The sequence below is a fragment of the Crotalus tigris genome, unplaced genomic scaffold (genome assembly GCF_016545835.1).
Source record: "Crotalus tigris isolate CLP2741 ecotype Arizona unplaced genomic scaffold, ASM1654583v1 scf7180000018127.1262416, whole genome shotgun sequence".
Lineage (NCBI taxonomy): Eukaryota > Metazoa > Chordata > Lepidosauria > Squamata > Viperidae > Crotalus > Crotalus tigris.
The window spans coordinates 616,134-688,222 of record NW_024096838.1 but is presented as its reverse complement, the minus strand read 5'-3'; the positions used below and the strand labels follow the sequence as shown (position 1 = coordinate 688,222).

The 72,089-nt window shown below is 40.1% G+C and overlaps 2 protein-coding genes across 2 annotated transcripts; both read left to right on the top strand.

The window, feature by feature from the left end:
• Positions 1 to 30,093: 30,093 nt before the first annotated feature.
• On the top strand, positions 30,094 to 39,493 carry LOC120310157 (vomeronasal type-2 receptor 26-like). The gene is made up of 5 exons (XM_039348258.1): positions 30,094 to 30,098; positions 32,358 to 32,649; positions 33,560 to 34,375; positions 36,815 to 36,941; positions 38,598 to 39,493. The coding sequence occupies exons 1-5, from the start codon at positions 30,094 to 30,096 to the stop codon at positions 39,491 to 39,493; spliced, it is 2,136 nt and encodes a 711-aa protein (XP_039204192.1).
• A 5,803-nt stretch (positions 39,494 to 45,296) lies between these two features.
• On the top strand, positions 45,297 to 51,719 carry LOC120310156 (vomeronasal type-2 receptor 26-like). The gene is made up of 4 exons (XM_039348257.1): positions 45,297 to 46,115; positions 47,489 to 47,701; positions 47,827 to 47,884; positions 50,815 to 51,719. Exons 1-4 carry the CDS (start codon positions 45,297 to 45,299, stop codon positions 51,717 to 51,719), a joined length of 1,995 nt encoding a protein of 664 aa, XP_039204191.1.
• Positions 51,720 to 72,089: the final 20,370 nt, after the last annotated feature.

Below are 72,089 nucleotides of genomic sequence, written 5' to 3'. Positions count from 1 at the left end.
AATTCTATGAACTGGTGTCTGGGAACCTCAGATTCAATTTTGCTGTGACATTACCATACCATGTATTCAATAAACAGTAAGATTTTCAAAAACAGAATGAACCTGGAGTTTTATTTGGATTCTTGAGCTGGATGTTGACACCCTTGTCCTAAGCCATGTAGGGCTTTAAAAGTAAACTTAATTGCACTTGGGGAAAAACTGGGAGCCTGTGTACCTCGCATATCAGGGGAACCCTATGCGGTGCATAATGTTGCCTTAGGAACCATTTGTAAATGCCAAGTGGTCTTTACTTCCAACCCCATGTAGAGCACATTTCAGTAATTCAAACATGAAGTGATCAAGGCATGAGCAAGACTTTCAGTTCAGGAAAGGGTACAGTTAGTATATAGGAAAAATCTGTGTGAAGGCTCCTTCAGGGATGACATCCAGTTTGTAGAACTGGAAGGGACCTTGGAGATCTTCTAGTCAAGCCCCCTGCCCAAAGCAGGAGACCTTATTGTATCCCAAACAAATGTGCAATCTTCAGTGATGGGGAGCCCACAACTGCAGGAAACAAACTGTTCCATTAAATAATTGTTCTCATTGTCAGGAAATTTCTCCTTTGTGCTAGATTGTATCTCTCCATAATGGGCTTCCACTCATTGTTTCTAGCCCTGCCCTCAGGTGCTTTGGAGAATAAGTTGACCCTCTCTTCTCTGAGACACCCCTCATGTACCGTAAGACAGCTATCATATCACCCTTAAACCTTCTCTTTGTTACGCTAGACATACCTAGTTCCTTTAACAATTCATCATATGGTTTAGCCACCAGATCTCATAACATCTTTGTTGCTCTTCTCACACTCTTTCTAGAGTCTCAGCATCTTTTTTGTATCTTATGACCCAAACTGGATGCAGTATTCCAGGTGTGGCCTCACTAGTGCAATACAGAGTGGTGCTAGCACTTCTCATGGTCTTGATGCAATCCTTCTGTTGATGAATCTAGGACTGCATTGGGTTTTGGGTTTTTTTTTTTTTTGACAGCTGCACATTGCTGGCTCATACTTAAGTGGTGGTCTACTAGGATAGCTAGATCTCTCTCACTGTTTCTAGTGGTGAGCCAGGTATTGCTGACTCTATACCTCTGCATTTGCCTAAGTGCAGGATCTTACTTTTTTCATTACAGAACTACACCTTATTCGATAGGGCCCAGTGGTCAGGTCTATCAAGATCCACTGGTTAATTGTTCTAACTGTCAGGAAGTTTCTCCTTGGTTCTAGGTTGCTTCACTCCTTGATTAGTTTCCATCTGTTGCTTCTTGTCCTGCCTTCAGGCGCTTTGGAAAATAGCTTGACTCCATCTTCTTTGTGGCAGCCCCTGAGATATTGGAACACTGCTATCATGTCCCCCCTCGTTCTTCTCTTTGTTAAACTAGACATACCCAATTCCAGCAACCGTTCCTTATATTTTTAGCCTCCAGTCCCCTAATCATCTTTGTTGCTCTTCTCTGTACTCTTTCTAAAGTCTCAACATCTTTTTTACATCGCAGTGACCAAAACTGGATGCAGTATTCCAAGTGTGGCCTTACCAAGGCATTAAGTGGTATTAACACTTCATGTGATCTTGATTCTATCCCTCTGTTAATGCAGCCTAGCATTGTGTTGGCCTTTTTGGCAGCTGCAGCACACGGCTGGCTCATATTTAAGTGATTGTCCACTAGGACTCTGTTATTCTGTTATGTCCCTTTTGTCCTATAAAATTAGTCGGTTATGGATGAGTAAGACCCATTTACCTGAAACCATTCCTCAAGTTTCAAAAAATTCAAATGCATCTTTCCTAAGAATGGAAAGATGCTTCCAAATGAGATAATAAAAGCACAGTCTAGCACAATACCAACAAAGAGGAAAAACAACAGCTCTCAAAAGAAACCAGATGGCTGCATAAAGAACTCTCTGACAAATTGAAAGATAAAAAGGACAAGTATAGAAAGTGGAAAGAGGGGAACATAACTAAGTCAGAATATCAGCAAATAGCCCGAGCCTGCAAAGATGAAGTGAAGAAAGCCAAGGCTCAAAATGAACTAATGCTTGCGACCAAAGTCAAAAATAACAAAAAAAGCTTCTTTCAACATGTAAAAAACAAGAAAAAAGTGAAGGAAACAATTGGTCCATTAGTGGGTGGAAGTGGCAAGAAGGTGACAAACAACAGGGAGAAAGCAGAACTATTTAACTCGTGTTTTGCATCTGTCTTTACACAAAGGGAAAAAACAGACCAACCTATCAAAAATAGTGCAATAAAAAACAAAACAGAAACACAAGTTAAGATAGGCAAGAAAATGGTTAGGGAGCACCTGTCCAGCCTAGATGAGTTCAAATCGCCAGGACCAGATGGATTACACCCCAGAGTTCTCAAGGAACTGGCAGATGTAATATCGGAGCCACTGAACTATATTTTTCAAAGATCCTGGAACACAGGGGAACTCCCAGAGGACTGGAAAAGAGCTGATGTAGTTCCCATCCTCAAAAAAGGAAAAAAAAATGGATCCAGGAAATTACAGACCTATCAGCCTGACCTCAATACCTGGGAAGATCCTGGAAAATATAATCAAACAACGAATCAACGAACACCTAGAGGCAAACAAAGTCATTACTAAAAGCCAACATGGGTTTGTCAAAAATAGATCATGCCAGACAAATCTTATTGCATTCTTTGACCAAGTGACAAAATTAGTGGATCAGAGGAATGCTTTGGACATAATTTACTTGGACTTCAGTAAGGCATTTGATAAAGTAGATCACAACCTACTACTTGACAAGATAGAAAAATGTGGGGTAGACAGAACCACCACCAGATGGATCCGTAGCTGGCTGACCGGCCGTACTCAGCAAGTGGTCCTCAATGGAACTGCATCTATATGGAGGGAAGTGTGTAGTGGGGTGCCCCAGGGCTCTGCTCTGGGCCCAGTACTCTTCAACATCTTCATCAACGATTTGGATGAAGGGATAGATGGGGAACTCATCAAATTTGCAGACGACACCAAGCTGGCAGGAATAGCCAACACTCCAGAAGACAGGCTTAATATACAGAAGGATCTGGACAGACTTGAACACTGTGCACTAACTAACAAAATGAAATTCAATGGTGAAAAAAGCAAGGTTCTACATTTAGGCAAGAAAAACCAAATGCACAAGTACAGCATAGGTGGCACCATGCTCAATAGTAGTAACTGTGAGAGGGACCTCGGAGTCCTAGTAGACCATCACTTAAATATGAGCCAGCAGTGTGCTGCAGCTGCCAAAAAGGCCAACACAGTGCTAGGCTGCATTAACAGAGGGATAGAATCAAGATCACGTGAAGTATTAATACCACTCTTTAATGCATTGGTAAGGCCACACTTGGAATACTGCATCCAGTTTTGGTCACCACGATGTAAAAAAGATGTTGAGACTCTAGAAAGAGTACAGAGCAGAGCAACAAAGATGATTAGGGGACTGGAGGCTAAAACATATAAGGAACGGTTGCTAGAATTGGGTATGTCTAGTTTAACGAAGAGAAGGACAAGGGGGGACATGATAGCAGTATTCCAATATCTCAGGGGCTGCCATAAAGAAGATGGAATTAAGCTATTTTCCAAAGCACCTGAATGCAGGACAAGAAGCAACGGGTGGAAACTAATCAAGGAGAGAAGCAACCTAGAACTAAGGAGAAACTTCCTGACAGTTATAACAATTAATCAGTGGAACAGCTTGCCTCCAGAAGCAGTAAATGCTCCAACACTGGAAGTTTTTAAGAAGAGACTGGACAGCCATTTGTCCGAAATGGTGTAGGGTTTCCTGCCCGAGCAGGGGGTTGGACTAGATGACCTCCAAGGTCCCTTCCAACTTTACTGTTATTATTATTATTAAGAGAGATTTCCTGTAGTAGAAGTAATTTTTCCAATCCCCCATGACCTGCTATCTCATCCTACCTCATCGTTCAAGATTGTTTTTTTTTTTATTTCTGCCATTATAATAGAAATTGGACATGTTGAAAATAAACAACAAAACAGTCAAGCTTCAATGTGTCTCTTTTAACGTGCACATTGATCAAAATGCTCTGGATGAATGAAGCATCCTTGCCTTTGATGTCACCCACCTTCCTGAGTGGAGATGGTCCTCTCTGGACAAGGAATGCAGTCATAGCAGCAAAATGGCTCCCCTTCCCGAGTTCGTTTGAAAAATCCAGGATGACAATTTTTCACACATTTGGATTGAGGGAGAGACTAAAAAGAAAAATAAGGAATTCCAGGGAAAATATGTCAGGAGGAACCCTCCATGGGAAATGGAGGTTGGCATGAACATCAGTCAAGTAGACTCTAGGTTTTACTTAGATATATATGAAGTATGTGTCTAATTATTTCCAAAGTATTGCAGGCGATAAACTATTGACAGATTATTCATTTAGTTTCTCCCATTTACGTCTGGCATATCACATTGCAATAAAAGACTTAATAAAGGCTGGAGGAATGGAATTGAGAAAAGATTTACACATTAAGTGACAACCAGGGGGTTCCTCCTCACAGCCTTATTAACATACAATCCTCCATTCTTCACATATCCATCATTTAAAAAATATGACAATCTATTCATTTACCTTTTGCAATAAAATTTACTCCAAATTATTCAATGTTTGTTCAGTCAGGTTTATTAAAAGAGAATAAAACTGTGATAGAGAAAGAAACTTTAGAGCAGTAGGATCTGCAAAGATTTTTTTAAGAACTATATAAAACGTTGCAAAGCTGCTCCCCTTTGAAAATAATAATAATAATAATAATAATAATAATAATAATAATAATAATAATAATATAATACCGTTGGCATTGACAAATTCGCTATAAGTCAATTGCAAAAGGCAGCCTTACTAGGAACTGCTTCCATCCTGCGACGATATCTATAATACCATCAAACATCCACCTCTGCCTATCCCAGGTCCTGGGTAAGGACTCGATAGGTAGACAAAATGCCAAATCCAGTCTGAACATCTGGCTGACTGTGTGATGATCCAAAATAATAATAATAATAAAGTTTGAAGGGACCTTGGAGGTCATCTAGTCCAAGCCCCTGCTCAGGCAGGAAACCCTATACCATTTCAGACAAATGGCTGTCAAGTCTCTTCTTAAAAACTTCTGGAGGCAGGTTGGAGCATTCACCACTTCTGGAGGCAGGTTATTCCACTGGTTAATTGTTCTAACTATCAGGAAGTTTCTCCTTAGTTCTAGGTTGCTTCTCTCCTTGATTAGTTTCCATCTGTTGCTTCTTGTCCTGCCTTCAGGCGCTTTGGAGAATAGCTTGACTCCCTCTTCTTTGTGGCAGCCCCTGAGATATTGGAATACTGCTATCATGTCCCCCCTCGTCCTTCTCTTCATCATCTAAAATAGTCTCCCAGTTAAGCTATAAAGGAAAAGTTCCTTAAATATAAGGGCTGTCAACATTAAAGGATATGTTTTTTGTTTATTTTTTATATGCATGTGACTGCCATTTTGGTGAAATAAGGCTAAAGGTTACTGTATGTTTTCTAGAATTGTAGTGGGGTGAGATGGAGGTCAGGACATGAGAAGGTATCCCTCAAAAAGGGTTAGTCAGGTATCTTTTGATGCACCACATGGGACATGAGTATGAGCCCTGTGTGGGAAAGGGATATTTAATAATAATAATAATAATAATAATAATAATAATAATAATAATAATAATAATAATAAAGTTTGAAGGGACCTTGGAGGTCATCTAGTCCAGCCTCCTGCTCAGGCAAGAAACCCTATACCATTTCAGGCAAATGGCTATCCAGTCTCTTCTTAAAAGCTTCCAGTGTTGGAGCATTCACAGCTTCTGGAGGCAGGTTGTTCCACTGGTTAATTGTTCTAACTGTCAGGAAGTTTCTCCTTAGTTCTAGGTTGCTTCTCTCTGTGATTAGTTTCCATACGTTGCTTCTTGTCCTGCCTTCAGGCTCTTTGGAGAATAGCTTGACTCCCTCTTCTTTGTGGCAGCCCCTGAGATATTGGAACACTGCTCTCATGTCCCCCCTACCTTCTATGAAGGTATCCAGAACAAGGTGTCAGCCCTGCCCCAGCTGGCTCTCTAGGAAAGAAAGATGCTTGACTCCATCAGAAGGTTACAAAGCTCTTTTACTAGAGACAACTGGACGCAGCGAAAGCAAGGCCAGATCTGAAGAAAACCCTTGCAAACTGGATTGCAGAAGTGACACAAAAGGGTCATAATCTATGTCCTGAAGAATCACTACCTCACTGCCCATTTTGGACATGGCTACTTGAGCTTAAAACAGTTCCATATTATATCATCTGAAGGACATATCAGTGACTAGTACTGGAGCCTCCCAACCAGTCTAACAAAACTATAATGGTTATACTCCCCACACTCATTTCTCAGTGATGGGCATCCATCTTGGTGACCAGGCTTAGCTCATTTGAAAGGCTTTGGAAAAAAGAAAAAAAAATGACCAACATTTTCCCCTACCTTGTTGAGCAACTTTAGCTGTGAAAGATGATTTTGGTTGAAAATAAGTTTCTGTCTTTCAAAAGTCCCAAATTGCTCCACAGCGATATCCATCTGGGGGAGAATCACACAGCTCATAATGTTCAAATCTGCTGCTACATCGCCATTTTTGTCCAAGTACAGTTTCCTCTGGGAAAGATTACAAAACTCATTCTTCTCCAGAAAAGGATGGAACTAGAGTAGAAACATCCAAGAGTTTTAAAAGTGGAAGACATGATTTCTCATTTAGTGTGGCCTTTTGAATGTTTCTTCTATAGTTTTCTAACTCGCAAATACTCTTAGTTGGAAGTACAAGAAATCTACAAATCTCATAATAATTACAAATATCTCACTAACTCTTTTTATAGCATGGAAAGCTAGCAAGGATTCTTTCTGAATTTACTTCTCTACCCATTATGCAACTGCCAAAAAAAGGCTCAGCAAAATTTGTCAATCATATCGTAACAAAAATATATGTTTCTAAGGTGACCAACTTTTTTACAATGAGAAGGAGGACACAAATAAATTGAAGAAAAAAAAGTGAGTCTAATGCGTGCGTGTGTGCTGTGTCGTGTTTCGGTAAGAAGTAAACAAAGCCACTTGCGTGCGGCGCACTCTTGCATGCGGTGCACTCTCTCAAAACAATTCTCCTGTGCGGAGTGCATACGTCTCATAATCGCATCTCGCCGCACTGTACCGAGCCTTGACAAATTGTCAAATACAAATACATCACATCACGCACAACGGATCGGATCGGCATCGATCGAATACGGAGATTTACATATTTTAGTCTTCAAATATAAAAAAGGAGGACATGTAGGAGGACATCTTTCGAGAGAGGACAGAACTTACAAAAGGAGGACTGTCCTCCCTAAAGGAGGACAGTTGGTCACCTTATGTTTCACGTATCATTTTTTTTTTCAATTATAGGAAACATTCTAGAGCAGGAGAAAAGTAAATTGAACCAACCAACAAATAAAGAGATTGTCCATAAACTGCTTCAAAACAACAGTAATTACCAGAAATCAAGGATTTGTCAAGAAGAAAGTTGCCAGGCTAATGTTCTCCCAAGTATACCACACTTTAAAGACAACTAGATGAGCTAATTGGGTTTGTTTGTTTGTTGTTGTTGTTGTTGTTTTTGCATGGGTATATTAACAGAATTTTGCAAGTCTGAAAGTCACCCAGATCATGGTTGTCCAAAAGATGCTTTTTTCAAGAGACAACTGGACTTGCCTTTTTTTCCCTTGAAGATGTTTCACTTCTTATCCAAGAAGCTTCTTCACTCAGAACTGAAGAAGATTTTTGGATGAGAAGCGAAACGTCTTCAAGGACAAACAAAGCATGTCCAGTTACCTCTTGAAAAAACATCTTTGGTGCAAGTATGAAACTACAAATCTCCCACCAAAACACTTTTTAGAGAAATTTAAGAGGATCTTTTCTTTTTTCTCTGACTGATATGCAGCTGTGGGATCTCACCCTCTTATCTGGTCATTTGAAAGAAGCATCTCTTCACCCTATCCTCAAAGTCATTCCCACATATCATTATCCTTCAATTCAGAATCATAACTTGATTTCAGCAAAGTATTAACAAATTACTTTGTGGTGTAATGCAGTGGTGAGATTCAGATACTTGAACAATGGGTTATCTGTGTGGACGCCACTTCCAGAACTCCATTCTGAACCTCCACTTCTCAAAGTGGCATCCATGCACTTCCAGTGAGCCATTCTGGGTCTGGAAGGGCTCCCAGACTCATAATGGACTTCCAGAAGTGGCATTCACGCACTTCTAGTGATCTGTTCTGGGCCTTGTGAAAAAGGACTAGGGCAGCGGTTCTCACCTGTGGGTCGCGACTCTTTTGGGGTTAGAACAACGTTTTCACAGGGGTCGCCTAAGACCATCGGAAAACACATATTTCCAATGATCTTAGGAACCAAGACACTGCTCTTCTATCCAGCCGCTGCCACCCTCCTCCTCCGCCGTCGCCGGCTCCTCTGCCTCCAGGGCACCCTTCTCCTCTGACAGCACCTGCCCCTGCCGCTGCAGCACCATCCCGCGGTGGCCATGCCGACTCCCAGCTGATTCCCAGGAGAGAGTCCGACACACAGAGGCTGGGCTGACTCCCAGTTGACGTGCACACGCCAGGCCAACTCTCAGCTGGTATCGGGAGCCGGGTGGTATGTAGCGGCCCCGCCAGTTCCCCACCGATGTCCAGATGCCGACCTGACTCCCAGCTGACTGTCGGGGGGCCATGCGGATGTCGGCCAGCTGCTGGCTACGTCCTCCCCGTCTCTTGGCTCATGGCAAGCCCAGGGGTTTGACACATGCCCCCGACACCGCCCTGGGCCGGCTCAGCTGTGTGGGCAGCCAGTCTAAGTCAAGCCAGGTCTGGGCCGCTGCTGGCATTGCTGCTGGGCTGCTCCACTGCTGCCGCCACTGCTGGCTGAGCTGAGCTGCGGCACCGAACTGGTCCCCATGCCTCCTGGTTGCCTGGCCACACTCCACCCCCGGCTGCCCTCTGCGCCACACTGGAGCTTCCCCCACACTGCCCAGCCTACCTCCCTCACTGTTGGAGGCCACCTCAGCCCTCTGGTACCCAGCGCAGCCCTGGGGCTGGCAGGCAGGAGAGACTCCTTCCTGGCTCGTCGGGCTCCGGGCCTCAGAAGTGGCCAGGTGGCAGGAAAGAGGGCAATGCCCACATGTGCGTCGGAGGCCAACTGGACAGGCTACAGGCTGGGAGGGGAGAAGTGGTGCCTTCTGAGCGGAAGCTGGCACTCTGGCCGTGCCCCTCTCATGTGTGATGAGTCGGGGAAGGGTCATGGCGGTGAAGGGCTGTGTGGCGTGGAAAGAGGCTTTCATGATCCCGCCATTGCAATGGCGCTCAGGAGGCTGGAGGGGCAGGCAGGTCCCAGGGGGCAGCTGGGAGAGGGCAAGAGGTGCCGGGATGAGGATGGGGGGGTCCAGACTACCATCCCCAGCAGCCCTAAAAAACACTGTGGAAGAGTGGGGAATGCTGGGAGTTGCAGTTCATCACCATCTGGGAAAACATGACTCTCCAAAGATCAATCCTTCCTTCCTTCCTTCCATCCATCCATCCATCCATCCATCCATCCATCTCCTTCCCTTCCCCTTCAATCTCTCCTTCCTTCCTTCCTTCCTTCCTTCCTTCCTTCCTTCCTTCCTTCCTTCCTTCTTCAATCTCCTCCATCTCCTTCCTTTCCCCTTCAATCTTCCTTCCTTCCTTCCTTCCTTCCTTCCTTCCTTCCTTCCTTCCCCCTTCAATCTCCTTCCTTCTCCATCTCCTTCCTTTCCCCTTCAATCTTCCTTCCTTCCTTCCATCTCCATCTCCATCCGTTCCCCTTCAATCTCTCTCTCCTTCCTTCCTTCCTTCCTTCCTTCCTTCCCCCTTCAATCTCCTTCCTTCTCCATCTCCTTCCTTTCCCCTTCAATCTTCCTTCCTTCCATCCATCTCTATCTCCATCCCTTCCCCTTCAATCTCTTTCTCCTTCCTTCTTTCCTTTCCCCTCCAATCTCCTTCCTTCTCCTTCTCCATCTCCTTCCTTTCCCCTTCAATCTTCCTTCCTTCCTCCCCTTCCCTCCCTCCCAACATTTTTGAGCAAAGAAGAGTAAGCTTCTCCAACAAGCATTGCTATATTGTTTTTGTGATTAATCACTATGCTTTAATTATGTTCAATTCGTAACAATGAAAATACACCCTGCATATCAGATATTTACATTACGATTCAAAACAGTAGCAAAATTACAGTTATGAAGTAGCAACAAAAATAATTTTATGGTAGGGGGGTCACCACAACATGAGGAACTGTATTAAAGGGTCACGGCATTAGGAAGGTTGAGAACCACTGGACTAGGGCATCAGCTGGTTCGCCGAAGTCAACAAAAAAACAGCTACTACTTCTACCAACCGGTGTGAACCAGCTGAATCCCACCACTGGTGTGATGATAAGGAATCTACTTATATAAGGGTTTGATAGTATGATAATTAAGTGGATAAAAACTGTTTTTAAAAATGTACTCAAAGTTCCTCCTAAAACTGGGAGTTATGAATAACAATTAGTCTTTGGTCATCTATTGTTCTATGTTGTCATTAATTCACGGAGGGCTAGATAAATCATGACTTTGTGATGCAAAATTTATATCAACATTTAGACCAAGCTATTTTGATGTCATTTAAATAAAATCAAGTTTCCAGAAAAATATTTATAATTTCACAATAGAGTGGGGTGCAAAAATAAAATCCAGTAGAAAAATATTTAATTTTTAGCAACTAGGATTTGACAAATCATGTTATCTTCTATGAGAATAGATTCTAGCTACAATGTACATCTTTCATTAAGATTTTATTTCTACATTTTTTCATATTATTATATACTGTATGCATTCTGGTCACTGATTATAGTAAACTGGTAGTGGCAATATTTTAATGATTTGATAACAATCATATAATTAATTTGAAGATAAAGTCATTAATGAATTGGACAAAAAGGAAATGAAAGACTATCCAGTGATATCAAATTGGGTGTCTAAATTGGGTATCTAAATGTATAACTCAGAACCAGATAAAACAATTCAAAACACATCTTGATGGTTTACAAAAATGGGTTTTAAAAAATTGAATAAAATTTAAGGGATATCATTTGAATAAAATTTAAAATTTATTCAAAAAATTGAATAAAAATTATTGTGGCAATAATGTCAAAATAATGGCTACCAAACAAATGTAATTTGGCAATATAAAGAATGGAGCAAATACAAGTTTGCCATCATGGCTTCTGCGGATGCAGGAAGGCGAGCTCTGTCTTCCGCTTCTGAATTCGTCTCGCCAGGGGATCCTGGAAAGGGTCAAAAGTCGCCCTGTATGAGTGACGAGCAAGAAGGGGATCCCCACTTGATCACGGGAGGGCGACAGCTCTTCCACTTGATCCAGAGCAGCCCTCCAAATCAGCAGGGGAAAGACCGGCCCTAGCAATATGGCTCGTCACTAAGCTGCTGACAGTCAGTCAAACTCACCATCAAGTACCTTTAAAGCAATGTGGATGAAACTGGGTGAGATCTGATCTTCTCTTTAAGATTTTAAGTATTTTTTCTTGTAAAAGCTGCCCAAAGTACTTTTCCCCCTGTGAGGAGAGAGAGAAGGAAATTTCTACCCCATCCTCCAAGAAAAGCAATGACTAACTACCCAGGGGAATCAAAGCAACTATAAGAACAATTTTAATATACCGTATATGCCGGCGTATTAGGCGACCCGGCATATAAGACGACCCCCGTCTTTATAGCCAGGCCAAATTCCTAGAACGTCGTCTTATATGCCGGAAACTACCAGTATTTCCGGCATATAAAACGACTTGGCGTATAAGACGACCCCCGTCTTTGGCGCCAATTTCAGCGCTCACGGAAGTCGTCTTATAAGCCAGAATTTACGGTAATTGGATCTATATGCTTTTGAAACTTGGGGACTAAAACTTTTCCTTATTCTTACTGGAGACATTTGTTTTTATCTAAAAAAAAAAGAAATAAAACTTGAAAAACTATTATAAAAACCGTGGATTTAAAAAGCTTTAAATGGCATTAGTGACATCTTGTGGCAAAGTATAGTATTACAACTTGTTATTGCCTAAAAGAGACTTGGCTTAATGCCCAGACTCCAGAAAAACTTTTCTGACCTTTACAGATACCATCTGTGAAAAACTCAGCTGTAAAGAGAACTTCTGGGTGACATATTTGGCCTGCTTGAACTATGAATGTAAACCTTTACTGACTTTCAGAGCTATACATGGGGAATTGCTTTCCTGTTTCTTTACATGAGAAGCAACTGTTATTACACAAGATGATGGAATACCTTGGATTATAAACTCTTACTTGACAAACAACTTCCACTATAAAGACCACCTATAATGTATGAATTGTAGCAACTAAGCCAGCACTCCACACACCTCCACCAATATATAGAGAGAGACGGCAGCTCCGATCACACTTTGCTCACACAAGCATGAAGCCGAAGACCCCAACCTGAAGATGACGAGTGGGACCTTGTCGAAACGTCATCAGGACCCCTCATTTCAACCCTGAGCTACAAATATTCTCCTTTATTGATACAAAATGTATCTGTCATGATGCCCGCTCCTTGGAGTATTATGCCCAGAGCAAATATAATGGCCAAAACGATTGACTTTTTTTAACACAAGGAGGTTGAGATGGTTTCCCTTCTTCTCTTTTGTCTCTTAGTCAAAATGAGCAAAGTTTGATGGAACCCTGTTGGAATCCTGTTACCTGCCAAGGCTGCAATTTTGAAACCCCCAACCTCTCTTCACCTTCCTTCCTTCCTCTCCTTGATATGGAGGAATATGCAGCCTTCATGGTGTGGGCCAGAGTATTAACAAAACTGTAAACATGGCGGGTATATTGGAACCAGATACTGCTCCTTTCTTCTTTGGTCTCCAGAGGTGCTTTCTGCATGCATCTTCTCCGGCCTTTGACCGAGAAGGCGTGCTTTGAAAAAGAACAGCGAAAAGACTGATCTCCAAATTGTGGTTTCACAAAAAGATCTGGTTCAAAGGAATCATCATTTGTCTTTTTATTCCACTGAAAAGCATAGGACAAAATACTATGAACGTATTTGAGAAATGTGTGCCTTCTCACTAACAATTCACCAATAGGTGTGATTATCCAGACTTTCCCTTCAATGGGTTCTGGGAAATCTTGAAGTGTTGAATGGAAAGGAAAAAGTCTATCCCAAAGGGAAACATATTCTAAAAAGTGAACAAAGACATTGACTTGTCTCCATTTAGAGATGGCATCCTTGAGGGATGCTGTAGGCTCAGTCATTGAGACTTTTTGTGATATGACCACACAAATTCCATTCCTGAGAAGTACAGGAGTAAAAGTCCTCATGAAATTCTCTCCATTCTCTGTATCTGAAGCAAAGAGACCAATCAAGGTCCACCTGAAATGGAGGAGCAGTTGAACAATTGCTGGGAAGAGAATCCCTACTTTTGGGAGCATCCAATAGAAAAAGGGAAATTGGCTTTTATCACTTAGAGCCACTGAAGCAGTTGCATAACTGATCTGAAAAAGCAATAAAGAATTCTGTGTGATATTTCAGGGACACACATAGAGATGGTGTCATAAGAGGTGAGGACTGGATTGATCCTTGCCCCCTCCCCACTTTGGATCCCCATTCTTAGTTATGACATCTACAACGACCATGGTGAAGTACAGCTCTTAAATTCCATAGGGAAGGCTTGGTTAGATCCATTGCTCAACCACCATCACTCTACACATTTTTACAGATAAAGAAACACACACACACACACACAAACCTGTGGAACTTTGTAGGTGCCTGCTAATGTTGACATCTGGATGGAGATATCCCTGTCAGCTCCATCAAGGAGAGCCAACAGGTTGTCATTCTTTCCACAGCTGTAGTTGGGAACATTGGCTTCTCCAGTAGACAGTATGTCCAGCAAAGCATCTGAAGTACCAAGTGGGTTCAAATAATTGTCATGGATGTTGTAGCCCAGTGTGAGGTTTTGTAGGAGCTGGGCATTCTTGTTTACAAGTTCAGTTGTGAAAATGAAGCGTAGAATTCTAGAGTGATCAGAAGATTCACTGTAAAAAAGAATTCATGTTGTTAGCAGAAGCAAAAACAATATTTATGTATTACTCTATCTCCAGAAGCTTATTGAGTTTTAAGTCAATATTGATCCAAAACCAGAAGTATCTCTTATTACCATTGTATTTTTATGAGTGTTGAGAAGATGGGCTGTAGATAGATGACCACCAGGATTAAGAATCAAAAACACGAAGAGTCATTACTTGTAGCAGTCCTAATTTTCATTTGTCAATAACCAGCATTTAATATTATTCAATCATTAAATGTAGAGCCATCATAAAATCAAGAGAATATTTCATAAGTGAGCCAGAAAAGAAACTCTAACATCAAGTCAACCTTTATTTTTATAAGGATCAGGCATTGAATATCAATGAGCAGTTATAAAAATATGGAAATGGGCTGGGCAGAGGTAACTACAACCCTTTCAATAACTTAGAACTTAGAACTTAGAATAACAGAGTTGGAAGCAGTAGTGGGATTCAAATATGTGAACAACCAGTTCTCTGTGTGGATGCTGCTTCCAGATGTCCATTCTGGGCTTGGGCAACAAAAAAATACCTACTGGTTCTGCTGAAGTGGTGCAAACTAGCTGAATACTACCACTTATTGGAAGGGACCTTTGAAGTTTTCTAGTCCAACCCCCTACTCAGGCAGGAAACCCTATATCATTTCAGACAAATGGTTGTCCAATCTCTTCTTAAAAATTCCCATTGTTGAAGCATTCACAACTTCTGGAGGCAAGTTGTTCCACTGGTTAATTGTCAGGAAATTTCTTCTTAGTTCTAGGTTGCTTCTTTCCTTGATTAGTTTCCATCCATTGCTTCTTGTCCTGCCTTCAGGTGCTCTGGAAAATAGCTTGACTCCCTCTTCTTTGAGGCAACCCCTGAGATATTGGAACACTGCTATCATGTCACCCCTAGTCCTTCTCTTCATTAAACTAGACATACCCAATTCCAGCAAGCATTCTTTTTATGTTTTAGCCTCCCATCCCCTGATCATCTTTGTTGCTCTTCTCTGCACTCTTTCTAGAGCAGTGGTTCTCAACCTGTGGGTCGGGACCCCATTTGGGGTCAAACGACCATTTCACGGGGGTCGCCAAACAAGACTGTCTGCCATTTTTCCCCCTTTTCTTTGGCCATGCCCCTGGCACCCGGTGATGTATAAGTGGTTGGGGGTCACCACAACATGGGGAACTGTATTATGGGATCGCGGCATTAGAAAGGTTGAGAACCACTGTTCTAGAGTCTCAACATATTTAAACTATTTTAAACAAAAGTCTATATTCAGGTGATAAATGAAGGACTGGATGTGGAGAGGCGAATAATGTGTACTTCTTTCAGATATTTTTCTGCCACATCTTTGAGTCTCTTATACAAAAGATGACAAAAAGGGGAATCCATGGAAATTAAAACAATTCAGAAAATTAGAAAGGCAATATACAAGTAAGTAAAATATGAAGAAAAGGGGGGAAAGTGTTAGAATTGCAAATGAAGGGAATGTTACTGAGTCATCCTGAATGACTTACGAATCAAAGTGAATATAAGGAGCCATGTTGAAAGGCAATGTTATACGCAATTTTTTTACTGCAGTGGTCACCACACCAATGAGGTGGTCTCCAGGTCTGTAACAGCTCCATGGATTTTTTCCATCCTGTTGTTCCAAACTCAGTGGGCATTTCATTCTAAGCTTCCCAGAGACTGGCTGGGACACCAGCAGCATCAGGAACAGAAGCAGGAGTTCCATCATCCATAGGGCTGAATCAATCCCCTTCCCATTTCTAAACAAGAACAAACAAGAAGAGTTACAATTCAAAGGAACCTCACAAGATGGAAATGCCAATGGCTTTCCTGATTTAGACAGAGACAAACCAAGCTTCACTTGGAAAGGAAAGAAAGATACATTCAGGAGCACAGCCTTTGCCTGTCCCAAAACATATGCCACATGGAGCGTTACCTGAGGCATATATCCTTTTCTGATGCAAGATCTCTTTCATGTTGCTTCAGTCTGTTTACATCAAAGGCAATCCCTGAAGAGGTCTCAAAAGTCCAGCATATGAAAATTACAGTGAGAAGTAGGTTCTTCTCTGGGGATTATGAACTTCTTCAGGGCTCCACATGCAGAGAGGCTGCTGGAATAGAATAGAATAGAATAGAATAGAATAGAATAGAATAGAATAGAATAGAATAGAATAGAATAGAATAGAATGGAATGGAATGGAATGGAATGGAATGGAATGGAATGGAATGGAATGGAATGGAATGGAATGGAATAGAATAGAATAGAATATATGGAATGGAATAGAATAGAATAAAATAGAATAGAGAACAGAACAGAATATATGGAATGGAATGGAAATAGAATAGAATAGAATAGAATAGAATAGAATAGAATAGAATAGAAGAATAGAATAGAATAGAATATGGAATGGAATGAATAGAATAGAATAGAATAGAATAGAATAGAATAGAATAGAATAGAATAGAATAGAATAGAATAGATGGAATGGAATGGAATAGAATAGAATAGAATAGAATATATGGAATGAATAGAATAGAATAAAATAGAATAGAACAGAACAGAACAGAATAGAATATATGGAATGGAATGGAATGGAATGGAATAGAATAGAATAGAATAGAATAGAATAGAATAGAATAGAATAGAATAGAATAGAATAGAATAGAATAGAATAGAGCTGGAAGGGACTATGGAGATCTTCTAGTCCAGCCACCTGCTCGAGCAGAAGAACCTATATCATCTCAGACAGGTGGATGTTCAGTCTCCTCTTAAAAATCTCTAGTGATGGAGTGCCCATGGGGGTAAGCTGTTCCAATGGTTGATTGTCCTTACTGTCAGGAAATTTCTCCTTAGTTCCAGGTTGCTTCTCTTTTTGGTCAGTTTCCTTGTTTCTCATCCTTCCATCTTGTACTTGAACAACCTGGCCCCCTCTGCCTTGCAGCAGCCCCTCAGATACTGGAACACTGCTATCGTGTCTCCCCTATTTCTTCTTTTCATTAATCTAGGCATACCCAAATCCTGTAGCTGTTCTTTGTATGTTTTAGTCTCCAGGCCCCTGATCATTTAGTTGCTCTTCTTTGAATTTTTACCAAACTCTCAACATCTTTTTTGTGGTATGGTGACCAAAATTGGCTGCAGTATTCTAAGTGTAGTCTTACCAGGGCTTTATAAAGTGGTAATAATACCTCTCATGATCTTGATTCTATGCCTCTGTTTATACAACTCAGGATTCTGTTAGCTTTTTTGGTTGCTGCTGCACACTGCCATCCCATAGACAAGTGATCATCCACTAGGACTCCAAGATCCCTCTCACAGTCACTGCTTCTGAGCCAGGTCTCGTCCAATCTGTATTTGTGCCTTTGGTTTTCCCTGCCTAAATGTAAGACTTTGCTTTTCTTCACACTGAAACTCATTTTGTTGGATAGGGCCTATTGTTCAAGTCGGTCAAGATCTTTTTGGATCCTGTGTTTGTCTTCTGGGGTATTGGCTACTCCTGCTAGTTTGGTGTCATCTGCAAATTTGATGAATTCCCCTTCTATTCTTTCATCTAAGTCATTGATGAAGATATTGAAGAGTACTGGGTCTAAGACAGAACCTTGTGGTACCCCACTGCTTACTTCTCTCCATGTGGATGTAGTGCCATTGAGGACTACTTGTTGAGTATGGTTTGTTAGCCAGTTACAGATCCTTTTCTTAGTTTACCAAGGAGTAGGTTGTGGTCTACCTCGTCAAATGCCTTACTGAAGTCCAAGTATACTATGTCTACTGAGTTTTGCTGGTCTACTAGTTTAGTCACTTTATCGAAGAATGAGATGAGATTGGTTTGGAGAAAAACATGTTGGTGAAAATTCTCAGATACATCCTTGGAGCCACTGTTATGTAGTGGTTGTGGTCCTTCCTGTCAAGACATATCCAGAAAGTGATGCTGGAGGAACATAGTTTAAGACTCTAAATACAGAATAGAAATTATTGTTTTAGTTATTTAACCATATCAAAATATAAAATTAATACAAATATACAAGTAGATACAAAGAAGCAATAGGATATGTTCATAGTAAGTCATCTTACTATTTTTACCCCATCTGATCAAAATATTCCATTCTCTTTAAAATGTCCTTTGATATAAAGAGTGCAGTCCTTACAATCATATGCAGCTTTGTTCCCTGAAGGATGTAAGTCAGTTTGTCCTGGGTGCTCCAGTACTTTTTAATTTTTAAATAAGAATCTAAATAAGCAGCGCTTCAGTCTTATTTATTTATTTATTAAAATTTATAGACGCCCCACTCCCGCAGGACTCCAGGCGGCTAACAACGAAAACACAATATAAATTAACAAAACAAACAATTACAATAACATTCATCCAGGGGTCAGATTTTATAAACCCCAGGCCTGCCGGAAAAGCCAGGTCTTAAGCAGCTTGCGGAAAACCAACAGGGTGGGAGCGGTCCTAATCTCCGGGGGGAGCTGGTTCCAAGACGTGGGCGCCATCACAGAGAAAGCCCTCCCCCACGGCCCCGCCAAATGGCACTGCTTGGCCGACGGGACTTGAAGGAGGCCCAGCCTGTGGGATCTAACTGGACGAAGGGAACTATGAGGTAGTAGGCGGTCTCACAAATAGCCTGGCCCTGAGCCATATAGAGCTTTAAAGGTAATAACCAACACCTTGAATTGGACCCGGAGACCAATAGGCAACCAGTGCAGCTCGCGGAGGATAGGTGTAACGTGGGTGTACCGAGGAACACCCACTATCACTCGCGCGGCTGCATTCTGGACCAACTGTAGTCTCTGAATACTTTTCAAGGGTAGCCCCATGTAGAGCGCGTTGCAGTAGTCCAAGCGTGAGGTGACAAGGGCATGAGTGACTGTAAGGAGTATATGTTCAAAGTCTTCAATGGGTGTTGTTTTACAAATAGTCTTTTTTCAAATGGAATTCCATGAAACCTCCAATGTGAACATCCTTGGAAGGGATCTTGTAGCATCCCTTCTTTGAGAGTTTTCAACCTTTTCTGTTCTAGTAAAGGTTCCTGAGGTGGTGTTTGGGGCAATCATAGACCATCCTTATGAACATATGATCTGGACCCATCTTGGTAGTACTAAGGAGCAATTTCCCAACAGTGAGAACAAGCAACCAGTGGAAGTTGTGGGGGCCTCGTCACTGCAGGCTTTCAAGAAGAGACTGAACAGCCACTTGTCTGAAATTGTATAGGCTCTCCTGCTTGTGCAGGGAGTTGGTCTAAATCAGTGGTTCTTAACCTTTCTCAACAAATCGCCCCCTTGAGCCAATGAGGAAGATGTCATCGCCCCCCTCTCAATCACAACATAGGAAATAATTCTTCAATTTATGCAAACACTTGTTTTGTTTTCTTTAAAATTATCATCAGGACATATCGACGCAAATAATTTATTTCCAGTCTTTTTCCCATATCTCAATTGTGTGAAAAGTTTTGGTGCCACCCGTCACTTTATTCCCAAACTTTGTGATACATGTATTTCATTATTATCTTATTTATTCAAGATACTTAAATGTAATGACCCCTGAAAACAAAATTCAAGGGCAAGAAAGTGAAATGCCCGAAAAGAAAAACAGTAACATTTAATGATTGAATTACAAGTGAAATTTAAGACGCAAAAAGAAATATAAAAAGGGTAGAGGCTGCTGCGCAACGCGCATGAAGATAAGCGATGTGTATTCACATATGTCTGGCATTCTGTACTGAAGCTAGATGGAGGAACATTTGAAAACACAATTCAATCCACTAATAGCGAGCGATCTGATGTTTTTGTACAACAGATATACAGCGATTCACTGTATGAAAAAGTATCAAAAGTGTCCCCAAAACTTCTCGCTCCATCGCCCCCATTTTGTTCCTTCGCCCCCATGTTGCCTCTTTTTGTTCCATCGCCCCTCTGAAAAAATGAAATCGCCCCCTGGGAGGCGATATCGCCCAGGTTAAGAACCACTGGTCTAAATGACCTCCAAGGTCCTTTCCATCTCTGTTATTCTATGTTCTACTCCGGGGCCAAACCCAGATGTGGGACTGAGATGGATTTGATCTTTCTCCTTGATGATCTTTGGCATGACCAAAACGTACACCTATCCTGATCTCTTCTTGGAAAGGCACATGGGCTTTCAAAAATGTGAAGAGTTGCATTCTGGGATTGGGTACTGTGTTTCCGTGGTTCTGCTGCTCCCATAGTGAACAGCTTCAGTTGTTGATGGTCAAAGAGAAGAGATCAACATGGTGACTTTATCATTTGAGGACAATGCTCTCCCCTTTATTCTTTGATATCTATGGGTACCTGGTAAATCAGCTGTGGTCTTTCAGAGACTCTTGCCTTCATCAACACCAATTGTGTAATATGCTCTCCATGGTGCTGTCTTTAAAAACCATTGGAAACTTTCACTCCCCAGAAAACTACCGTATATGCCGGCGTATTAGGCGACCCGGTGTATAAGACGACCCCTGCCTTTATAGCCGGGCCGCATTCCTAGAACGTCGTCTTATACGCCGGAAACTACCAGTATTTCCGGCGTATAAGACGACTCGGCGTATAAGACGACCCCCGTCTTTGGCGCTGATTTCAGCACTCGCGGAAGTCGTCTTATACGCCGACATTTACGGTAGTGAGTCCCTTCTGAAATGCTTCCCATACCTCTTTTCCTTTTGTGGACTGTACATCTTTTACGTGTGAATTGTCTAGTATGCATATGTCTTCAATAGATCAGGATCAAGTGACCTGTGGTGGCACAGTAGTTAGAATGAAGCGTTGCAGGCTAACTCACTGCTCACTTCCTTCCATTCCTCACCATCCAGACAGAGCTGAAGAAGCTTCTTGGATGAGAAGCGAAACGTCTTCAAAGAAAAACAAGAAAGTCCAGTTGCCTCCTGAAAAAGCACCTGTGGGACAACCATACCTGGATGGCTGAGAATCACCATAGACATTTTGCTATGCACTTTGGGATGAACACCCTTTGAATGGTCTGGGAGTATGAATTTCCAGAAAACATTGCAGACTACAGGAACCATTTGCACTTCAGTTTGAGATGCAGACAACACAGAGTCATCCTCAACAGCCTATGCCTGTCTTCAACAGTGAAGGGACCCAGGGCGGAAAACCTCCTGTAGCCATGAAGGCTCCACACCCATTTGCACCACTCAGGTAACTCTGAGGACCCAGTTAAACCTCCAAATGGCCTCAACAACTCTCTAAAAGAATGCAAATGACCAGCTGTCTGCAAGGAGTATAAATCCTTCCATTCCCCACCATCCAGCCAGAGCCGAAGAAGCTTCTTGGATGAGAAGCGAAACATCTTCAAAGAAAAACAAGAAAGTCCAGTTCCTTCTGAAAAAGCACCTTTGGGACTCACTGCCAGGAGTTCGATTCTGACCAGCTCAAATGAAGAGCCAGATCATTGAGGGCAATACACTGACTCTGTAAACCACTTAGAGAGGGCTGTAAAGCACTATGAAGTGGTGTATATATAAGTATATATATAAGTGTTATTGCTGTTGCTATCAAGTGATAAAATATCAGGAGTTTCTGTATGGTTTTTAATGGCATGAAAACAGCTTGTTAAACATCAGCTTGCACAGTTGATTTGGACCCCAATTTTGAACCCTTACCTCTGTGCAGAAATAAAGGATCCCAGTTTGCTTTATTAAATGTGATCCTATTGGCTCAAATTGTGCTAGGTAAAATAAACTGAGCATTGGGCTGGGCCAGCACCTTGACTACCAAAGGCCAAATCCTAGAGATAGAAAATGGTAGACGAAACCCAGTCTCTAGAAAGACTGCAGAGAAGAGCAACAAAGATGAGCAAGGGACTGGAGGCTAAAACATACAAGGAATGGCTCTGGAATTGGGTATGTCTAGTTTAACGAAGAGAAGGACGAGGGGGGACATGATAGCAGTGTTCCAATATCCCAAGGGTTGCCACGAAGAAGAGGGAGTCATGTTATTCTCCAAAGTGCCTGAAGGCAGGAGAAGAAGCAATGGATGGAAACTGATCAAGGAGAGAAGCAACCTAGAACTAAGGAGAAACTTCCTGACAGTTAGAACAATTAACCAGGGGAACAACCTGCCTCCAGAAGCGGTGAATGCTCCAACAGTGGAAGTGTTGGGTTTTCTGCCTGAGAAGGGGGTTGGACTAGATGACCTCCAAGGTCCCTTCCAACTATTATTATTATTATCTGGGAAGGATTTGATTCTAAGGGAGAAACACCTCACCCCTTTCGGAGTCTAAATCTGCAGAGAGTTCTTTCAGGACTGCAGCAAACATGGACATTAATTAACCAGTGTTGCTTGTTCTTTCATCACTACATCTTAACCTTGTTTTCTTCCAGCAAGAAAATCGCATTTCTCCCTCCTTGATTAATTTCCAAGGCTGGAGCTTTGAAACCTTGAAAATGAATTCTTGTTTAAAGGTTCACTTCCAATTCTGCAAAGGAACTGTGGCAGGTGTCCTGTCCTATAATTATGGAAGCACTGGGGGAGGGGATTTCTGCCTCTGCCTTTTCTCTCCAGGGTGTTATCCAGTGGTCACCTTGGAAACCAGTCCTTTGAACAGCAAGTACAAGAAATAATGCAAAGTTTCATCCTGCGCTGAGCCAGAATTCCCTAAATATAGAGAATTCTTGGCTTGGCCCAAGATGTAAGTATTGTGTGACTATGCATAATGTCACACTCTGGCCCACCTGCTCTCATGCCCACTTCCCACTAGAGATGTTCATTTCAAAATGTGATAAATCAGTCCTTCAAGATTTATTTCAGCCTAATTCCAGACATGCATTTACAAAAAGGCTTATTTTAATCCATCTTGACTCAGGCAAGCCTCATGGATATAGCCCAAATCCAAGGTCTCAATTCCCATTTAGTCTTCTATAGTCTGTCCCAAGTTCTAAGATACAATCCCTCTCTCCTTTCATCAAAATCATTAATATAAGTGTTGGTGTACACAGAACCCAAAGCAGAACATTGTGACCAAATTCAATAGTTCATGGTCACTTCAAGAGGAATAGTTGTTGAGCCTTCCTTGGGTGCACTTTCTTAGTCAGCTTCATGACTACTGCAGCATAGTGTCCTTCACACTTGCTAATTAAAATATTGGTGTTCCTCCACTAAATGTTTATTACATATAGAGCATGCATCCATCATAAGAAAGTTATCATAAATCAGTCTATTCCATTCAAGATCCTAGAACTAAACTGACGTCTCCTTAGTCCTGAGATTTGAATGCATTAAAAGTTAAAAAAAAAAACTTCCAGTGTTGGAGCACCCACAACTTCTAGAGACAAGTATTTCCACTGATTAATTGTTCTAACTGTCAGTAAATTTCTCCTTAGTTCTAGGTTGCTTCTCTTCTTGATTAGTTTCCATCCATTGCTTTTTATTCTCCCTTTAGATCAGTGGTTCTCAACCTGTGGGTTGGGACCCCATTTGGGGTCAAATGACCATTTCACGGGGGTCACCAAACAACGCAGTCTGCCTTTTTTCCCCCTTTTCCTTAGCTGTGCTACTCCCTTTTATTCTATTGCCCTGCTGAGCCCGCCATTCTGCAAACGGTGCTGCACCAGTTGAGTAGTCCTCGACTTACGACCAGTTGAGTAGTCCTCGACTTACGACCAGTTGGGGGTCATGGCATTAAAAAGGTTGAGAACCACTGCTTTAGATGCTTTGGAGAATAGGTTGACACCCCTTCTTTGTGGCAGCCCTTCAAATATTGGAACAATGCTATCATGTCACTCTTAGTCCTTCTTTTCATTAAACTAGACATACCCAATTCCAGCAACAGTTCTTTATATGTTTTAGCCTCCAGTCCCCTAATCATCTTTGTTGCTCTTCTCTGCACTCTTTCTAGAGTCTTAATCTTTTTTACATCATGGGAAACAAAACTGGAAGCAATATTCCAAGTGCAGTCTTACCAAGGCATTATAGAATGATATTAATACTTTACAGGATCCTGATTCTGTCCTTGTTAATGCAGCTTAAGTGTATGTTGGCTTTTTTGGCAGCTGCAGCACACTGCTGGCTCATATTTAAATGATTGTCCACTAGGATTCCAAGATCCCTTTCACAGTTACTACTATTGAGTGAGGAACCACTTATACATTTGGATTTTCTTGCCTAAATGTAGAACATTAGCTTTTTCACCATTGAATTTCCATTTGTTCAAGTCCAGTATTCAAGTCTGTCAAGTTCCTTCTCTATCTTAAGCCTATCTTCTATGTTGGTTATTTTAGGTGCCACTGCAAATTCTCCATCTATCCCCATCCCAATAATTGATGAAGGTATTAAAGGGCCTAAGATAGCCTTGGGGTAACCCACTGCATACGTCCCTCTATATAGATGCAGTTCTATTAAGGAGTACACATTGAATGCTGTTCGTCAACCTATTATGAATCCATCTGGAGTGATGCTGTCTAACCCACATTTTTCTATCTTATCAAGTAGTAGGTTGTGGTCTACTTTATCTAATGCCTTACTGAAGTCCAAGTAAATTATATTCACAGCATTTCTCTGGTCATTTAATTTTGTCCCTTTGTCAAAAAATGCAATAAGATTTGTCAGGAATGATCTGTATTTGACAAATCCAGAAGCAGAAATCATGGGTCTAGGAGGAACTCCAGATGTTCATGTGATCCATCATGTGCAGAGAAACCCCATCCAGCACCAAAGATGGAATAAGAATCCTAGAACTGGCAGGCTCAAAAACTCAAAATCACTCAACCTTGCCAGTATTCAGCTGAAGCCTATTGTTTTCCATCCAAACCTTCACAGCATCTAAGACATTCACAGCATGAATGTCATGGTTCCGACAGATGAAACTCTTCAAAAGAACTTTGAGGCATTGTTTACCTTAAAGGATCTTTTATTTGAGAAACAAAGTATCGGCACTACATAGTTGAAACCAAAAACTAAATTCCCCTCCCCTGGATACAAAGTAACAAAGTACAATTCCTTCCTCCAATAAACAGTCGTAAATCACATTCCCCAGTTAGCTTGAAGCACAGACTTTCTCCCCAGCTCTCCAGCCCACCAAAACACTATCAGCTCTGGGCCCAATGTCCTTGGATTCCCACGGCTAAGTTATTATTGTCATGACTAGCTGGACTCTCATCCCTATTCCCCCTCCCACTAATTCTAAAAGCAATAGAGAAAATGGCTGCATTTCCATCTGTTGTCATAGCAAGAATATCCGATGTTAGCAGGGTTGACATCTAATTCACCAGGGGTAAAATAATAAAATTATGTATTATCAACATGCTGATGATACTTCGCCCCATGATGATGGATGAGCTCACTCATTGTCTTTCTGTAGATGTTGAATAGGAGAAGAGAGAACACTGAGCCCTGAGGCACCTGACATGGTGGGGGTCAAGGACAGGAATTCTCCTTCCCAATCATCACTGACTGGCATTGACCCCAGATAAAGAAAGTGAACCAGCACACCCACCATGCTGCCCACTCCAAATTCTCTGAGCTGATCCTGAAGAATACCATGTTCAAAGGTATTTCACTTTTCACTATTCTTTTTCAATGTACAACCTTTCTGTCAAAGTCCGAAGAAGATGCACCCAGAATGCTCCAATGGAAACCCAAGAAAAAAGCAACAGTCATAAGTTTGGAATTGACCCCCGTGCTTACAGCATCATTAAGACTCTGGCCTACATTCTCTCTCACTGTTGAGAGAAGAAGAAGAAGAAGAAGAAGAAGAAGAAGAAGAAGAAGAAGAAGAAGAAGAAGAAGAAGAAGAAGAAGAAGAAGAAGAAGAAGAAGAAGACGAAGAAGAAGAAGAAGAAGAAGAAGAAGAAGAAGAAGAAGAAGAAGAAGAAGAAGAAGAAGAAGAAGAAGAAGAAGAAGAAGAAGAAGAAGAAGAAGAAGAAGAAGAAGAAGAAGAATTTGCAGACGACACCAAGCTGGCAGGAATAGCCAACACTCCAGAACACAGGCTTCAGATACAGAAGGATCTGGACAGACTTGAACACTGGGCACTAACTAACAAAATGAAATTCAATGGTGAAAAAAGCAAGGTTCTACATTTAGGCCAGAAAAACCAAATGCACAAGTACAGCATAGGTGGCACCATGCTCAATAGTAGTAACTGTGAGAGGGACCTCGGAGTCCTAGTAGACAATCACTTAAATATGAGCCAGCAGTGTGCTGCAGCTGCCAAAAAGGCCAACACAGTGCTAGGCTGCATTAACAGAGGGATAGAATCACGATCACGTGAAGTATTAATACCACTCTTCAATGCCTTGGTAAGGCCACACTTGGAATACTGCATCCAGTTTTGGTCACCATGATGTAAAAAAGATGTTGAGACTCTAGAAGAGTACAGAGAAGAGCAACAAAGATGATTAGGGGACTGAAGGCTGAAACATATAAGGAACGGTTGCTAGACTTGGGTATGTCTAGTTTAACGAAGAGAAGGACAAGGGGGACATGATAGCAGTATTCCAATATCTCAGGGGCTGCCATAAAGAAGAGGGAATTAAGCTATTTTCCAAAGCACCTGAAGGCAGGACAAGAAGCAACGGGTGGAAACTAATCAAGGAGAGAAGCAACCTAGAACTAAGGAGAAACTTCCTGACAGTGAGAACAATTAATCAGTGGAACAGCCTGCCTCCAGAAGCAGTAAATGCTCCAACACTGGAAGTTTTTAAGAAGAGACTGGACAGCCATTTGTCCGAAATGGTGTAGGGTTTCCTGCCGAGCAGGGGGTTGGACTAGATGACCTCCAAGGTCCCTTCCAACTTTACTATTATTATTATGAAGAAGAAGAAGAAGGAAGAAGAAGAAGAAGAAGAAGAGAAGAAGAAGAAGAAGAAGAAGAAGAAGAAGAAGAAAGAAAGAAGAAGAAGAAAGAAGAAGAAGAAGAAGAAGAAGAAGAAGAAGAAGAAGAAGAAGAAGAAGAAGAAGAAGAAGAAGAAGAAGAAGAAGAAGAAAGAAGAAGAAGAAGAAGAAGAAGAAGAAGAAAGAAGAAGAAGAAGAAGACCTGGCAATGGCTAAGAGCAGGAAAATTGAAGAAAGAGACCGAGGGACTAATTCTGGCTGCACAAGACCAAGCCTTAAGGACAAATGCATACAAAGTCAAAATTGAGAAGACAGCAACAGACAGTAAGTGCCGCCTATGCAAAGAAGCTGAAGAAACAGTGGACCACTTGGTAAGCTGTTGCAAGAAAATTGCACAGACTGACTACAAGCAGCAGTATGACAAAGTAGCAACAATGGTGCATTGGAAGATCTGCAAAAAATATCATTTGCCTGTAAGCAAAAACTGGTGGGATCATAAAATAGAGAAAGTCATAGAAAATGATAAAATTAAACTGCTCTGGGACTTCAGAATTCAAACAGACAAGCACCTGCAACATAACACCCCAGACTTAACAATTGTCGATAAGAAAGACAAAAAAGTCTGGATAGTGGACGTGGCAGTGCCTGGAGACAGCAGAATAGAAGAGAAAGAACTGGAGAAGATAACAAAATACAAAGACCTACAAATAGAAATAGAAAGACTGTGGCAAAAGCAAGCAAGGGTAGTACCAATAGTCATAGGCGCCTTGGGTGCAATCCCAAAACAACTGGAGCACCACTTGAACACCATTGGCATTAACAAATTCGCTATTCGTCAATTGCAAAAGGTAGCCTTAGTAGGAACTGCTTCCATCCTGCGACGATATCTGTAATACCATCAAACTACCTTAGGTACAAACCCAGCTGCATGACCTTGAGCCAGTCACTTTCTCTAAGCCCTAGGAAAGAGACAATGGCAAACCGCTTTTTAAAAACTTGACAAGAAAACATCAGCGAGTTTTCCAGGCAGTCTCCAAGAATTGGTCATGGTTAAACAGAAGAAAAATAATAATTTGCACATAATGACCAGTTCTGGGGTACAATTTCTCAGCCAGCATATTGCCCTTCCTCTCATACTTGCTAATACTGTGGTACCACTGCTAAACGTTAATTTCATATAGGGCATCAGTTCAGCTTCCTAAGATGATGATGATGATGATGATGATGATGATGATGATGATGATGATGATGATAATAATAATAATAATAATAATAATAATAATAATAATAATAATAATAATAATACAGTTGGAAGGGATCTTGGAGGTCATCAAGTCCAACCCCCTGCTCAGGCAGGTAACCCTATACCATTTCGGACAAATGGCTGTTCAGTTTCTTCTTAAAAACTTCCAGTGTTGGAGCATTCACCGCTTCTGGAGTCAGGTTGTTCCACTGGCTAATTGTTCTAACTGTCAGGAAGTTTCTCCTTAGTTCTAGGTTGCTTCTCTCTTTGGTTAGTTTCCATCCATTGCTTCTTGTCCTGCCTTCAGGTGCTTTGGAAAATAGCTTGACTCCCTCTTCTTTGTGGCAGCCCCTGAGATACTGGAACACTGCTATAGTTTAGACTATCTGATTAGACTATCTACTGTTTGATTATAAATACTGAAATAGGTAGGGCATTTCTATCAGTCTTAGGTTGCAGTACTGCCCCTTCTACTTCCCAGTTATTGGTGGAATACATGCACTCTTGATGAAGAAGATTGGGAGAAATTGTGCAAAGGAATGGAAGAAGAGTAGACATCAACTGTCAAGATACAGAAGATATACAGTATTTTTTGGAAATTCAGCTGGTCTTCCTGCCACATAACTGAGTATGAAATAGCTTGAATTGTCTTGTTGAAGAAACTTCTCCGGATGCTTAAAGTGTCAAATTTAGCAGAAATGGCTAAGATTTCTGCTTATTTGAAGGATTATTCACAAGAAAGATACATTTCGGTTTGGAGAAGATGGATAGATTATATTCAGAATAAATATGGGACTAAAAAGTTCCATTTATTTTATGAATAAATTATTGAATATTATTATTGCTATTATTATTATTATTAACAATAGTTTAGTGTAGTGGAATCTTTATTATATTGTATTGTTTATAAATTGGGATTTTAATTTGATTATATGATAAAGTTCATTTGTAAATTGTTTATCCTGTGTTAAAAGAGAGCTAAAGTGCATTATATTTGTTTATCTACATAGTTGGTTAATGTTAGTTAGACTATGATTATTATATTTGTTACCCTGTATTCAGCTCTGGGAAGTCGGAGAGGGGGTTGGGGGGGTGGGTTTGGGGTATATTGTGTAATTTTTGTAAAATTTTTCAATAAAAAAAAAAGAAACTTCCCAATTTGTCTCTAGATCTGCTGCCTGTGTGACATCACCAATGTGTTTTGCTGTCAACTAGGATTTATTCAGCCAGGATCCATGGGCTACATCCAAAACAGAAAACCAGGTTTCCTCTCTAGTAGCAGAGCAAGGAGTTTCCAAGACTCACAATAAACACTACATAGCTGCCCAAAACCAAGGAGGTAAGCCTATATAGATTCCCAGGAAGGTCTATTGAAGGCTAGTTGAGGTCAATATAGTCTTGGAAACTACAGTAGGAATTTCTCCTATTGCTTATAGTGGACTAATAAGATGGAGTCTCTTTGACTTCAGATACACCTTCCCCACTTTCATTCATCTGGGCAAACTTGCAATTTATGACATAAGTGACCAGCTGATTCCTTCTGGTCCCAACCCCTATTCAAGCAGGAGATCTGATCTTTTTCATTTCTTCTCCCTATCTTTCCCCTTCCTTTCCTAACTTCCCTGCAATCTTGTCTCGTCTTTCCCATTCAGCAGCCAGTACAGTTTTCCTTCAGGTTTTTGATTATTTCCTCAGAGGGCTGAGCCTTCCTTTTGAATTGGTCATGGTAGTGCTTTCTTAAACTTTCTTTCTCAATGGAGCACTTTGGAAACTACACTCTTGAGGAAGTTACGAGAGTGATATTTCTTCCACATAATTTTCACAATCACAGTTATCTCTCGTTTCATCTTGATGCCACGTCCCTTAGGATTTTCCTTGCCAACAATCTGAAGAGCAACATGAGGTAATCCTTCACGCAGGCTGCATAAACACCTTGGGTGGGTGAGGTTTTGGGCAGGGCGGATGGTATGTAGATAGCCATTGTCTCATCCTCTTAGATGTTAGCCTTTTATTGAGCTTTGTCTATGCTACAAAAGCTCCTGTAGGTTTGTCTTAAACGATGTTCTGCTAACAGTGTAATGAATACAGGAAAGAGGGCTGGCATAGAAGGATGTTTCTGTTATTCCTGTTATTACTGCTGCTCTTCCTGCCTTGTACAGCTTCCAGGATGTGGAAGACCCATTGCCCTTTGACTCTGGGGCAGGATGGGGAACAGCCACTGAGTCATGGCAAGCTAGGAGAACTTCTCATTAGCGGCATCATCTGTGGAACGAAGACTCGTTTTCAACCAAATAATTTCCGCAGGACTCCTTCTGCAATGGTTTTCGTGTAAGCCTACAGTGGCCTTCCACCTTATCTGATTGCTCCTGTATTGATAAAATTCTGGTTCTTCCAAATTCCATGATATCTCTCTTTTATATGGTTTAATAAGTGCTGCATCTCTCTTTGGAAACACATCTGGAAATGTATTTCACATAATACAGTTGATGTGGCTATAAGCCATAATACTGGCTGACATGTTAGTGGGATGGGAAGTCTTTCTGCAATCAGATGACTGTGCAGAACAAGAATCAGGAGAAGGAGAAAAAAAATCAATCAATCAGAATAGAGCTGGAAGGGACCTTAGAGGTCTTCTGGTCTAAACCCCTTCTCAAGCAGGAGACCCTATACCATTTCAGATAGGTAGCTGTCCAGTCTTTTCTTAAGAACCTCCAGTGATGAAGCCCTTACAACCGCTGAAGGCAAGCTGTTCCACTGGTTGCTTTTCACATTAAAGTTTCTCCTTAATTCCAGGCTGCTTCTCTCCTTGATTAATTTCTATCCATTGTTTCTTATCTGCTTTTTGATTACCTTTTCCAGTATCTTCCCAGGTATTGATGTTAGGCTGATTGGTCTGTAGTTTCCTAGATCTGGTTTTTTTTCCCCTTTTTTTTTAAGATGGGAACCACATCAGCTCTTTTTCAATCCTCAGGTAATTCCCCAGTACTCCAGGATTTTTTAAAGATATGGTACAATGGTTCTGCGATAATATCAGCCAGCTCCTTCAGGACTCTGGGATGTAATCCATCAGGTCCTGGTGATTTATATTCATCAAGGTGTTCTCTTACCATTTTTTTCCTTATTTTAATTTTTATTTCTAGTTTGTTTTTTACAGTTATAATTTTGGTAATTTGGGTTATAGTTTCTTTTTCTGTGAAAACTGATGCAAAGAATGAGTTAAGCAGCTCTGTTTTCTCTCTACTGCCTCTTACTTTCTTGCCATCTTCTCTTTAATAGACCAACTGTTTCCTTCACTTTTTTCTTGTTATTTATGTTAAAATAAACTTTTTTAAATTATCTTTATCTTCTGTTGCAAGTCTTTGCTCATTCTGAGCCTTTGCTTTCCTGACTTCATCTTTGCAAATTTGGGCTATCTGCTGATATTCTGCCTTAGTTGGGTGTCCCTCTTTCCGTTTTTTGTACTAGTCCTTTTTGTCTTTCAGTTTATCAGAGTGACCTTTGTGCAACCATGCTGGTTTATTCTTGGATTTCTTATTTTTATTTTTCAGTGATATTGCATTGGGCTGGGCTTTTATGATCATATTTTTCAGTGTTTCCCATGCTTCTTGAGTTGTTTTCCCCTGTATGATTTTTATCCATAAAATTTTGCTTAGGCTTTCTCTGAGTTTATTAAAGTCAAGGATTTTTTAAGTTTAAGACACTGGTTGGATTATATTTTATTGCTTGTGTTTGCATTATATTGAATTCCAATATGATGTGGTCACTATCGCCTGAGGTTCCAGCAACTTCAGCTCTCTCTATCACTTCTCTATTAGTAAGAATTAGGTCCAGTTTGGCTTTTCCCTCCTCTACCTTTGACAAAGTTGTCAGCTAAGTTGGTTAGGAATTTGTTCAATCTCCCACTTGCTGCAGAGTTTGTCTACATATAGAAATCAAAGATTGGCAGTTTAGAAATAAGAATCACATTCAAAACAAGTCCTCACTCTAAAATAAGAACAATCTCCCAACTCTCAATGACAGTTGAGAGATTCCCTTATAGCTGGGAATTGTGCTTGGATATTGAGGTTCAATTAGTAGTTATTGATACATAGAAAAGGTTTATGGTGCTAAAGAAAAGAACAATGTTGTGATTGATGTTCATGGGTTGCATACATATTGACAGGAAAGGATCTCCAACTTATTGGAAACTCCTGTCCTTCCTCTTTGCTGTCCAAGAGATCAACCAGGATCCAAAATTCTTAATCAACATGACTTTGGGCTACATAATCCAGGACAGCTATTTTGATGTGAAAATGACTTCAGATGCTCTCCTGGACCTGCTTTCAGCGGGAAATGCCAACATTCCCAACTACAGCTGTGGAAGGCAGAAAAACATCCTGACTCTTCTTGAAGGGGCCTCCACGGACATCTCCATCCTGATTTCACCCATGTTGGGTACCTACAAAATCCCTCAGGTGCTTTTGTGTATTGGGTTGTATCTAGATTTGAAATAAGAGTTAAATCTCCACAATCTAACATCCCAGTGCTGATTGGTAACCTGTACCAGCTAATTGTGGTCATTTCCCCCTTAATGATAACATCTTCAAAGCATTCAGGGATCCTGAAGCATCATCCAGCCATCGTTGAGGTGGTGCAAATCATGTCCACCTTTGGCAAATGCCGGTTGGATAATTCCAGAAGTCTCAAACATCAGTGGAGAAATGACCTCTAAAGTGAAATTCCTGCTTTAGGGCTTATGGGTTTGCAAAGTGACTAGGGAAGCAGTTTTCCTATAAAATGTCTACGGAGATTCTCAGTCATCTTGGTCAGTGGTTCTCAACCTTTTTAATGCCGCAACCCCCAACCGGTCGTAAGTCGAGGACTACTCAACCGGTCATAAGTCGAGGACTACTCAACTGGTGCAGCACCGTTTGCAGAATGGGACTTTTGGCGGGCTCAGCAGGGCAGAGACAGCCTGGACAATTCCTATTGGCTTTTGAAAGCCAATAGAATTAGACTCTATTCAAGAGAGTCTATTCTATTGGCTTTCAAAAGCCAATAGAATAAAAAGGAGTAGCACAGCTAAGGAAAAGGGGGAAAAAATGGTGGACTGCGTTGTTTGGCAACCCTCGTGAAATGGTCGTTCGACCCCAAATGGGGTCCCAACCCACAGGTTGAGAACCACTGTTCTAGGTCATAGTTGTCCCAAAGGTGCTTTTTCAGGAGGCAACTGGACTTTCTTGTTTTTCTTTCCCTATAAAAGTTTCTTTTTTGCAAAAAGTGGGCTACCCTTTCTCCCAGAAGTCAAACATTTTAACCCCCAATTCATGTTTTGTCCTTAATCTGATCAAACAGAAGATCTTCATCTCTCTCTTTCCTTTTCAGATCAGTTTTACTTTTGCTTCGCATGTGCTAAGTGATAAAACTCAGTTCCCCTTTTTCTACCGGACTGTCCCTTCAGTAGAAGCTCAGTACTTGGGGATTGTGCAGCTCCTCCACCATTTCAGATGGACTTTAATTGGACTTTTTGCTCCAGACACGGACGATGGAGAAATGTTCATGAGAATCTTTAGCCCACTCCTTATAAGGAATGGAATTTGTGTGGTTTTGTCACAAACCATCTCTGTGGTTGCCAGCAATTTAAACCTTGTATTAGAACCATTCTACCAATGGACACAAGTCAATGTCTTTGTCTACTTTGGGGAACCAGGTTCCTTCATACATGGAATCTTCATTATGCAGAGAGTGGTTCAGGCTGTGAAAGCACCCACTCCTGGCAAAGTCTGGATCACTACACCTTCCTGGGATTTTATGCTGGATTTGAGATATAGTCCACGAAATATACTCTACACTTCTGTTTATTTTTCCTTCTTCACCCACTCCCAAAAATGGACAAACCAGGAGGATTTCCACTTATTTTATCAATCTATTAGCAGATATGTAGAGGAAAAGTTTCATTGTTCCTATTCAAAGCATCCCTTGACCAAGAAAGGTTGGACCAGGTGCATTGAGAAAGAAAAGATGAAGATCCAACTGTCGCAGGAGGAGAAGGAAAGAAGCTTCTCTCTAGACAACTACCATATTTATCACGCTGTCTGGGCTGTGGCACAGGCATTAAATGCTGCATATTCTTCCAGAAGTAAGAAGATGAGGAGGAAAGATGGAGACAAGCCAGAAGTCCATAGGTTAAAACCATGGCAGGTATTACCTTTTCTATTATCCATCCCTGTCCTCTATTTGATGTATTTGTACCTCTTTATAAAGTCTTCCCATGAAGTAGTAGTACCACTTTTAAAAGCCTTAGTAAGACCACACTTATAATACTGCATCCAATTTTCCTTACCATATTATAAAACAAAAATGTCAGGACTCTGGAACGAGTGCAGAGTTGATTAAGGGGCTGGAGGCTAAAATATTGCAGGAAGATTGTGGGAATTGGGTTTCTATAATCTAGAGGTGACATTAGAGCAATTTTTCAATATTTGATGGGCTGCCACAAAAAAAAAGAATTTTAGAATCAGAATAGAGATGTAAGGGACCTTTGAGGACTTCTAGACCAATCCCCTGATTAAGCAGGAGACCCTATACTATTTCAGACAAGTGATTGTCTAGTCTCTTCTTAAAAACCTCCAGTGATAAAGCATCCACAATGTCTGAAACCAAGCTGCTCCACTGGTTCGTTGTCCTCGCTGTTAGGAAGTTTCTCCTTAATTCCAGGTTGCTTCACTCCTTGATCAGTTTCCATCCATTGAGGAGATCAACCTATTTTCCAAAGTACCAGGAGGCAGGACAAGAAACAATGGATGGAAACTAATCAAGGAGAGAAGCAACCTGGAATTAAGGAGAAACTTCCTAACAGTGAGGACAATGAACCAATGGAACAACTTGCCTCCAGAAATTGTGGATGCTTCATCACGGGAGGTTTTTGAAGAAGAGACTGGACAGCCACTTGTCTGGAATGGTATAGGGTCTCCTGCCTGAACAGGGGGTTGGACTAGATGACCTCCAAAGACCCTTCCAACTCTGTTATTGTGTTAAACTGTCATTTCTATAACTGTATAGATTGGACAGTGAGATGGAAATAATGCAACATGCTGAGGTTTGAGCAAGTGCAACTGTCAACCTCCCTTAGACATAAAATAATAATAATTTAAGTATTTATTTCAATGTTTTAAGAGTAATATGATTAAAATGAAAAGTATGGACAATGCTAATTCTTAATGAACAGCTATACAATTTATCCAAAAGAGAGAAACTGTACCATTTGAAGATTATTTCTTTTTGCGTTTTCCCACTTCATACTAAAATATTTTAATCTTTTGTCAGTTTCATTTTTTTTCCTGAGAGGAACCTTAGCTCTGTTTCATATTTTCATTAATACACAAACATAATAATTCTCCTTGCCAAAAAACTAGGTCTCATCATTGATATTCAAAATTAAAATAAAATGTCTCCAGATGTCTAAACAAATGCACAGCCACCTGAGTTTGAATGAGTTTTGCACCATAGGACTCTCAAGAATAAAATAATAAAATAAAATAAAAAATAAGATAAAATAAGATGATAAGATAAGATAAAATAAAATAAAAAATAAGATAAGATAAGATGATAAGATAAAATAAAATAAAATATAATATAAAATAACAAAACAAAACACAGGCAACATGTCTTCTCTTTTCCCTCTCTTCTTTTGTCCCCTTCCCTTCTTCTCCATCTCTTCATTTCACTATTCTTCTTTCATCTGTTTCAGTTTCACCCCTTTCTGCAAAGCTCCCATTTTTATAATTTTTCCATGGATGGAATGCATTTAAATGAGAATGGCAAGGTGATGGCTGATCTCAACATCCTGAACTCCGTGATATTCCCCAATAAGTCCATAAGGAGACGGAAATTTGGAAGTCTGAAAAGAGAAGGATCTCTAGACTTCAAGCTTTTCATTGACCAAGATTGCACTGCCTTCCTCAACTCGCTAAACAAGGTTCGTTTAACTATCTAACTTAACTCTATCCTACTTATGGATTGGGACAGAGGCAGCAGAAAAGCAATGTCATTCGACATATATCTGCCATGATAAGGTGCAACTGTAGAAGTCTCTTTCGTATTAAATCAAACTGGCATATACAAAGCACTATCAGACCATCCAGAACTCAGTCCATTAATGGCATAATTTCATGGGAAACCTTGAAGAAGGAATGAGGACTAACTAAAGAGTAATAAAAGGTGTGTCAGTAATGAAAAGAAGGACTAGGGGGGACATGTTAGCAGTGTTCTAATATCTAAGAGGCTGCCACAAAGAAGGAGGTGGTCAACTTATTCTCCAAAGCACCTGAAGGCAGGACAAGAAGCAACAGATGGAAACTAATCAAGAAGAGAAGCAATCTAGAACTAAAAAGAAATTTCCTGATGGTTAGAACAATTAATCAGTGGAATGATTTGCTCCCAGACGTTGTAGAGGTTTTTAAAAGAAAATTGGACAACCATTTGTTTGAGGAGGTGGTTGGACTAGAAAACCCCCAAGGACCTGTTATTTTGTTATTCTGCTAAGGATTCTGGTTTGAAGTTCCAAATTCAGCCCACAACTGAAGAATGATGGGTAAATGATTCTGTCACATGTCCTGATTTCTCCTTTTTCCTGCTCAGCCTCTGCCTGCTTCCCAGTGTGTGGAGAGCTGCCGTCCAGGATTTGTCAAGGTGCCTCGGGAAGGGAAACCTCTTTGCTGCTATGACTGCCTTCCTTGTGCAGAAGGGACCATCTCCACGTGGGAAGGTGGGTGATACAGGAGAAAAAGGGAGGCTTTGGAGGAGATGCATTGATATGTGTTTTATTGTGCATGCATATGTTTGTGTGAAAGTTGGGACTTTTGGGGAAGCTAGCAGCATCCTTGTGTTTATGCAGTTTTTACCACAATGACTAAAGTCATGCTATGACATGAATCCATAAGCTTGGTTTTATGTGTCATGTCTCACAACATTGTCATCCTCACTTTCATCAGTCTGATCCTATGGACATCAGTGCTAGAGCCATTGGTGGCATTCTCCCAGGAGCCCATGAAAGCAACCTAGCATATTGGTTTCCATAGTGGAAGTCTCCATGACCCACCTGTTGTGCTTCCTGGCCCTATACAGGGGTGTAATATGGTAGAATGTCGGGAGAACCCAACAGTGATGTGTGCCATTACATTCTGAGCCATTTATGTGTATATGTGATTTCATGGTATAAAAACAAATATCAGCAGACACACTTGCTTTGGACTTGGTTCCCAAGGGCCCAAATTTACTTCTTTGCAGAAATAAAGTGTTGGATCCCAGGTACTTCTCTTGGCATGGGCTGGGCCAACAAGCCAACCCCAAAGTGAGAATAGCCCCAACCTTTGAGGTCTTCTAGAAATCTCTTGAAACATGTTTCCTTCAATTGGCCTGAGGATCCTCTGGTAGCAAGTAGCTTGTGTGATGCTTATGTGTATCATCTTGGTGTATTCCCTCCAAGCAATCTTGTTTATTTGCAATAGTGGCGAATATCTGTAGCTTGGGTATAGAATGAGAGGGAAGGTTCATCCTCCAAGCTTGCGGGTTGGTTTACGGACATTTCATTACCAGGCTAGGTAAGATGTTCAGCGGAGATTAGCAGATGTCAGTGTCAGTGTTCTTCTGTTTATAAGGGATTCAAGTATGAGTGTGTCAAGTGACAGTTGTGTGATGAGTCATCAACCTACAACCAGACTACTAACAGAATCCAAATCAACCACACAACCAACTAGAGACACGTCAACCCTCAACCAACCCACACAGAAGTTCACCTCCCAGTGACCCTGACCTGATGTAACCTCTCCATCACAAGACCCATCACTAGCCTCTCACTGATGAGTCACACCTGACCTATCCCCCTCCCACCAGCACTTCACCTCCCAATGACCCTGACCTGATGTAACCTCCCCATTACAAGACCCATCACAAGCCTATCACTGATGACTCACACCTGACCCATCCCAAGACCCTCACTTGACACATCCACACCTGAAGCCCTTATAAGCAGAACACTGACATCCCCTAAACTCCACTGAAGATGTTACCTAGCTTGGTAACAAAACATTCAGAAACCAACCCACAAGCTTGGAGAATGAACCTTCACCCTTGTAAACATTTCTCTTTTAATTTTGGCCTATAATTCCTACAAAAGAAATTTAAGTTACACAAATAGGTGATCCCAAGCTGCCTTTGTTAGGGTGGAGATTCCCTCATCCTTTTGCAAACTGCCTGTGATGTAGGCCGAGGTTGGTACCCATTTCCCTAAATTCTTCCCATGCTTCATCATTTTATAAAATCTCCCCCTCAAACAAGTGTGGAGGAACTCTCACCCAAACAGGCATTTGACCACATGGAAAATAAAAAGCTGTACCAGAGACATTATTCTTTCTCTCCTCAGATGCAGAAAAATGCCTAAAATGTCCAGAAGATCAACATCCAAACATGGCCAAAGATCAATGTATCCCCAAGACGATAACTTTTATGTCCTACCAAGAACCTTTGGGGATCATCCTAGCCTCTTTTATCCTATATTTTTCTATCACAACTGTCCTGGTGTTAGGAATCTTTATTAAATATCAAAAAACTCCTATTGTCAAAGCCAATAACCGGAACCTCTCCTACATCCTCCTGGTCTCCCTCCTGCTTTCCTTTCTGACTTCCTTTCTCTTCATTGGTCAACCAAGGAAAGCCACCTGCCTTCTCCGTCAAACAACATTCAGCATTGTTTTTTCACTTGCTGTCTCTTCTGTCTTGGCCAAAACGATCACAGTGGTGTTGGCCTTCCTAGCCACAAAGCCAGGCCACTCGATGAGGAGATGGCTGGGAAAAGCTTTGACCAATTCCATTGTTATTTTTGGTTCTAGTGTCCAGATTGCCATTTCTGCCATTTGGTTGGGAATCTCTCCCCCTTTTCCAGATTCAGACATGCATTCCCAGTCTGGAGAGATTGTCCTGCAATGCAACGAAAGTTCTATTGCCATGTTTTATGGAACCCTGGGCTACCTGGGCTTTCTGGCTGCCATCTGCTTCACAGTGGCTTTTCTGGCCAGAAACCTGCCTGGGGCTTTCAATGAAGCCAAGCTGATCACTTTCAGCATGCTGGTCTTCTGCAGTGTCTGGATCTCTTTTGTGCCCACCTATCTGAGCACCAAGGGGAAATTCATGGTGGCTGTGCAGGTCTTTTCCATCTTGGCCTCCAGTGCTGGACTACTAGGCTGCATCTTCATCCCCAAGTGCTACATTATTATCCTGAGGCCAGATCTCAACAGAAAGGAGCAACTTATATTAAAATAAAATAAGAATATAGTCTTATGAGGGGTTTTTTTAATATTTTAAAATGAAAATTTAGAATTCCTTGTGATCAAATACATTTGGTATTTTATATTAAAACAAAATTCAAGCTGCATTTTTTCCTATTATCCCAGATTTCGGGGATAGTGACAGAACCAGAGCACAGTCTGGCCCTTTCAAAAATGCTTTTCTACAAAAAGAGACCTCAAAATATATTATTCTATATTACAAATACTTTTTATTTTGGTTTCTGATTCTCAGGGATTCTGCTTACTTTTGCTTCATCTTTTCATTGTCTTTATTTAGAACTCTAGAATATTTTTTTTAGAGATTCAGGACACAGCAAGACATAAACACTTGCATGCATGATTGGAATCAGTTTGAATCCTACATTGACAACTTTATTTTTACCAGTTATGTTAAAAGGTTGAACAAGAAAAATAAAATTAATAAAATTCTATTGTGCTTGACATTTATTGATTTGTCCTGCTGTTGCCCATCTGGACTCAACTATTTCTTTATTTATTAAATTTATGTTCCACCCATCTTATCCACAGATGACTCTGGGCAGCTTACAGATATTAAAACTAGTACACATTAAAATAACAAAACAATAATTAACAACAATAAAAGATAAATACTGTTAAAAGATGGGGAAGAGGGGAACGCATGCACGAGAAGAACTGGAGTCTTTTCTAATCCAATGGTCACCTGCAGAATGGAGTCTTTTCTAATCCAATGATCATCTCCAGACCCCCATTGGGGTCCCAGGCCAACTGGCAGAGCAAGATCTTCAGGCCATTATGGAAGGTCCAAAGTGTGGGTATGGATCTCACTTTGGGGAGGGTTAGATGTTTTAAAGGGCAGGAACCATGGCAGAAAAGTCTCTTCTCCTCGACCCCATCAGCTGAGAATCCTTGACTGAAAGGATCTGTAGCTTACCCACTCCGACAGCATTGGTAGACAGGACAATCCCATTGGGTTGAGATGGTTCCTCAAGTAACCAGGGCCCATAGCATACAGGGCTTTAAAAGTTATAATCAACACTTTGAATTTCAACCAGAAGCAAACCAGCAGTCAATGTAACTCACAGAACTGCAGTGCAAGAAGAGCCAGCCTATGGGAACCAAGAACTACTCATGCTGCCACATTCTGCACAATTTGTAGCTTCAGAATACTGTTCGAGGTGTAGGAAGTCAGCACCACCACCCCTCCAGGAGAATGAAATATTTTGGGGAATATTAAAAGAGGCAGAATATTATAGTTCCCCTAAAGGAGAAGAGGAGAGAGGCAGAAAACAGCCCAGTCAACCTGCCTCAAGCAGAAACCTGGAGAGGTGGTCTTTGTAATCCATTCAGAAAGACTGGGCCACCCTATTCATAAACAAAACGCCTTCAGAAGGATGGAGCTGATGGAATTAGAAAAACAAAGACTCCTAAAATCTACATTCCCCACCCAGCTCCAAGGGCAGGACAGTAGCTCCCAGCCACAATGGGAGTCAAGCAACAATAATTAGAATACTAAAAGCCTCCAGTGATGAAGTACCCACAACTTCTGAAAGCAAGCCCTTCCACTGGTTAATTGTTCTAACTGTCAAGAAATTTCTCCTTAGTTTTAGGTTGCTTCTCTCCTTGATTAATTTCCATCCATTGTTTATTGTCTTGCCTTCAGGTGCATTGGAAAAGAAGTTGACCCCCTTTTCTTTGTGGCAGCCACTCAAATATTGGAACACTGCTATCATGTCACCCCTAGTCCTTCTTTTTACGAGACTAGACAAACCCAAATCCTGTAATCCTCCTGCAATGTTTTAGTCACCAGCCTCCTAATCATCTTGGTTGCTGTTCTCTGCACTTTTTCTAGAGTCTCAACATCTTTTTTTATATCTTAGCAACCAAAACTGGAGCCAGTATTCTAAGTGTTGTCTGACTTTATGAAGTGGTAACAATATTTCACCTGATCTTGATTCTATTCTTCTATCTAATGAAATGTCTGCAAGAAAACAAGCATGCTCAGAGAGCATCAAGGACCCCTTGAGTCAACCCTGAGCTACAAATATTCTCCTTTATTAGCTTTAATCTAGTTGACAGGATGCAGCTTTGCAACTATGCTGGAGCAATTTGCAAGTAGGCCCGTTACTGAAAAAAAGGAAGGTAATGTGACATTTGCAGTCAAGAATATCTGGAGGTAAAAAATTCATCATTAGCATATCCAGAGGTGTTTGTTTATTTGTTTGTTTACTTATTTACTTATTATATTTGTTTGCCACCCATCTTGCTTTGAGGCACCTCAAGTCAAATGCACCTCTGTGATTATTATGGGATGTTAGTCTAAGCTGCACATAATCTTCAACCATTCAGGAACAACTGATGAAAATGTAAGGAAATTCTAATGGGTATCTGTGATTTTATGTTATTGAATAAGCACCAGAGGGCAGGACAAGAAACAATGGTTGGAAACTAATCAAAGAGAGAAGCAACCTGGAATTAAGGAGAAACCTCCAATCAGTGAGGACAATTAACCAGTGGAACAGCTTCCTTTCAGAAATCTTCATCACTGGAGGTTTTTAAGAAGAGGCTAGACAGTTACTTATCTGAAAAGATATAGGTTCTTCTGCTTGAGTAGGGGGCTGGACTAGAAGACCTCCAAGGTCTCCCAGCTCCTATTCTATTCTAATATGACTAGATATGCTTGATCTAGACTTGGATCCCAAGTGTCCATCTTTACTTCTGTGCAGAAATACAGTCCTGGAGCCCATTTTCCTCTTTAGTGACCTGCAGCAATAAAACTGGGTATCATCAGCATATAGTAGTATCAAACACCAAGGATGGGGGGGTGACCTTGCCCAGCAGTCTCAGTTAATGTTAAAAAGCAAAGAAGATACCATCTAGAAGGACATGAAAAATTGTTTAGCAGGAGTCCTAGATCTGGCCTGCCATGAACAAAGAGTCCAATTCTCTCTGAGGCGCACATTTATTCAGATCTGGACAAAGGTGGGTTCGTCCATAAAGCTGGAAAAATCCCAAACGCTTTCTTTAGCATGCCTTTATTCTTTACTTGGTTACACAAGCAGGAAATACAGCTGTTTGCACGAAAGTAGAAGTTGCTATAGTGTTATTGCTCACAAAGTAGATTAGATTAGATAACCTTTATTGTCATTCTTTCCTGTGGGCACAATAGAACAGGTTGGAATAGAACAGAAATAGAATAGAGTAGAATAGAGTAGAGTAGAGTAGAGTAGAGTAGAGTAGAGTAGAGTAGAGTAGAGTAGAGTAGAGTAGAATAGAATAGAATAGAATAGAATAGAATAGAATAGAATAGAATAGAATAGAATAGAATAGAATAGAATTCAATTCTTTATTGGCTAAGTGTGGTTGGACACACAAGGAATTTGTCTTTGGTACATAAGCTCTCAGATATTGGAGCTATGGACGGGTAAATGTTATAATAATGTATTTATTCTCTTTAATTCAGCCATTTCAGTGCAAGAATCCTGATGATCATAATCAACAAAGTCTTTTACCTGGTGAGTTGAACTCTCTTCCTCCAATGTTCATTTCCTAACGTGTCCCAGTAGGAAGGGCCAGAACCACTTCAAAACAGTATCTCCAGGAGCATATTGGTGATTTTTCACTACCACACTATTCTCCAACTCTCCTTCTGAATGTGGAGCCTCAGAAGAACTTGAGGGTCCCAGAGGAGATATTGCTTCTCACTGTAATTATCACCATCCCAGTCTTTGAGACTTCTTCTTCTTCTTCAGATTAAAGTGACATGAAAGAGGAAACTCATTTGCTTTTCCATCTTGTGAGCATGCTTCAAATTCTTCTAAGTCTTCTTGTTGTTCGGAAAGAGAGAAATAGCTGATTCAACACAAGGAAGAATGGATCTCCTTTTTCTGCTTCTGATGCTTGGGCTGGTCCAAAGAAATTCTGGAAGGCCCAGAAGCAAATGCCCCCCGATTCTGAAGCAGCAGGACAGAGGAAAACCATGGAATTATTACGGGCCAGGAGACCATATCATCACTGTGTTTGAAACTGCAACAAATCCTTCTCTTGAGCTGTTGCAATTTAATGGGGCTCGTTATATTTCTTCTCCGTAAGTCATTCAGTGTGATGGAGTTGCATTCCCTCCATTTGCATTTCTAATACTCTTCTTCCTTTCTTTTTCTTTCACTTATTTCTAAATTGTAGGATATGCACGTTGGTGAATTATTTTGATCTATAACTCTCCTCTTTTGCCTTATCTTGTATAAGACTCAAATGCAAGGATGGAGCAGAAGGAAATCAAAGAACCTGAGAAAGACAAACACAGAATTCAGAGAATCTCCTAATTCTGTTACTATTCTGAAAAAGTTATAGTTGTATTAATTGCCTGTCTTTATAGAAATAAGAATGCCTTATTTTTAGAGTTGCTTAGCTGACTTGCTTATTCATCCATGTTCTTGCTTTAATTTAAAAGTACAGTAGCTTTACTTGATTGAATGATTCATGGTCATTGGAGATAGGAAAATCAGCATTAGTACAAATAATGATATATTTGTGACTATTAACCCTGGTTGAAGGCTATGTCCATCCCATCTTCTCAACACTTTTGGAAATTAAATTGTGATATGTGAACTATGATTTGCCTCTGGTTTTTTATCAATATTGGGTTATTTTGTTGTTTCTGTTGTTCGTAATAATAACATAAACATATTTGTACAGTACTAGAAATTCTAATCTGGCAGGAATGCAACCCTACATTTTCGTCATTCAAGTAGTCAACAAGAATTCTCAGCTCCTGCACAATCTCACACTTGGTTACAGCATCCATGACAACTATTTGAGCACACTTGCTACTTCAGATGCCTTGCTGGACACACTCTCTACTGGAGAAGCCAATGTTCCCAACTATAGCTGTGAAAGGAAGGACAATCTTTTGGCTCTTCTTGATGGAGCCAAAAGAGACATCTCCATCCAGATGTCAACTTTAGTAGGCATCTACAAAGTCCCACAGGTTTGTGTGTGTGTTTCTCTGTGGGTAAAATGAGTGGAATGATGGTCTGTAAGCAATAGATCCAACTGTATCTTCTCTATGGAATTCAAGAACTGCTTTTCACCATGGCTATTGTAGGTGTCATCGCTAGGTAGAGGGATCCGTAGTAGTGAAGGGACAAGGACTGAAGCAGGCATATCCTTGTCCTTGTTAATGTTCTCTGCTTTATATTCTGTATCTTGATATGGCCAATGGCTAATCAACAATAAGCCATTCTACTATATTCATTAGAACAAAGTTTGATCTATTGCAGTGGTTCTCAACTTTTTTAATGCCTTGACCCCCCCACCGGTCATAAGTCGAGGACTACTCAACCAGTCGTAAGTCGAGGACTACTCAACCGGTCGTAAGTCGAGGACTACTCAACTGGTCCAGCACCGTTTGCAGAACGGGACTTTTGGCGGGCTCAGCAGGGCAGAGACAGCCTGGACAATTGCTATTGGCTTTTGAAAGCCAATCGAATTAGACTCTATTCAAGAGAGTCTCTTCTATTGGCTTTCAAAAGCCAATAGAATAAAAGGGAGTAGCGCAGCTAAGGGAAAGGGGGGGGAATGGCGTACTGCGTTGTTTGGCGACCCCCGTGAAATGGTCGTTCGACCCCAAATGGGGTCCCGACCCACAGGTTGAGAACCACTGATCTATTGAAAGCAAATATTTTGGATTTGAGCTCACCCCAAATATAACACTGCATTCTTCATTGCTTTTTCAGATCACTTGTTCATTTGTTTCAGAGGTTCTGAGTGATAAAAGACAATTCCCCTATTTCTACCGGATGGCTCCCAAAGATGGGATCCAGTACCCAGCAATTATCCAACTACTCCTCCATTTCAGATGGATCTTGATTGGCCTCTTTGCTTCAGACACAGAGAAGGGAGAGAATTTCATGAAGATGTTTACTCCTATGCTTGTGAGGAATGGGATTTGTGTTGTTATATCACAACGATTCTCAATGACTGCACCTACAGCACCCCTCAGGGATGGCATGTCTAAGTGGAGACGAGTCAATGTCTTTGTTTTCTTTACAGACTTTAGTACCATGATGGACGGAATTCGCCACTTCCATTTTGCACTTGAAGGTCTGCCACAACCCATTGAAGGAAAAATCTGGATCATCACACTTTTTGGAGGCTTGCCAGTGAAAAGTCACAGACTTTACGAATACGTTCATAGTATTTGGAACTTTTACATACAGGAAAGAGGGTATGATGATACCTTTCAACCATTTATTTTTGTGGAACCACAATTTCAAAATCAGTCTTTTCACTGTTCTTTTTCAAAGCACATACTTTCTGTCAAAGTCCGAAGAAGATGCACCCAGAAAGAACCACTGGAGAGTGAAGGGAAAAGAAACAGTGACAAATATAGAATTGACTACCGTGCTTTCAGTGTCATTAAGACTCTGGCCCATGCCTTGAATGCTGCATATTCCTCCAGATCCAAGAGGAAAAAGAAGAAGTGGCTGGTGGCTTTGAGACTGCAGCCCTGGCAGATAAGGAGATCTTACAATGATTTCTCAAACTTAGTTTCTTTGAAAAAGGAATCCAAACGAGAAGAACTGGAAGCATCTCAACCATCCATTCCCCACCATCTAGTCAGAGCTGAAGAAGCTTCTTAAATGAGAAGTGAAATGTCTTCAAAGAAAAACAAAGGAAGTCCAGTTGCCTCCTGAAAAAGCACCTTTGGGACAACCATGACCTGGATGATGGAGAATCTCCATAGACATTTAACCATCTCAACCTACTTGTGCTACAAACGGCCAACAAGTTTGGCCAATCTAGTTGCTTGGGACATAATTTTCCTAAGAGAAAGAACTGCAACAAATATATTTTAATATTAAACACTGCTGATTTTTAAGGGGATGTATTTTTAAATAAATTCATGTATGTATGGATTTGTTTTTAACACCATACAATTTTATGCCCATAAATTTCAAGGAGACCTGATCCCTTCCTCTCTGCAGGAATCCCATTTTTTGGATAATCTCCCTGTTGTTTATGAATAATCTCTTGATTTCTTTTTTAGTTCTGCTCTAGAATGTTCCCTATAATTCATTAATTGTCTCAATATCAATTTTATTTATATATGATCGAGAAATTTCACACTTTTCTTTTTCATTTTTGAAGACAATGGTAAATGTTGTTCTCCCAGCTAAGAATATCTGCAAGTTGGACAACTGTATTAGAAGAATTCAAATGTTCAAATATATAAAGATAAAGTGTTTTTACATGTTAAATAGTTTTATTCACTTATAAAATACGAAAATACAAAAGCAAATAGTAAGGAACAATGGTGGGGGAAGGGGAAAAAGAGAAGTGTGGAAAAGGGAGAAAGTAAAGAAAAAGTGTTGACTTCTGACTCTTTCTGTTACAGTAGAATAAGGCATTAACATCGAATCTCAGCCTTTTATATTTTTGTAGTAGTATGGTCTAGCCATTTCTGTATCAACAATCAATGTAATCAGTAAAACCCAAAATCATAGTATCATTTTTTTCCACCTCAAGCACAAAATCCAGAAGGACTTATATTCTTTTCTTTTATCAAAACAATCAATTTAGCCATATCTGCTAATTTCATCAGCTTGTGTAGCCATTCATCCACGGTGGAAATCAAAACATCCTTCCATTTTTGTGCAAAGAGCAGTCTTGCTACAGTCACCATATATAAAGTCAAAGTTCCAAATTTTTTCCAAGTCTTTTTTCCATTAGACCCAGAAAGAAGGTTTCTGGTTTAATCTTTATATTCACTTTAAGAATTTTCTGCATTAAAATATGAATCCTATGCCAATATTTCTTTGCTTTATCACATGTCCACCATAAATGATAAAAAGTCCTCTACATTTCCAACATTCATTTGAGATACCTTTATACATTCTAGATAACTTATCTAAATAAAATATGTAAAGACCAAGTGCTGTAAGAAACCAAAAGTTTTCAATTTTAAACTTTCTGGTTGTTTCCATTCTAGCTTCATCCCTTTCTGAAGAAGAATGAATTTTGCAATTTTTCTGAGATGAAAATGTATGTGGACCAAAACGGAGATCTGATAGCAGATCTGCATATTATGAGCTTGTTTGTTTTCCCTGAAGAGAATTACATTGAAGAGCAAATGGGAAGTTTTGAAAGACAGAGACTTATTATCAGCCAAGATACTCTTTCCCTGCTAAAGTGGCTCAACAAGGTGAGTAAAATATTAGCCCCTTTTCTATTTTCAAAATCCTTATGATTCATTTCTGGTCGCAAAGGTGGGTGAACGTTGCTGAGAACTGAATGTGTAGAATGTGTAAACTTTTATAATTTTTTTAGATGGGCATTATTATCAACCAATATAATCTTTTCCTGCTATACTTGCTCCAGAAGATGGGTGAAATATTGATATTATTCTAATTTTTTTTTCATAGCCTCAGGATACATTTCATATTCTTTTCCATGAGAATTTAATGTGGGGAGTAGAAATTTGAGACTAACCCACTGGGATAGTACAGTAGGCCTTCTGCTCTTGAGAACGAGCTCCAATACTTTCAACTCACCTGAAATCATAATGACTGGTCTGATAGAAGATAATGTTCTCAGCTAGAAAACTGAAATACTAAAACATGACATTGACCCATCATACTTTTAAATCAGAGATATATAAAGATTGGAGGAATGGTGTGTTCCTTCTCAGGATGGAACCCACTGTTTGTCAAATAGAAACAGAAACAGAACAGAATAGGACCTTGGAAGTCTTCTAGTCCAGCCCCCTATCAAGCAGGAGAACCTATACCATCTCAGACAAGTGGTTATCTAGTCTCTTCTTAAAAATCTCCAGTGATGGAGCACCCACGATTTCTGGAGGCAAGCTGTTCCACTGGTTAATTGTCCTCGCTGTCAGGAAGTTTTTCCTTAATTGCAGGTTGCTTCTCTCTTTGGTCAGTTTCCCACCATTGTTTCTTGTCTTCCCCTCTGGTGGTTGGGTGAATAACATGACCCCCCTCTTCTTTGTGGCAGCCCCTCAAATACCGGAATACTGCTATCATGTCTCCCCTATTTCTTCTTTTCTTTAGACTAGCCAAAACCAAGTCCTGCAACCATTCTTCATATGTTTCAATCCCCAGTCCTTTAATCATCTTAGTTGCTCTTCTCTGATTTTTTTTCCAAACTCTCAACATCTTTTTTGTGATATGGTGACCAAAATTGACTGCAGTATTCCAGGTGTGGTCTTACTAGGGTTTTATAAAGCAGTACTAATACCGATCTTTTCTCAATTCTATTCCTCCAGACTTTATTAAGTACAAAAATCTTTTTCTTGCAATGTGATCTGCCAGGAGCAAAAAGGAGGAAAGAACCTACCAGTGGTTGCATTTCCTACAACAATCTGAAACTAATCAGAAATTTCATATCTAAATGAAGCGCATAGTCTACTTGATAAATGTTCTTGTTGAATTCTGTTTCCCATGGAATGGTGAGTCCTAACATTTTTTTTTCTGATGTTCACTATTTTTCTGCTTAGACTCTTCCTCAGTCCATATGTGTAGAAAATTGTCATCCTGGATTTGTCAAGTGGGCACGAGAAGGAGAGCCAGTTTGCTGTTATGACTGCATTCCTTGTCCAGAGGGGACCATCTCCACTCAAGAAGGTATATGACTCTGGAGGAAGAGATAGTAATAGTAATAGTAGTAAAGTTGGAAGGGACCTTGGAGGTCATCTAGTCCAACACCCTGCTCAGGCAGGAAACCCTACACCCTTTCGGACAAAGATACTGGATTCATTCAGAGGATTTTAATCAAGGTGCATGTTAAAGACATATCTAAGCTTGAATGTTTTGTTATTGTTGTTCTTTATATTCAACAATTTATTCCAGAATGGGAGGAATAAGAAAAGGTTTTTGAAGATGAGGCAGGAAGGACATGGTGGATTTCTTATAGCCAAAGGCAATGTCTCTTCTACTAGTCAGATTGGAACTGTCTTTCCATGTTTATCTTTGTTAGAAACAACTACTAAATTCTTTGAAAGTTGAGGAATGGTTTCAGATCAATGGCTTGTTCTCACCCAAACCAATTTTACATTACAGGCCAAAGGATACAAGCCATTCAGTGTCCCCTCAAACATAGGATAGGCAGCATATTAATTTAAGGGCCAGGGCCAGGCTATTTGCAAGACCACCTACTACCTCACAGTTCCCTATGTCCGGTTAGATCCCGCAGGCTGGGCCTCCTTCAGGTCCCGTCGGCCATGCAGTGCCATTTGGCGGGGCCGCGGGGGAGGGCTTTCTCTGTGATGGCGCCCACATCTTGGAACCAGCTCCCCTCAGAGATTAGGACCGCTCCCACCCTGTTGGTTTTCCGTAAGCTGCTCAAGACCTGGCTTTTCCGGCAGGCCTGGGATTATAAAATCTGACCCCTGGATGACTGTTCTTGTACTGTTTCATTTTGTTATATTTTATGTGTTTTTTATTGTTAGCCACCCAGAGTCCTTCAGGAGTGGGGCAGCTTATAAATTTTAAAAATAAATAAAATAAATAAATAAATAAATAAATAACTAATAAAATACCTCACTCAATCAGTGAATAATCAGCCAATCTTTATTACGATCATTTACCTTTATTAAAAGAAATGTCTAATCAAAAGGACCATGGAGGTAAGCAGTTGGGTTCAAGGGACAAAAGAAAATCAGGAGGACCCATCATAAAATCCATTAAGATGATTTCAGTGTGAGAGGAGGGATATAAACTAAATTTTCTATTAGCGGGGATAAAATCTGCCTCTTTCCTCTCCAATACACTAACTGTCCATTTTATGGATTAAGAAGTAAAGCACAAATATTGCTTATAGCCAGGGCTTTTTTTGTCATAGAATGCCCAGAACGGAGTTCTGGCATCTTTTTGGGATAGAACCTTGTAGGGTAGGCAAGGCGGGTTGTATGACATGTCTGAGTTCCGGCACCTTTTCTTTTTACAAAAAAAGTACTGCTTATAGCCCAATTCAATGGTTCTGGGTTCACCATTTATTCTGGGTGGCATACTATAAAACCAACAATAAAATATTTTACAAACCCAGATTAAATCAATGAAACCTAAAAAACTAAGATTGCAAGAGTGGAATAAATTGAGATGTTATGCATGATGCAACCAGCGCATAGAAACCTGTTATTACAGCTCTGTTGAATGAATCACATTTTAAGGGATTTTCAGAAAACCTCAAATGTTGGAGTTAATCTCAACTTGAAGTAGCTAACGTCTTTTTCAGGAATGGATAGTATCACCATCTGTCCTGAAAGAGGCAATAGTGAACTCCTTTACTTTGTTTTCTCAGATACACAAAAATGCACCAAGTGTCCAGATGATCAATATCCAACTGAGGACCGAGTCCAATGTATCCCCAAAAGAATAACCTTCCTGTCCTATGAAGAGCATCTGGGCATCATTCTGGTCTCTTTTGCCCTGCTCATGTTCCTAACCACTGGATTTGTTTTAATCATATTCCTTAAATACCTACAAACTCCTATTGTCAAAGCCAACAATCGAGAGCTCTCCTACATCCTTCTGGTCTCCCTCTTCCTTTGCTTCTTGTCCTCTTTTTTATTCATTGGCCAACCCAGAAAAGCCACCTGCCTTCTCCGACAAACAGTGTTCAGCATTGTCTTCTCAGTAGCTGTGTCTTCTGTGTTGGCCAAAACAATCACAGTGGTACTGGCATTCCTTGCTACAAAACCAGGGAACAGGGTGAGAACATGGTTAGGAAAGAGTTTGGCCAACTCCATCATCTTTTCTGGTTCTGCTGGCCAAATTTTCATCTGTGTCTTATGGCTGGGAATTTCTCCCCCATTCCCTGACTCTGACCTACATTCCCAGCCTGGAGAAATCATCCTTCAATGCAATGAAGGCTCTGTTACCATGTTTTATGTTGTTCTGGGCTATATGTGTTTTCTAGCTGCCATTTGCTTCACTGTAGCTTTCCTGGCTAGGAACCTCCCTGGAGCCTTCAATGAAGCCAAGCTGATCACCTTCAGCATGCTGGTCTTCTGCAGTGTCTGGGTCTCCTTCCTACCCAGTTACCTGAGCACCAAAGGAAAGTCCATGGTGGTTGTGCAGATCTTCTCCATCTTGGCCTCCAGTGCTGGGCTTCTGGGCTGCATCTTCTTCCCCAAGTGCTACATTATCATCTTCAGACCAGATCTAAACACTAAGGAACATCTAATGATAAAAGTAGGGAACTGATACTGAAGAGGTTTCTTAGGCTCATGTGTATGAAGAATGATGGAATTCAGTGTGAGAATAATGAAATTAAAATGCAAGATAATCACCTAAGAGTAAAATAATAATAACTAAACTGTCATGCAGCCAGAGAAGGACAAGATAAGAAATGAGACAGTCAGGATATATTAATTTAAGACAGTTGACAAGGAGACAAGACTCCCAAAAGAGAGAGGGGGAAGGTTTCCATTGCCAAAAATTAGATATACTGTATATGGAACTTCTTAACATGGTCTCTTTCTCTCTCTGACTTGTCCTCGAAAATAGGTGAGGGCATTAGAGTGGGTTGTCAAGAACATGCAGATAACCCTTAGTTGCAACATTCTGCATGACCCTACTACAATTATTTCTGCAAATGTTAGGTGACATCAAAAATCTTCTGGGATCTCAGAGTTTCATACCTTTGGGGTTGAGTCATCACTCTCCCAACACTCTTTCAGGACATGACCCAGTATGAATGTCCTCAACAACCTCTGTGAAGACTCAATCCAGGAAAAAGAAGAAGAAAAGGCCTGAGACTAGATTGGTCTCTTATCCAGACAAGCCACATGATCCTCTTGTCTCGACTGGGAAGTTTTCAGTATTGTATCATGTGAATGGAAAAATAATCTTAGATAGAAAATAGCAGGAGGTCTTATTTGAGGCTTCACTATCCAAACATAGTTTGGAAAATGCCTTCTTCCTTAAAGAAAAATACCTAAGGAAAAGGGGAAAAGTGGAAAGTTCCTTCTCCATGCCAATTTACACATAGCTGCAGACATTCAAATGACCTAAAAATGGTTGGTTCCACCTGCTATGTGGAACTTGTCAATTGCAGCTTATAAAATATTGACCTGGCATGGGTATGTTCCCAAACATTTTTCCCAAAGGCAAAAACACAACAACAATTCACTACAAGGATGCTTTAAGATTTGGAGTCAGCTGTGAGTGGGGCAGCCTTAATTCCATTGCTGTACTGATGACTTAACCAATGTGTTTAATAGAAGGACTTGTTGATCCAGTTTTGGGTGCCACAATATAAAAAAGTTGTTGAGACTCTAGAAAGAATGCAGAGAAGAGCAACAAAGATGATTAGGGGACTGAAGGCTAAAACATATAAGGAACGGTTGCTGAAATTGGGTATGTCTAGTTTAATGAAAAGAAGGACTAGGGGTGATATGATAGCAGTGTTTCAATATCTCAGGGGCTGCCACAAAGAAGAGGGAGTCAAGCTCTTTTCCAAAGCACCTGAAGGCAGGACAAGACATAATGGATAGAAACTGGTCAAGGAAAGAAGCAACCTAGAACTAGGAAGAAATTTTCTGACAGTTAGAACAATTAACCAGTGGAACAACTTGCCTCCGACTTGCTCCAACAATAGAAGTTTTTAAGAAGAGATTGGACAATCACTTGTTTGAAATGATACAGGGTTTCCTGCCTGAGCAGGGGATTGGACTAGAAGACCTCTAGGGTCACTTCCAGCTTTGTTATTCAGTTTTTCATAAATCCTCAGTTTTAGAAAGGACATTGAAATTATTTAAGTACAATTTTGAAGACAGTTTTCCAAAGCACTTGAAGACAGAACAAGAAGCAATGGATGGAAAGTAATCAAAGAGATATCTGAAATATATTTGGAATAAAGCTTCTCTATATATTCAGATGTTCTATGCAAGATACCTCTTGTGTCAATTTATAGCATAGCCAAATGCTTATAAAAATAGACTGATTTGTTTTTAAATTTGCTTTTCTGGGTAACATGATATCTCCTTCCTTTTATGGTGGTTCTACTTTAATGATTCCCTGATTTTGAATACTACTTATTGGACAATGAAAGTTCATAAGTTCTACTATGAATAGTGCTATATTTGTAACTATTAACTATTAACTCTATCCCATCTTCTCAACATTCATAAAAATTAAATAGTGATGGGTGACTATAATTAGTCTCTCATTTTGGATCAAAATTGGATTAAGTTCCCCCCTCCAGACAGGAAATGTAATCCCCCCACCAAAATTGACCCAGATATATGAGGAACACAGGGACTCCCAAAAGCAATTGTCATTCTTTGGGGTGGTTTTCACACAGAGCGTCAAATATGGAAAAGCTAAAGGGGACACTGTCCCAAAAAGTATATACACACAACCACAAGGGCCACCAAGTAAACTGCTTCTAGGTGGATGTGCAAGAAATCAGGTCTCACTATTCACCACTCTGTGGGCACCACCATCATCTCAGCTGCAGACCAGTCAGGCCACTGTTTATTTAATAAAATAAGAAACTTCAAAATATAACGGATCTTGGCATCTTACATGATAATGTAGAGAGTGGTCAAGAAAAAAAATAAAAACTTCTATCCAATCTACAGTATAACTTTCTTCCAATTTACACATTCATGCAGTCCACAGGCTGTTACAGATAGTCCTCAACTTACAACAATTCATTTAGTGACCGTTCAGTGTTACAATGGCACTGAAAAAGGTGACTAATGATCATTTTTCACCGTTCATTGCACCATCCCCATGGCCACATGATCAAAATTCAAATGCTTGGCAATTGGTTCATATTTATGATGTTGCAGTGTCATGTGATCCCCTTTTATGACCTCCTGACAAGCAAAGACAATGGGGGAGTCAGATTCACTTAACAACCATGTTACTAACAATTGCAATGATTCACTTAACAACAGTGGCAAGAAAAGTTGTCAAAATGGGGCAAAACTCAATTTACAAAATGTTTCACTTGGCAACATAAATTTTGGGCTCAGTTGTGGTTGTACGTCGAGGACTCCCTGTAACTTTCCTGAGACTTAATTAGGTGTCATGAAAAAGAATTATGTTGCTAGAACATTGTCCTCAAGATCACCTAAGGATACAGATAAACCTCCAGGTGGCCTCAACGACTCTCTAAAAGAAGGCAAATGACCAGCTGTCTGTAAGGAGTATAAATCCTTCCATTCCTCACCATCCAGTCAGAGCTGAAGAAGCTTCTTGGATGAGAAGCGAAACATCTTCAAAGAAAAACAAGAAAGTCCAGTTGCCTCTTGAAGAAGCCCGTTTGGGACAGTGCCTCCAGAGGAGTATCTGTGATTTTTCACCAGCATGCTTTCTCCAGCTACCGCCCTGCACATGGAAGTAGACAAAAGAACTTTAGAATCCCCAGAGGAGACGTTGCTTCTCTTTGTAATTATCACCATCCTGGTCTTTCTTTGAGACCGTTTCTGCCACTTCTCCAGTGACCGTCTTTGCAGTAAACATCAGACTGAAGAAAACATGGAAGGGATTTTCTATTAGAAAAGGATAGATGCCTCAGGTGACACTCTGTGTGATACAAGCTTTAGGACATGTAGGGGCTTTGCCCATGAATGTACCTTTCTGTCCTTTTCCAGATGAAGCTCAGTTTGTCTCTGTCTGAATCAGGAAAAGCAATGGTATTTCCATCTTGTGAAAGTAATTTGAATTCTTCTAACTCTTCTTGCTGTTCTTCTGTAGAAATGGGAAGGAGGTTGAAATCAGTTATATGAATTATGGACCTCGTCCTTCTGCTTCTGATGCTGCTAGTGTCCCAGCCAGTCTCTGGGAAACATAAATTGAAGTGTCAGCTAAATTTGGAGCACCAGGATGGAAAAAAATCATGGAGCTATTACAAGCCAGGGGACCATATCATTAGCGTGGTCACCACTGCAACACAACTGTCACGTACAAAGTTGCCTTTCAACAGGGCCCCTTCTAGTCAGTCTCACTCGTAAGTCATTCAGTATGATGGGATTGCATTCCTTCCATTTGCATTTCTAACAATCTTCTATTTTTCTTCTTATTTCACTTAACACCTAGACTGCAGAACATGTTTAATTTCTTGAACTGGTTGATTTCCATGGTTCCTCTCTTTTATTTTAAGGAAGCGTCCCAAATCTAAAGATCAGGCGAAAGAAAAATAACCTGAAAGAATCCAGATTATTTTCCCCTTCACATCCAATCTTGATTTCAGCACTTCAAAACTGAATTATTAAAAGAGTTATAGTCACCTCTGCCCAGCATATTTCTGTATGTTTATGACTGTTCATTGATATTCATAGCCAAATGCTTATAAAAATAGACTGATTTGTTTTAGAGTTGCTTTTCTGGGTCACACATGAAATATCTCCTTCCTTTTCTGGTGGTTCTACTTTAATGATTTCTGGATTTTGAACACTAGTTATTGGACCAATGAAAATCTACTGCAAATAATTTGTATTTGTAAATATAATTTATATTTCTAACTATTAACTTTGTTGAAAGATTATCCCCATCCCATCTTCTCAACATTCATAAAAATTAAATAGTGATGAGTGACTATAGTTAGTCTCTCATTTTGGATCAAAATTGGACTAAGACTCAATAGGCTTCTGAAGATAAAGGGTAATATATAAAAATATTTGGTGGTGGTAGTGATGATGAGGATGATGATAAGGATGATGACCTGAATATGTTTTACAGTAGTTCATCTACTGATAAGTCTAGAATCCTTGGCTTCATTTTTGCCATTCAAGTGGTCAACAACAACCTCCAGTTTCTGCTCAATCTCACTCTGGGCTACAACATCCATGACAAAAATATGAATGCTATTGCCACTTCAGATGCCTTACTGGATATGCTCTCAACTGGAGAAGCCAATGTTCCCAATTACAGCTGTGGGAGGAAGGACAACCTTTTAGCTCTTCATGATGGAGCAGCCAGGGACATCTCCATCCAGATGTCAACCTTAGGAGGCCCCTATAAAGTCCCACAGGTTTGTGTGTGTGTGTGTTTCTCTGTCTGGTAAAATGGATGTGGTGGTTGTGGGTGAGCAATAGATTCCATATCTTTTCTATGGAATTGAAAAGATGCTTTTCGCCATGGCATTGTAGGTGTCATGGCTATGGACTGGGATTCACAATGGGGAGGGGAAAAGGATCAAAACAGACGTATCCTCTTATGACACCATCCCCATTGTTGTGGGAACTTCTTGTGAAGGTGAGGAAAGGTTCTCTGTCCAATCAAAGGGTATTCTGTAATGGGAACTTCATAATAATAATAATAATAATAATAATAATAATAATAATAATAATAATAATAATAATAAAGTTGGAAGGGATCTTGGAGGTCATCTAGTCCAGCCCCCTGCTCAGGCAGGAAACCCTATACCATTTCAGACAAATGGCTGTCCAGTCTCTTCTTAAAAACTTCCAGTGTTGGAGCATTCACCGCTTCTGGGGACAGGTTGTTCCTCTGGTTAATTGTTCTAACTGTCAGGAACTTTCTCCTTAGTTCTAGGTTGCTTCTCTCCTTGGTTAGTTTCCAAGGTCTAAGGGCTAATCAACAATAATTTTTCATCAGAACCAGGTCAGATTTATTAAAAGCTAATATTTTTTACCTGATCAGACCCCAAATATAACACAGCATTCTTCATTGCTTTTCTAGGTCAGTGATAAAATTGTTTCAGAGGCTTTGAGTGAAAAAAATCAATTCCCTTTTTTCTACCGGATTTTCCCCAAATTAGGGTTCCACTACCCAGCGATTGTCCAAGTGCTCCTGCATTTCAGATGGACCTTGATTGGTCTGTTTGCCTCAGACACAGAGAACGGAGAGCATTTCATGAAAACTTTGTCTCCTGTCCTTTTCAGGAATGGGATTTGTGTTGTTATATCACAACTATTCTCAATGATTAAACCTACAGCATCCCTCAGGAATGCCATCACTAAGTGGAGACAAGTCAATGTATTTGTTAATTTCATGGAATATGATTTTCTGCTGGACAGAATTCTTCCTTTCCATATAGAGCTTAAGCGTTTGCCAGGACCCATTGTAGGGAAAGTCTGGATCACAACATTCTTGGGAACATATAAACTAAAACAGAGCAAATATCTCAGATATATCCATAGTATTTGGACCTTTGCTTTTCAGGAAAAAAAAAGACCAAAGGATTATTATTTTCAACCTGACATTTTCATGGAAGATGAATTTGAAGATCATTCTTTTCTCTGTTCTATTTCAAAGCATGTCTTCTCTGTCAAAGGCCGGAGGAGATGCACCCAAAAAGCACCACTGGAAAGCAAACAGAAAAGAAACAGTATATGGATCCGAAGTTACCATCATCTTTACAGTGTCATTAAGACTCTGGCCCAGGTCTTGAAAGCTGCATATTCTTCCAGATCCAGGAGGGGAAAGAAGGAGGGTGAAGAGAAGTTAGCAACTCCAAGGCTGCAGCCCTGGCAGGTATGGAAACCCAACAATCATCCAACAACCGAAGGTCTAATTTTCCATTCTGGGAGACCAATATGACTCTTATTGTTGATGTTCAATTGTGGTGTCCAAACTCTTCTTAAAAGCCTCCAGTGATGGAGCACCCACAACTTCTGGAGGCAAGTTGTTCCACTGATTAATTGTTCTAACTGTCAAGAAATTTCTCCTTAGTTCTAGGTTGCTTCTCTCCTTGATTAATTTCCATCCGTTGCTTCTCTTCCTGCCCTCAGGTGTGTTGGAATATAGCTTGACTCCCTCTTCTTTGAGATATTGGAACACTGCTATCATGTCACTCCTAGTCCTTCTCTTCTTTAAAGTAGACATACTTCTGCTCTTAAAACTCTTAAATGTTCAATTCTAGTTCCATCCTTTTCTGGAGAAGAATGAGTTTTGCAACCTTTCCTGGAGGAAACTTTACTTGGACCACAGTGGAGATGTAACAGCAGATCTGAACATCATGATGTTGGTGGTTCTTTCCAAGAAGAACATCATCAAAGAGCACCTGGGGAGTTTTGCAAGACAGAGTCTAACTATTAATCAAGATGTACTCTCACAGCTAAATTTGCTCAATGTGGTGGGGAAAATATTGGTATTTTCTTTTCTCTTTTGCCAAAGCTTTAGGGCCCATTTCCAGTGGGCCAAGTCTAGTCACGGTAACTATTGACCAGGGTGAGCAGGAGGTTGAACTAGAAGACCTTCAAGGTTCCTTCCAACTCTGTTATTCTGTTAGGATGTCATTCAGGTGTTATAACATGGAACACTGTTTTAAGCTGATTCAGTCATCTAGAACATGGATTCTGGATGGCTATTGTTTAAGACAATTTAGTATCTCCATAAAATGGTGAGAGGAGCTATCAAGTGCTGGGGATTGTGGTCCTGATAGCATTCACTTTGCTTGTTTCTTGCTCAAAATTAGTAAAAAAGAAGAAGAAGAAGAAGAAGAAGAAGAAGAAGAAGAAGAAGAAGAAGAAGAAGAAGAGGAGGAGGAGGAGGAGGAGGATGAGGAGGAGGAGGAGGAGGAGGAGGAGGAGGAGGAGGAGGAGGAGGAGGAGAAGAAGAAGAAGAAGTAGAAGAAGAAGAAGAAGAAGAAGAAGAAGAAGAAGAAGAAGAAGAAGAAGAAGAAGAAGAAGAAGAAGAAGAAGAAGAAGAAGAAGAAGAAGAAGAAGAAGAAGAAGAAGAAGAAGAAGAAGAAGAAGAAGAAGGGGGAGGAGGAGGAGGAAGAGGAAGAGGAGGAGGAGAAAAAGAAGAAGAAGAGAAGAAGAAGAAGAAGAAGAAGAAGAAGAAGAAGAAGAAGAAGAAGAAGAATAAGAAGAAGAAGAAGAAGAAGAAGAATAAGAAGAAGAAGAAGAAGAAGAAGAAGAAGAAGAAGAAGAAGAAGAAGAAGAAGAAGAAGAAGAAGAAGAAGAAGAAGAAGAAGAAGAAGAAAAGAATACAAGTTTGGACTGAATTTGATGAAATTAAATGAAGAATTGATAGTGCTTCTTTTGGTCATATTGGAAAATAATTGATGGAATTCAGATTTATCTTGTCATGATTGGGGAGTATTATATTCTGTGATGTTGTTAAACAGACCAGATGTGGACAAGGCTTTCCTGATATTGGAAGTAAAAACAGACAATCTGAAAAGAAATGCTACATAGATTTGCCCTTTGACTATTAAGAGGGCATCTTATCTGAAAACCCCTTGAATGTCATTGTTTATCTTGATTGTTCACTACCTTATGTCTACATAGGCAAAAAAGAGGGTCCAAAATTGACAAATAATAAATGTGGATTTGTCTTCCCCTAACAGTTGGTCTTACCTAGTTGTAGCTGCAGCCAAAGTTGCCTGAGTTACCTTTTTTGAGGGACCCCAAAGGTGCTTTTCTCAAGAAGCAACTGGATTTTCTTGTTTTTATTTGAAGATGTTTCACTTCTCATTCAAGAAGCTTCTTCAGCTCTGACTGGATGGTGGGGAATGGAAGGATTTATGTTCCCCACCATCCAGTCAGAGCTGAAGAAGCTTCTTGGGTGAGAAGCAAAATGTCTTCGAAGAAAAACAAGGAAATCCAGTTACCTCGTTAGAAAAGCACCTATGGGACAACAATGACCTGGATGACTGAGAATCCCCACAGATATTTTTTGAGGGACATGTTCTCATGATGCAACCTCCATCTCATCTCACTACAGTTCCAGAAACAAGACAGTCAGTTTTAGTCTTATATTAGAAGCATGGCAGGTCATGTAAATTGAACAAATAAATATACAAATGAACAAAAAATATTTGAAAGTTGACAGGACAGAATTTTAGGGAATATTTGCTTTGTATTTTAATTGGGAGACTCTTTTTGACTACTTTGAAAGGGGGGCTTTGCAATGTTTTATATAGTCCAGAAGAAACTTTTTCAGATACTACTAATTTCTTTCTTCATCGCAGTTTTATTCTATTTTAATAAATCTGATAGAATAGTTTTAGGATAAACTTTAATCTAATATTTAACATGAATAGATCATCATTCTTTAAAGTCGTAGATATACAAAGAATGCAGGAATGCATGATAATACAACCATAAGGAGGAACTTGTAATTTAGTGCTTATATCTTTACTTAATTCCATCCCTCCAGACTTTATCAAGTGGAAAATTCTTTATCTATAATGTGATATCGCAGAAGCAAAAGGGAGGAACTAAATGAAGAATCTGCTAGAAGTTACATCTCCTACATCTGTCTTGAATTAGAATTAGAATTAGAGATTTCATATTTGCCTAAGTGAAGCTTGGAGACTTCTTGGCTAATGGCGTATGCATCTCCATTTTCCATAGATGGTTAGTTCTAACACATTTTATTTGGCATTCCTTCTTTTCTTTTCTTTTTTGTTTAGTCTCTTCCTCTGTCCAAATGTGTGGACAATTGTCGTCCTGGATTTTTCAAGCAGGCTCGAGAAGGGAAACCAATTTGCTGCTATGACTGTGTTCCTTGCCCAGAGGGGACCATCTCCACTCAGAAAGGTGGGTGACATTGGATGAATGGGTACTCCTATTGTGTGAACTTCACAGGCTCCCAGTTTCTTTCCAAGTACAATTAAGTTCACCTTTGAAGGCCCACATGGCAAAGGACAGGGTATATGTGGACTTCGTCTCCCTAAGGATATCTGCTTATCCCACCAGAACAGATATAATAGGCATGTTTCAGGTCTATTCCTTAAAACATTGGCACATTGTGGGTCCTTAGAAACCTGCTTATTCTATTACAGCCCCTTCCTTATAGAACTCCTTTCTCAATGAGCTTTGACAGGACTCAACCAATGTAGGATGAAAATTTGGTGAGCTGCCTTAGTGAAGGGTAGTTGTGGCACCATGTACAGCAGGGGTGTCAAACTCAATTTCATTGAGGGCCGCATCAGCATTGCGGTTGGGGGGCCGGGTGGGTGTGGCCAGGGTGGGTGTGGCCTACTGGGTGGGCATGGGTGGAGTGGGTGTGGCCTACTGGGTGGGCATGGCCAGCTCTACATCATTCGCATCAAGGGTTCCTGTGGGGGCCTGAGCAGGAGTGGGACAGATCTGAGGGTCTGTGGCAGAAGAGGGTGGGACCAGGGCAGAGCCCATCAAGCCAGATATGTGAAGTAGGCGAGGGCCATCTACTGGCCACTTCCAGATGATAGTGCATTTCTTCATTCCTCCCAAAGGGTGACACCTCTGCAGCATGCACCCGGGGGCGGGGCTAACGTGGCAGGGGCTGGTTCCTCACTGTTTTTGGATGGCCTTGTGCAGCTAAGACTGAATGGAGCCGAGGTGGCGCAGCAGTTAGAGTGCAGTACTGCAGGCCACTTTAGCTGACTGTGTTCAGCAGGTCAGTGGTTCAAATCTCACCGGCTCAAGGTTGACTCAGCCTTCCATCCTTCCGGGGTAGCTAAAATGAGGACCCAGATTGTTGGGGGAAATGTAAATATATATATATACATTGCTTACTGGTGTACACCGCTTAGAGAGTGCTTGCACTTAAAGCAGTATATAAATCTCCTAAATAAATAAATAAATAAATGTGTTTCAGCATAGATGGCCACCACAAAATTGTACATTGGCTCCTGGCTGGCCTGGGCCAGAGCCAAGGCAGCAGGGGCTGTTCCCTCACTGTTTCCAGGATGGCTTTGCAGTCCACATGAAACCACATCACAGGCTGCATTCGGCCCCCAGGCCTTGTGTTTGATATGTCCGATGTACAGTATATCAGTTTGGATTTTATTCTTGTTATTTTTATAATTATACATATAATTGTGTGTGTGTGTGCACATATCCATACATGTGCATATATATGCAGCCTCCTATTTACCATTTACTATGGCTTTCCTGTCTCTCAATATAAGATGATATCCAAAGCAGGTGTTTCTTGAAAATAAGAATATTAAAGAAATATTGCTTTTTGGTTCTCTTAGATACGGAAAAATGCACCAAGTGCCCAGATGATCAATATCCAACTGAGAACAGAGTCCAGTGTATTCCAAAAGTTATAACTTTCCTGTCTTATGAAGAGGATCTAGGCATCATTCTGATCTCTTTTGCCCTACTCTTTTTTCTAACAACAGGATTGGCTTTAATCATATTCCTTAAATACCTAGAAACCCCCATGGTCAAAGCCAACAACCGGGATCTCTCCTACATCCTCTTGGTCTCCCTCATGCTCTGTTTCTTGTCCTCCTTTTTCTTCATTGGCCAACCAAGGAAAGCCACCTGCCTTCTCCGACAAACAGTGTTCAGCATTGTTTTCTCAGTAGCTGTGTCTTCTGTGTTGGCCAAAACAATCACAGTGGTGCTGGCTTTCCTGGCCACAAAACCAGGGAACAGGGTCAGAAGATGGTTGGGAAAGGGTTTGGCCAACTCCATCATCCTTTTTTGTTCTGCTGGTCAAATTATCATCTGCTCCATCTGGCTTGGAGTTTCTCCCCCATATCCTGACTCTAATTTCCACACCCAGCCTGGAGTGATTATCCTGCAATGCAACGAAGGCTCTGTTACCATGTTTTATATTGTCCTTGGCTACATGGGTTTCCTTGCTGCCATTTGCTTTACTGTAGCTTTCCTGGCCAGAAACCTGCCTGGGGCTTTCAATGAAGCCAAGCTGATCACCTTCAGCATGCTGGTCTTCTGCAGTGTCTGGTTCTCCTTCTTGCCTACCTACCTGAGCACAAAAGGAAAGTCCATGGTAGCCGTGCAGGTCTTCTCCATCTTGACCTCCAGTGTTGGATTGTTATGCTGCATCTTCTTCCCCAAGTGTTACATTATTATCCTAAGACCAGATCTAAACATTAAGGAACATCTAATGATAAAAGTAGGGAATTGATAGTGAAATAGTTTCTCAGGTTCATAACATTTAATTTTTCATTACAGTTATTATTGGGCTTGTATGTTTCCTTTGCATCTGTTTGAGAATTAAGGTTATTTAAAAACAAAGGAAAAGCAAAGAAAATAAAACTATGAAGAAAGTAAGACTATTAAAATTAAAGTCCAATATAATCATCAACCAGTAAAATAAATGAATGAATGAAAAAAACCGACATGCAGACAGGGAATGGCATCATAACAAATGTGATTATTCTATATTAACATAAGACATCTGAACAGAAGAGACAGGATTCCCAAAATAGAAGAGGAAAGAGTCTTTGCCTAAGATAGAATGAATATGGAAATCTAACTCTGTTTGAACAAGATCTCTTTCTTGCTATGATTTATCCTCAAAAGTAGGCATGTGCAATAGAGCTGGATGTCAAGAAGATTCAGTTTGGGCGATGTCATAGACCTTCAGGTGACATTTTTCATTTGTTTCCTTAACAACTTGGTTCTGTCCAATCTACCTCCCTTAAGGGATTTTGTAGACAAGATTCCTGGCTTTTCCTGTTTTCCTGCCTGCTTCATGAAGGGTCCGTGGTGCTTTTTGAGCTTGATTGTTTTCTTGCAGACATTTCATTACCCAAGCTACTAGCACTGATGATATTACCTGGTTTGAGTATTAAAATGTCTGCAAGAAAACAACCAAGTGCAACAATGACCCCTCATTTCAATCCTAAGCTACAAATATTCTCCTTTATTGACATCTGCTTCATTTTTAGTATGGCAGCTTCAGCCTAATCTCACATATTCCTCTTCTTGGCATCAAGTTAAACAGGAGTGCCACAAAATGGGGCTCACTTATCATTCGGAGCATTACAGGAGTTTTGTTTCTGCATTTTTGCCAATAGGGTTGGTGTCCAGTTGGTGTGGAGGCACAATAATTCAGGAAAACAGGTTTAATACATTGAAATAATATTTCAGGAAAAGAGATATAACAGTTATATAATTAAGTGAATGAAAAATTTAATATAAAGGAAAACAATAATGTCAGCTTCCAGCTCAAGTATCCAAATAAAAATCCAGGATCATTTTCTTTTCTGAAAATCTTATTGTTTATTGAATACAGGGCCTGGTAGAGGCGAGGTAAAACTAACTCTAAAATCTCAAGGCATCATACCATAGCATATAACAATGACTGCCCCAGCCAAAGACCCCCATGTAGCTTATATGAACAAATTCTCTTTGTTATGGGAACCATCTGCTATCTTCTTCACACCTGCTAGAATGTCCTTGAAAGCTTTCCATACTGCCGACTCTCAGCAAGCTTCCGTAGAACTGGAGAGGTTTTGTTTCTCTAACTAACTCAGTCAAAAAAAAACACCCCCCCCCCATTTAAATGACAAGATGAAAATAGAGAGGCATGTAGCTGCCAGCTTTTCACTCTTGACAGATACGAATAGCAAAATTAAGATAGTTCTCATTTAAGTTGAGTTGATAGAGGTACTTGCATAGAAAGCAGGGCATATAGAGAGGTCAAGCACCCAATGTCACAAGTCCACTTAACCCAGACTGGGACATGAGTAAGAGACTCATGCCCATATAACAAAGAGAAATCTTTAGAGAAAAATATAGGAGTGGAGACATAGGAGATAAAATTAGGAGAGTTGAAGAGCAGTGGCTATTTATGATTATACACACTGAGTGGCAGTGGTTGTACCTAAAATTTTCAGAGTTACTCTGTTTTGCTTTGTCCGTGGTTTGGATTCTGGAAACCTAGTGTACTTAAAATAAAAAGAAACATGATCCCCCCAACAACTGCCTCTAGGTGTCTCAATTGCACCTTCCAAATAATAGGATAGGATAGGATAGGATAGAATAGGATAGGATAGGATAGGATAGGATAGGATAGGATAGGATAAGATAGGATAAGATAGGATAGGATAGGATAGGATAGGATAACTTCATTGTCACTTTTAATGTACACTAATCAGCATACATTATGTTGCATACAGCTCTCAAAGGGTAATCACTTCCAATATACACTTCATAAACCTGACAAAAAATTATGCATATACCCACATACACACACATACATGACCCAGAGAAAGAACACAGTCTAATTCAGATTTATTTATTTATTTATTTATTTATTTATTTATTTATTTATTTATTTATTTATTTATGAGACTTATATACCACTTATACGCATATACATGGCAAGAAAAACTAATCTTCTGAGTTTATGGAAGACTTTTGGAGGGATGACACATAGCCTCATATACAGGAAGACCACGGGGGCTCCACACCTGTGGTCGAATATGGCAACACAACCAGAAGGGCTATAAGGTCCCCTCATACCTGTTTCTGGGTAAATGTGGCAAAAAATCAGGTCCCAGCTTCAATCATCCTGTGGGCACTGTCACCATCTTAGCTGCAGAAATCACAGTCCTTACTTTATATGATAAACTAAAAAGACCTTCAAAATATAACGCATCTCAGTGAATATGGAAAGCAACACAGACAGCATCAAGGAAAGAGAGAAGAAACTAATCAGAGAGAGAAGCAACCTAGAACTAAGGAGAAATTTCCTGACAGTGAGAACAGTTAATCAGTGGAACAACCTGCCTCCAGAAGTTGTGAATGCTCCAACAATGGAAGTTTTTAAGAAGAGATTGGACAACCATTTATCTGAAATGATATAGGGTTTCCTGCCTGGGCAGGGGGTTGGACTAGAAGACCTCCAAGGTCACTTCCAACTCTATTATTCTATACTATTCTATTCTATTCTATTCTAACAACTTTGTCGTTATTGTTGTTGTTGTTGTTGTTATTATTATTATTATTATTATTATTAAAATAAAAATGTCTACGCAGGCTATAACTTTCACCCTACTTACCCAACAATGCAATCCACAGCCTAACACTTTCCTGGCTGTTATAAAAAAAATGGATTTTCTACAACAGATGGGAAATGAAATTTAACTTCAGCATGAGCAACTCAGCTATAATTCGATATTAATAAATGAAGATCTAATAGAAAAGAAAATCAGAAACAGGTCATGCTCTTAACATTAGGCAGGGTTCAAGGGTTTGGATTGCTTTCTTGATGTTAGGAGACAGGTAGCACTAGAGTTAAGTGTCATCAACCCAGAATGGTACCAAGCTCCATACTTCTGGGTGATTGAACCAGCAGCCTCTGGAGACAAGATACCATGTTGAAGGAAAGCAAGTATTGAACTCCAGCATCACTTTCTGGATGAGTCCTGGCAGGAAGGACCATAATTAATATAGAACAGTATCCTCAAGGGTGTATCTGTAACTTTTCAGTACCATGGTTTCTCCAGCTACCTCTCTATACAAAGAGCAGAAGAGAAGTTTGTGATACCCAGAGGAGAAGTTGCTTCTCACTGTAATTAAAACTATCCTGGGTTTTGGAGATCTCTTTTGCTACCTCTCCAATGACTGCCTTTGATGAAAACATCAGACTGAAGCAACATGGAAAGGATCTTGATTAAGAAAAGGGTAAATGCCTCAGATCCCATTCTGTGTGGCATAAGTTTTGGGAAAGGCAGGGGCTGTATTCTCAATGTATTTTCTCTACTTTCCAACTGAAGTTCAGTTTGTCTCTGTCTGATGGCATTTCCATCTTGAGAGAATGGTTTGAGTTTTACTAGCGCTTCTTGTTCATTCTTACATACGAGAAGGGGATTGATTCATCCCTATGAATTATGGATATCCTGCTTCTGTTTCTGCTGATGATGATCTGCCAGCCAGTCTCTGGGAAGCTTAGAATGAAGTGCCCACTGATTTTGGAGAAGGACGATGGAAAAAGTCCATGGAGCTATTACAGGCCAGGAGACCATCTCATTAGTGTGGTCACCACTGCAACAAGACTATCACATAAAACATTGCTTTTCAACAGGGCTCCTTCTAGTCAGTCTCACCCGTAAGTCATTCAGTGTAGTGGGGTTGCATTCCCTTCATTTGCAACTCTAACACATACCATCTTTTCATCATATTCACTTACTCGTATATTGCAGGATCTGCTTAATTTAATTCAATTTCCAAGGCTTCTCTCTTTTGTCTTATTTTGTGGAAGTGACTCAAAACTAGGGCAGATAAAAACCCAAAAGAAGTCCCAATTGTTTTCCTCTTCCTGTCTAATCTTCAGTTTATCACTGAATTATTGAAAGAGTTATAGTTGCCCCTGTGCAGCCAGTTTTATTTTTATAACCGCTCATTGATATTCAAAGACTGTTCCTTATAAAAATAGAGGCTCACTTGTTTTTAGAATTGGTTGTCTGGGTCAATCAATCAAATAGAGCTGGAAGGGACTTTGGAGGTCTTCTAGTCCAACCCCTGCTCAAGCAGGAAACCCTATATCATTTCAGACAAGTGATTGTCCAGTCTCTTCTTAAAAACTTCCAGTGATGAAGCACCTACAACTTCTAACAGCAAGCTGTCGCTTATAAACCATTCTCTTTTTTTCCATGGTTTTACTTTAATGATTAAATGATTTTGAATCCTAGTTACTGGAGAAATGAAAGCCAGCACAATTACAAATAATGATATCTTTGAGACTACTAACCCTGGTGGAGGACTATCTCCATCCCATCCTCTCAACACTCACAAGAATTAAATCTTTATGGGTGATTATCATTTCCTCTGGTTTGGGATCATTGGCTTAAGAATCAATTGACTCAATATTTACTTGTTATTGTTTATGTGATGATGAGTATGACATGAACATATTTTTTATCACAGTTTATCTTCTAGTCAGTCAAAAATCATACACTTCATTTCCGCCGTTCAAAATGTCGATAAGGAACCCAAGTTCTTGCACAACCTCACCCTGGGCTATAACATCCATGACAACTGTTTGAACACACTTGATACTTCAGATGCCTTGCTGGACATGCTCTCTACTGGAGAAGCCAATGTTCCCAACTACAGTTGCGGAAAGAAGGACAATCTTTTGACTTTTCTTGATGGAGCTGCCAATGACATCTCCATCCAGATGTCAACATTAGTAGGCACCTACAAAGTTCCACAGGTTTGTTTGTGTGTTTTTCTATCTAATAGAGGGAGTGCAGTGTTGATAGGTGAGCAATAGATTGAGTCATATGTTCTCTATGGGGTTCAAGAACTGCTTTTCTCTATGGTCATTGACTGAGAACCATGACCTGGATGACTGAGAAACTTCACAGACATATGCTTAGAATGTATATCTTATCTCATTTCCCTGGTTAAACTGCTTTCAATCCTATGGAATAATGAAGTGTGAGAAAATACAAATCTTAAAGAAAACAAAAGGAGACATGGTCTGAAGCTTAATAAAAATGTAAATGCTCAAATGAAATATTCTATTAATGTATCATAAACAATATTTAACACTATTGGCAGATTTATGCACAACTAAATAATAGCTGCCAAGCCCCAATTGGGTGAAAGATGACAATAGTAATTCCTATACAGGTTGGCCTCAACTTTCAATCACAACTGAGCCCAAGATTTATGTTGCTAAGCAAGACATTTGTTGAGTGAGTTTTGCCTCATGTTACAACCATTCTTGCCACAGTTGTTAAGCAAACCATTGCAGTTGTTAAGTCAGTAACACAGTTGTTTAAATGATTCTGCCTTCCCCGTTGACTTTGCTTGTTGCACTCTTGGACAGTGCAACTGTTCTAAATATGAACCAGTTGCCAAGCATGCAAATTTTCCTCATGTGACCACGGAGATGCATCAATGGTCATAAGTGTGAAAAATGGTAAAAAGTCAGTTTTCACTGCTGTTGTAACTTCAAACAGCCACCAAAAGACTAATAGTCAAGGACTACCTGTATTTAAAAGGGGGAATAAAAGGGATCTTGCAATCACTGGCCCATTCCTCCAATAGATATTGTGGCTATGGAGCAGTATATAAGACTAAGTGTTACTGCTATTGTTAATCCTGTAACCACCTCCAGGATAATATGCCCCTATCCATCTCCCAGGCCAATGAGCAGAGTCAGGTTTTAAGATCTTTACAGAAGGCCAAGAGAGTAGGGTCATATCTCACCTTGAGTGGTATAATGTTCCAGAAAGCAGATGCTGTGGCACAAAGGGCTCCTCTCCTAAACCCCACCAAGCAAAATTCATAGTATGCCACTTCTGTTGGCATAGGTGAGACAGACAGACCCTATTTGAGTGAGAGAATAGAATAGAATAGAATAGAATAGAATAGAATAGAATAGAATAGAATAGAATAGAATAGAATAGAATAGAATAGAATAGAATAGAATAGAAAATATGGAATGGAATGGAATGGAATGGAGTGGAGTGGAGTGGAATGGAATGGAATAGAATAGAATAGAATAGAATAGAATAGAATAGAATAGAATAGAATAGAATAGAATAGAATAGAATAGAATAGAAAATATGGAATGGAATGGAGTGGAGTGGAGTGGAGTGGAATAGAATAGAATAGTAATAATAATAATAATAATAATAATAATAATAATAATAATAATAATAATAATAATAATAATAATAATAGTAAAGTTGGAAGGGACCTTGGAGGTCATCTAGTCCAACCCCCTGCTCAGGCAGGAAACTCTATACCATTTCAGATAAATGGTTGTCCAGACTCTTCTTAAAAACTTCCTGTGTTGGAGCATTCACAATTTCTGGAGGCAGGTTGTTCCACTGACAGTTGTTCTCACTGTCAGGAAGTTTCTCCTTAGTTCTAGGTTGCTTCTCTCCTTGATTAGTTGCCATCCATTGCTTCTTGTCCTACTCTCAGGTGCTTTGGAGAGATGGTTCCACAAATAATAATATACTAATGTGTTGGGTTACATAGGTTATTAAAAAGACACTGTCATTATAATTCTGATTATTAATAAATCAAAGGAAAAAGTCATAGTCTTTGGAAAATAACACCATACCATAAATTGCTTATTCAGTGGTAAACCAAAAGAGCAAGTTAACAATTTTTCTTACCTAAGGATAATTTTCTCTGAGATAGGATCATGGCTTCTTTCTCATCAAAGGAGTTCACTTAGAGCATGGGCATGAGTGAACATACTGTTTAATTTTTTAAAAAAATCATAGCCATCCAGCTTTCTTAGCCTCAGTTATTAAAATATATAAAACAAAGGTTTCCCCCATACTCTAACATGGAGCTGATGTTTGAGTCTTAAAAAAGATACCACTACTAGAAGAAACCCAATCACCGCATCTGAGAACTTACTTGGGTGTCAACAAGAGGACTTCATCTACTGTTAGAGCAGAATTGGGTATTTTATGCTATTTGTTCTTTGTCTAAATTCAGGGAATATAATTATTAGTGTAAAATTAATGCTATGGAAAGCGACAGACTACCAAAATTGTGTTTGATACAACAGGCAAAATTTCAATTAAAGACCTCTTAGATTGTACAACTGACAAATTATATTAGGAGCTGGGGATTTCTCTGTGTCTTGTACAAATGAAGAACAAGCTAAAATGATTGTTACCCAAAGCATCCAGGATGCCACAGCAGAGAAAAATGGATCTTCCAAATTGTGAAGTATTTGAATGCAGAAATGCCTAAACGTCTTAGGGCATTCTTTACTTGAGCAAGATTTGAGCAGCTGGATACAATGGTTAAATATGGACGATCTAAGCAAGTCCCCGATTGAGGAGTCCTTGGTAGTCTCTGATCTTGCTTGTTTTCTTGCAGACATTTCATTATCCTAACTAGGTAACATCATCAGTGTTAGTAAGGCGTGCCCTATTATGCCCCCTATTATGAACAGACTTGTATTTGCGGAGCTTCAAAGGAGAAGACTTAAATATGCATTATTTGAATCTCAATTGTACAAGAAATACTGTAGATCAATATTTTGGATAGATGTGCAACCTATCGGGATCCTCATATTAAAACAATGTATTTCCTGTGTGAACAAAATTAAAATAATTACTTGTAACTTGGCCCATTTTTGAACAAAACAGTTCAGCTGAGACCTGCAAATTGTAGGGGTGATACTTTATTTTTATTCTTTTTTGCTAACTTTGTTTCTTTTGTTCTATTGTATATATTGCAAATATGATCTTTAATAAGATGTTCTGTTTTATATTATGTATTTTAATATGGCCTAATGATTAACCAGTAATAAACTATTCTAATACGTTCAAAAGAACCAAGCTGGATTTCTTAAAACTTAATATTTTGGAATTGATGTGACCTCAAATATAAAACAGCATTCTTTGTTATGTTTTTAGGTTAGAGGTAGAATTGTTTCAGAGATTCTGAGTGATAAAAGTCAATTCCCTTTTTTCCACCACATGCTTCCCAAAGAAGGGTTCCATTACCCAGGAATTGTCCAATTTCTGCTCTATTTCAGATGGACATTGATTGGCCTCTTTGCTTCAGACATAGAGAATGGAGAGCATTTCATGAGGACTTTTACTCCTGTGCTTGTCACGAATGGAATTTGTGTTGTTATATCACAATTATTCTCAATGACTGGAGATACAGCACTCTCGGAGGATGCCATCTCTAAATGGAGACAAGTCAATGTCTTTGTTCATTTCTAAGAATTTGTTTCTCTTCTGCCCAGAATTCTTCCTTTTCATTTAGCACTTGAGAGATTACCAGGACCCATTGAAGGGAAAGTCTGGATCACGACAGTTTTAGGGGAATTTCCAGTGAGAAAACGCAGACTTTACCAATACATCCATAGTATTTGGAGCTTTGATTTTCAGGCCAAAAAAAATCCAAAGGATGAGGTTTTTCAAACCAATCTCTTTGTGGAACCCCAATTTCAAGAGCAGTC

Bases quoted from the DNA above. Each gene is read 5' to 3' on its own strand.
- LOC120310156 (XM_039348257.1), top strand. From the start codon at position 45,297: ATGGCTCCCAAAGATGGGATCCAGTACCCAGCAATTATCCAACTACTC. The intron at 46,116-47,488 runs GTCAGAGCTGAA...TTTCCATTCTAG, and splicing joins CATCCATTCCCCACCATCTA to CTTCATCCCTTTCTGAAGAA. The intron at 47,702-47,826 runs GTGAGTAAAATA...TAATTTTTTTAG, and splicing joins TGCTAAAGTGGCTCAACAAG to ATGGGCATTATTATCAACCA.
- LOC120310157 (XM_039348258.1), top strand. The intron at 32,650-33,559 runs GTGCTTTTGTGT...TTTCCTTTTCAG, and splicing joins GTACCTACAAAATCCCTCAG to ATCAGTTTTACTTTTGCTTC. The intron at 36,942-38,597 runs GTGGGTGATACA...TTCTCTCCTCAG, and splicing joins GACCATCTCCACGTGGGAAG to ATGCAGAAAAATGCCTAAAA.